This window comes from Papaver somniferum, chromosome 5 (assembly GCF_003573695.1).
Source record: "Papaver somniferum cultivar HN1 chromosome 5, ASM357369v1, whole genome shotgun sequence".
In the NCBI taxonomy this organism is placed as follows: Eukaryota; Viridiplantae; Streptophyta; class Magnoliopsida; order Ranunculales; family Papaveraceae; genus Papaver; species Papaver somniferum.
In genome coordinates this window covers 130351402-130423490 of record NC_039362.1, presented here as the reverse complement: position 1 = coordinate 130423490, position 72089 = coordinate 130351402, and the positions used below count along the sequence as shown (strand labels likewise).

Below are 72089 nucleotides of genomic sequence, written 5' to 3'. Positions count from 1 at the left end.
CTGTTTTGCAAAGTCCACGTATACAACCCAAGTTTATCGAAACTAAACACGTTACCAGCCTGTTTAGGTGTAACAGGGTGAATATAACCAATTTTAGCGATTAAATCTCCCTGGAATACCTAGAAAATTCGAACCCTAATTCTTCCCGTACGCTGCAATTGTCCCGCCAAAACTGGATTTTGTAAGGTTGGGGATGAGCGCCCCCTAAAAGATAAGGGGGTGCAAATAGCATTCGGCGCCCTGGGGGTGCAAATAGTAACGGTGGTGCCCCTTAGTAATTGAGTGCCCCTTAACTGAAATTGGGTTCCATTTAGCAGTTGTCCTCCCGGGGTGCCAAAATCAACTTTTCGAGCCGAATTTTCCAAAAATGTTTATTTCCCAAAAATGCCTAGAAACACATAAAATAACAAAATTAGTACAAGGTCGAGTACCAACAATATATAGTATTGAGATCAAATTAGACACAAAAATGTGTCTATCATTACGCAGAGAAGGAGCATTGCTCTCAGTGATTAGTAAATCAATATCAACCTCAACATGAATATTATTCATCTTAACTTGATTTAGCCTGTCAAGAGATTCTTGCTCTTTCTGGATGTATAACTCAACATCAAGAGATAAGCTCTCAAGCTTATTTTCAAGCCCTGAAAACACTTCAAGGGATTTTAAACCTGGTGGAGGTTTAGATAGAATTTCTTCTACAGATTTTATTAAATCAGTCATGGAAGAGAATTCTGAAATCCCTGGATCTGGTGGTGCATTTATTGAGATAGCACTACTGTCCATAGAGTCAGATCGCTACAAACACAGACTTGTAAGGTCTTGAACATGTTTGCCTGCTCTGATACCAATTGAAAAAGCGGGGGTACAACAACCACATCCAATATTTCGCTTAACAATCTGTTTGGAAAAACTCCAATATACTTGCTAGAGAATCAACTAGACAGTCAGACTCAATCTAGATAAAAAGTATATCAAAGAGTTTATATCTCAATCTCTCGATTTGATATATACTCAAACAAATAGAAATCTGCGAGTCTTTATCAAATACTAGAGAAATAACTTGGATGGTACAAAGACCAATATCCAAGTGTCAATCAATTTAAATCAACAACTAAAAGGTCGGATATTTTAATTGATTGAACAACACACAACCTGTGATATTTCAATTATATAACAAAATATAATGCGGAAAAAAAAATAACACAGACACCAGAATTTTGTTAACGAGGAAACCGCAAATGCAGAAAAACCCCGGGACCTAGTCCAGATTGAACACACACTGTATTAAGCCGCTACATACACTAGCCTACTCCAAACTAACTTCGGTCTGGACTGTAGTTGAACCCCAATCAGTCTCACACTGATCCAAGGTACAATTATGCTCTTACACCTCTGATCCCAGCAGGATGCTACGTACTTGATTCCCTTAGCTGATCTCACCCACAACTAAGAGTTGTTACGACCCAAAGTTGAAGACTTTAATCAACAAATCTGTATCACACAGAAAAGTCTACGGTAATAGATAAATCTGTCTCCCACGAATATACCTACGAGTTTTGTTTCGTATTTTAATAAATCAAGGTGAACATGAACCAATTGATAAACCGTACTTATATTCCCGAAGAACAACCTAGTATTATCAATCACCTCACAATAATCTTAATCGACGCGGAGACGAAAAAGATTTTGTGGAATCACAAACGATGAGACGAAGTGTTTGTGATTACTTTTCTATCTTGCCTATCGGAGATATAAATCTCAAGACAATTATTATAATTGTACTCAAAACGATAGAAACAGCAAGATCAGATCACACAACTACAAGAAAAGTAGTGTCGGTCTGGCTTCACAATCTCAATGAAGTCTTTAAGTCGTTAACCTGGTTTAGAAGAAGAAACCAAAGGTTAAAGGATAATCGACTCTAGCTTATGCAACTAGTATCACACGTAAGGTGTGGGGATTAGGTTTCCCAGTTGCTAGAGTTCTCCCTTATATAGTCTTTCAAATCAGGGTTTGCAATCAATGTTAGCTTGGTAACAAAGCATTCAATATTCACCGTTAGATGAAAACCTTATTAGATTCAAGCTAATATTTCTCAACCGTTGGATCGAAACCTTAGCTTGTTACACACAAATGAAATGTTCAATTTTGGGTTTATGTAACCGTTCCCAAACATTAACATTTGTTGGTTCAACAATAGTTAACCAAATGGTTAGCGATATAATCACTTTCATATCCACCATGTTCTTCTTCACCATAACTAGTCCAAATGACTCAAATGAACAAGTTAGAGAGTTGTTCAATTGCTTAGATATTATGCAACTACACAAGACACAATCGAAGCAAAAACGGTTTGATTCACTCGAATCGGTTCATGGACTTTATAGCCACGGTTTGCAAAAGCATTCCTTAGTTTATATAAACATGAGTTCAAGAACAACCGATTTTTGATATAACCTAGTGAAGTTCGCGAACTTAAGCTCGCAGAAGGAGTTCACAAACTCTAGCAGAAATTCTCGGGTCGAGAACTTCCGCCAGTTCACGGACTTGGATCACGCCACATTCCGTTTCTCTTGATCAACAAAGTTCGCAAACTTTGGTTCAAGGAATAAGGACTTATACATATATGTGTTTCCACAATAATGCTTATATCCTACTAATGGTTATGTAATCTAAACTCTCATTTCAATCATTGAAACATTCTCAAAGGACGTTATATAGTCGTTATTCACAGACCATTTTTCGTCAGAGCAATTTCCAAAGTGATTGAAACATAACATGACATTCGTCACTAGGTAAAGATGAATTTGGCTAAAGCGAAAGCTTACCAACACATATTTCGAGAAATAGATAGGCGAGTTAAACTCGCTTGAAATAGCAAATGTGTATAATGAAAGTCTATATATCAAAACGATTTTTGTCCCAAGAATAGGAGATAGAGTAAATAGACTTTTGAGTGACAGATAAGTTCAAGTCTCCACATACCTTTTAGTCGATGAAGTTCCACCAGTTCCTTGAGTAGTTGTTTGTCTTGTATGATGATTGTCATGGAGTCTTGAGCTCAACTACACTTTCTATCCTAGTCCGAGACCTTTAGCTATATAGGCTAGAAATCAAGACTTATAGTTTTGATCACTAACATTGACAAACATGCTTGAGATAGCAACGCATGCGAGTTTGACCGAGCAATTCTCTAACAGATATCAGGGTTGCTGACATTATTGAACTTGGTTTTGAATTCTCTACGACAAGATAAGAATAATTTTGATAGGAGGCAAATTGTTTAGTTGCATTTATTGTATGATGTAATGTTTTAGTTCAACTTCAAGGACATTATCCCACAATTGTTTTGTGGAAAATATAAGGCCCAACCAACCATGTTTCCATTATTTTTTCTCCATGTTTCCAAAAATTTCAACCAAATACACCTTATTTCAAATTTCCAACCAATATTTTATTTTTCACCTTATAAAACTGTGATGGAAGTACTTTCTCGATTAGTACATCAGAGCATAACGGAATGTAATATTCAAGGGTTCAAAATTATCCTCGACACATATTGCAGGATACTTTACTTTAGGCAATGTTCTAGGTATTAGAACTATCCTCGACACATACTGCAGTTGGTCTGGTCAGATTGTCAATGAGTCTAAATCTATTGTCATTTTGTTCTCCCTGTATGCATAAGATATTTTCTAGGAGTCTTGCTAGAGGGTTACGAATGAGGATTAATAGTAGCCCTGGGAAATATCTTAGATTATATATTCAATATGGAAGGATTACGAGCACAAAATGTACTGACCTTTTACTTAATATGACTAACATGATGCAAGGTTGGAAGCATAAAACATTGAATTTTTCAGGAAGAGATGTATTAGTTAAAGTTGTTCTAGATCCAGCTTTGAATGATCTTATGTCCACTCTCAGAGTACTTAAGGGTGTACTTAGGAGTGTTGACAAACTAAGAAGGGGTTTTGTGTGGACCAATAGGGATGGGAAAAAAAGTATGCATTCGATAAAGTGGGATTCAGTTTGTAAACCCACATGAATGAAAGAACTAGATTGGTTTCTATTGGATAAGTATTTTCGTTACCGATTCTCCAATAATACAATTCATGTATTATCCACCGATCCGTTACAATTCTTTGTAACACGGTTTTCATCTATGTATCACGTTTCGTAATACCAATAACGAAACAAGAAAAGAAGGATAGAAAAAGATGATCAATCAAAAACTTAAACAAACTTACTTGGGTGTATTGAGGCGAGTAATCTCTTTGCTTAAGACATTTGATGTCCTGTATAAAATGTTGTTAGAGGTTTAGCGGCATATGTCTCCAACATTCAACAATACCTCGATGTTTTTCGCAGCACTTCGATAACACCGAACAACGAACACGAATAAATGTAGCACAAACTCTTCTTTGACTCTTGAAGACACCATGCAAACCACAATTTTCTAGTACTAGTTTTTGACTCTAAAAAACACACACATACAATGGAGAAAAAGTGGGGTTTATATAGGTTTAGAGGTGACTCTTGGAGAAGTCCTTTCATGAAGAGTCACAACCCTTAGTGGAGAGTCACATCCCTTGGGATAAGACACTAATGTTGAAAAGACTCAAGTGAGTTGACACACCTATTCATGATTCTATTCAAAAATTCCAACAGTTTCGCAGCTATTTAAAGGTAAGTATGTGAAAGACCAGTCCATATGGTCATGTTCAATCCCCAGAAAAGCTTATTGGTGATGGAAAAGTTTAATGAGGGGAAGAGACATCCTAAAAATTAGTTTGAAATGGTCTGTGTGTGACGGATCTGATATTCATGTTTGGGAAGATAAATGGGTAGCTATTGTACCCCTAAGTTCTGTGGTGGATGATATTACTGAGAATCTTCGTGAACTGAAGGTATCCGATTTAATCAATTTAGAGAATGACCAGTGAGATCTGTCTTCTATTGAGAATTTTGTTTTTCCTCATATCCAAGAGCAGATTAAAGCTATTGATGTCTGAAATTTTTATCCCAAACATGATACACTTGTTTAGAGAAGAGATAAGAGTGGTCAACCAAATGTTAAGAGTGTCTACAATTACCTATGTTTAGAAAATTTCGGGGAACTTACTGATAATGAGCAATGGACTACGCTCATTCCTTCTCATATTAGAGAAGGAATATAAGAAAAACTCTCATGTTAGAGACTTTTGTGGTTGCTTAGTCACAAAAAAAATCTGGTCAGAGCTAACTTGTGTCAGCGAGGAATGCCTATTTCTGATAGATATCTTGTTTGTTGTTCAAGAGACCGTAGATCATCTTTTTATTCAGTGTCCTTGGTCGCAAAAGATTTAACAATGGATTCAAAAACATTGGAAATTCTCTGTTTTAGGGAGCTATGTGAACCTCTAATGGATTCTCAACGTTATTGGCATCTTCCTTATTGGTCACCGGTATCTTAAAGATTGCATTTTTATTTTTATTTTGTGGGAACTCTGGAATGCTAGATTTTTTTTTGTTTTTAAGAATGTTGTCCCTACTCCCTTGTCTGTGATTACTAAGGCAGTATACAAATCAACTGAGTTCCACGCTTATGATCCTCACAAGTCCGGTTTACCTCACCCTACGCAGATGATTATCATAATGTGGGATTGTCCACCTATGGGATATATTAAACTCAACACCTATGGTGCTTCTAATCATCTTTGTTCTGTAGGAATTGAGGCCATTCTAAGACATGATGCAGGGGACTTTGTCGGTGCTTATGCAAAGTATATTTACAGAATTGACCACAACATGGCTAAGCTTCGGGCATTTAAGAATGGTATCCTTCTAGCATACCGACCGCAGAAGAAAAAAGCTCATAGTAGAGAGTAATTCCACATGTATTATAAGTCTTTGCAAAGGTCTACTACTTGTCTTTGGTATTTTGCTGATATCTTAGGTGATATCAAGTATTTGATAAGTTATGTGGAACCTGTAATCTTTGTACATAGGTAAAGAAACAGTAACACGGCTGCCGATATTGTGGTTAGAAAAATAATTTTTGTTAGAAGGAGAGCAAAAGACGACCCGAAGAGAGTAAAAATCGCGATCGACTCGCTAACAGGGGCCTACTCAATGTGTTCTTCTAACTATGACCAAATTTGTCCTAGTCAGTACACCGTAAACCATCCATCACTCGTCGTCAATTTCTGAAACAACTTGATCGCCATCTTCACAAGTAATGGGTTTTGGATCAAAAACTCTATTTGATTCAATATTTTCTTTAATAAATTTTATTAAAATAACTTGTTTAATTGAATTACCTTGATTAAATTGTTCAATTGATCATCTTCTAAAATTAAACATGAAGCTGATGATTATTAATTATCCATCAAACAAATTCTGAGCTTTTGTCCATTCTCCACACTTCAAAATATATCATTATTAATCAGAGGAAATACACTAGTATTGGTGGATAAGTTATTTGTTCATCTTGTTGATTTATTAGGTTGTTATCGTATGATTCCCCTTTGCAAATCGAGAAAATAAAAATAAGGAAATCCAATGGATAACCTCCGATGAAGTTTGGATTTATTTAATCTTTATAAATTACAAGTTTTCTTAGCGAGAGTTCTTGTTAGAAATGATGATTGTCGAGTATATTAAAAATAAGTTGGTAGTGGCGAGGCGGAGAGATGTGCCGTGAAAGGATGAAGCACATTTTGAGGTAAATATGTAACATCATGTGTAGTTTGGTCGGAACCGTATGAGTATATTAACCAGGTCATACTCAGCGAGTTCATTATAATTTTTTGCTCTCCACAGTTCACTTTTTGCGCTCCCTCTAATAAAAAAAAAAAATTAATGAACATCCAAGGCTTAGTTTGAACGCGCAATCGGGGATATGAATTACTTCCCCAAACCATAATGTTTGCTAAAGGGTATTTTTCGGGAAAAAATACTAAAATACCCTTCCTTCAAAATAAAAATCATAAAACTTAAAATCGTAAAACAAAATCATATCCCCATTTCCATCTTCACCTCTTATTAATCTTTTTTAGAGTTAGGGATTTGAAACCTAAATATTCCCACTCCCTTTCAAATTCTAAATTTTTCCCACTCCCTTTCAAATTGTCTTCTCCTTCTCTGTCGGCTCCTTAATTTGAAATCGATCGGAAATGATGAAGAGCATGCCAGAAGTGATGAATACCATGCCGGAAGTGATGAAGACCGTGCCGGAAGTGATGAAGACCATGCCGGTATAGATGAAGACCATGCCGGTAGTGATGAAGACTATGCCGGAAGTGATGAAGACCATGCCGGTAGTGATGAAGACCATGTCTGAAATAATTTTTTTACATCGCCGGAAGTGATGAAGACCATGCCGGAAAATGGTGTCGGCATGCTTGGTAACTAACATTCAATGCCGTAACTAAGTGTCGGCATGCTCGATAGAAATCTATCAATGTTGGTACTCAAGTGATTTTTTTTTTCAAGTTTCTGGATACTTTACATCATGTGCCGGCAAAGAAATTCAAGCAACATACCACGCCGGTAGCTGTACCGGCATGCTCGAGAATTAACCGACTATGCTGGCAGTGGACTGAAAACCAGAAAAAAATTTCAAAACGAACTGAAATTCAATTTTCTTGTAGACCGAAAACTCTGCGTAGAGGCAAACATGAGAATTTCCAACATATGCCTGCATGGTATTCATACTCTTCTATGCCGACACCGAGCTTTTTCAGAAAGAAAAAATGGAGAATTCAAAGAAAAAAACTTATTTTATAGTTGAGCTAAAGATTCAGCAGCAATTCTCTTTTCACTATCATCCACCATTTTCACCAAAAAAACTTCCCTCTCAAAATTTTTTCCCTCATTCAACTCTCACCTCACCTAAAACTAAATAATACACTAATCATTTATCAAATAATCTTATGATTTTCCTAAGTATAATTAAACACTAAACCTGATCAGTGAGGGGTTGTAACACCCAATGTTTTTAGCATGGCGCATACTAAAAGATGCGTCGTGGCCTGAGATGAAGCTTCATCTAAAGCTTCCTTTGCATAGTAAGATGCATTTGGCCAGGGGCCATATTTGGTGCCAAGTAAGGCACATCGCGTAGGCATATTGGCTAAGGCTAATATGGAAATAGTTGGAAGTCACATTGTCCAAGAGCCAATTTCGCATCAAATGGTGCATTAGGCCAGTTGGGTAGATGACCCTGGTAATGTACGGCCAACATGGATGGAGATCGGGTTGGCAGTGGACAACCAACATGGATGGACACCGAGCTGGTAATGTACAGCCAACATGGCTGGACATCGGGTTGGCAGTGGACATCCAACATGGCTGGACATCGGGCTGGTAATGTACAACCAACATGGCTGGACACCGAGTTGGCAGCGGACATCCAACATGACTGGACACCGAGCTGGTAATGTACAACCAACATGGATGGACATCAGGTTGGAAGTGGACAGCCAACATCACTGGACATCGAGCTGGTAATGTACAACCAACATGGTTGGACATCGGGTTGGCAACGGACAACCAACATGGCTGGACACCGAGTTGGCATTGGCAGTGAGCAGCCATCTTGGTCGGTCATTCAGAAATTCATGGCAACGACCATGAATAGTGAAGCAAGCATGTCAATATGCTCCCCTTTCCATACTTGTAGAAATTCCATTAAGACATATATAGGGAGGGGTACTTGGTTGAAGGTGCATATACGGACCATGGACAAAGTAAGATAGCCTTAGAGATGTACAACCATCACGACTGGACATTGGAGTGGCCTATGGGCCAAAGACAGAAGTAAAGCCATCATGGCCCTTCACGGGACCTGACTCAGGAAATGATCAGCCGTCATGGCCGGACATTGAAACTGGCCTGTGAGCCAGAACTGAATGTACATCTATTACTGACGTACATCGCAGTTGGCCAAAATGGTAAGGTGCAGCCACCATGACCTGAGGAGTTGATATTTTCCTCCCCCAATTTGAGTTGTAAAAATGTCAAATTAACATATATAGGGAGGGGTAGTTGGTTGAAGGTACATATGTGGACCATGTACCAAGTAAGCTTCGTAACTTAGACGGAAGAATATAAATGATGCTTAGGCCTCATTTATAGATAGGTACCCTTACCAATGGAGCGTGTTAAGCATGGGCACCACTATGCCATGCCGCATACCAAGTATTCATCACTTGGATGCATTTTGACTGAACGACCTATACATACTAGGCTATTACCATTATTGCTTGGCCACGACCATGCAAACAAGTTGGCTTAAGCTTCTGTCCTTTTGTGGATGAACTACGGTCTGTGCTTGATCCCTTTAGAGTAGGGAAGGGTACGTAGGCATCCACAATGAGTTGCAGCATTGTCGGTCCATCACCTTGTCGCTCATATCATCTAATTGGGAGATGATTGCGACATTTTGGCCCCTCATATAATCTACACTCGGTAGCTCGATGCAAGAGGTGATTGTGGCCAAACTTGATGAGGCTAGTTGCATTCCATTCCGTGGATGCTCATACTTCCTATCAAGGTGTTCAACATAGGCTAAAAACCCGAGTGTCGTAATTTAGCTCAAGAGGAGTCCATTTTGATGGGAAACGACCCAAAGATCAAGACATGTCGATCTATAGATCCACATGGTCACTAGAATTTAGCCAAATTCCTTCGTTTAGATCCTCAAAAGGCCATTTTTGCAGTATTAAGAAAGTTTTTATTTTCTTAATAAACCCTTTGCGGAACAAGGGTAAGTTGGAACAGTGGGGAAGCTTAAATAGCTGCATCATGCTCCACGAGCATGCTTGCAAGGGAAAATGAACGTGCATTTGCCTAGATTTAAGGCCCGGATGGTAGCTTCATCGTGGTGCATCGGGGAAGTTACGGCCTGCAGGGAACGCGCCAAAGGCGTAATTTTCTGGTCCGTCACAGTTGGTTTTAGAACAAGTTCCGAGATAACACTAGGGACTGTGCGGAGTGGACTCGTCAAACGAGTATTTTTCCTTCAAAAGGAAATAAAGTTGGAGAGTAGGCCAACTTTAGTGCGGAAAGAATTTGTAATTGTAATGCAAGTTACTATGCGAATCGCGTTGAGATTTTGTTCATGTGTTGTGAGTTTTCCTGGCCTAAGTGGCACCCCACCTACGAGTGGATATCTGGAAGACCGTATGGGATGATGGGTAGACAATGAGACTGATCATCCCCACACGTTGGCAACTGGCAAACAGTGTGCGTTGTCAGGCCCGGCTAGCATCCCATTTACGAGTGGCAACCTGGATGACCGTCAGGGACGGTGAGCAACTGGAAGCTGTTTCACACACTATTGCGCAAAAACCTTGTCATTTCGATGACATCTTTCAACCTGGTGAAATTTAGGGACTCCTGAGTGTGTATTATGGGATGCACATTTAGGATACCTTGTCGAGATATCCTTTTGGCACTGGCCAATTGAGATTCTTGGTATTGTTCTGGGCACTCTTGGATTCCTGGGCAGGCGGTATGGGACGGTTGCTCAAAAGGTCTAAATTGTTGTTCACGATAACTTGAAGAAACCCGTGATTTCTGAGCATCTGGTATGGTACTTTTGCTCAGAAAATCCAAACCGAAGAGATTGTCCACAATAGTTTTTGTTTTTGTTTTGGATTTTGGGGACGAAATTCTTTAAAGGGGTGAGAATGTAACAACCTGTATTTTTAGCATGGGGCATGCTAAAAGATGCGCCGTGGCCTGAGATGAAGTTTCATCCAAAGCTTCCTTTGCATAGTAAGATGCATTTGGCTAGGGGCCATATTTGGTGCCAAGTAAGGCACATCGTGTAGGCATATTGGCTAAGGTCAATATGGAAATAGTTGGAAGTCACATTGACCAAGAGCCAATTTCGCATCAAATGGTGCATTAGGCCAGTTAGGTAGATGGCCCTAGTAATATACCCAACATGGCTGGACATCGGGTTGGAAGTGGACATCCAACATGGCTGGATACCGAGATGGTAATGTACAGCCAACATGGATGGACATCGGGTTGGCAGTGGACATCCAACATGGCTGGACATCGGGCTGGTAATGTACAGCGGGCAGCGGACAACCAACATGGATGGACACCGAGATGGTAATGTACAGCCAACATGGCTGGACATCGGGTTGGCAGTGGACAACCAACAAGGCTGGACAAGAGCTGGTAATGTACAACCAACATGGCTGGACATCGGGTTGGAAGCGGACAACCAACATGGCTGGACACCGAGTTGGCATTGGCAGTGAGCAGCCATCTTGGTCGGTCATTCAGAAATTCATGGCAACATCCATGAATAGTGAAGCAAGCATCTCAATATGCTCCCCTTTCCATACTTGTAGAAATTCCATTAAGACATATATAGGGAGGGTACTTGGTTGAAGGTGCATATACGGACCATGCACAAAGTAAGATAGCCTTAGAGATGTACAACCATCACGTATGGACATTGGAGCGGCCTATGGGCCAAAGACGGAAGTACAACCATCACGGCCCTTCACGGGACCTGGCTTAGGAAATATTCAGCCGTCATGGCTGGACATTGAAACTGGCCTGTGAGCCAGAACTGAATGTACATCCATTATGGACGTACATCGTAGTTGGCCAGAATGGTAAGGTGCATCCATCATGGCCTGGGGAGTCAATGAATGATTTTTGCTACCCCAATTTGAGTTGTAAAAATGTCAAATTAACATATATAGGGAGGGATTGTTGGTTGAAGGTATATATGCGGACCATGTACCAAGTAAGATTTATAGATTAGCCGAAAGAGTATAAATGATTATTAGGCTTCATTTATAGATATGTAGCCTTACCAATGGAGCGTGTTAAGCATGCGCATCACTATGCCATGCCGCATACCAAGTATTCATCACTTGGATGCATTTTGACAGAACGGCCTATACAGACTAGACCATTACCATTATTGCTTGGCCACGGCCATGCAAACGAGTTGGCTTAAGCTTCTGTCCTTTTGTGGATGAACTACGGTCTGTGCACGATCCCTTTAGAGTAGGGAAGGGTACGTAGGCAGCCGCAATGAGTTGTAGCATTGCCGATCCAGCACCTTGTCGCTCATATTATCTAATTGGGAGATGATTGCGATATTTTGGCCCCTCATATCATCTACGCTCGGTAGCTCGATGCAAGAGGTGATTGTGGCCAGACTTGATGAGGCTAGTTGCATTCCATACCTTGGATGCTCATACTTCCTATCAAGGTGTTCGACATAGGCTAAAAACCCGAGTGTCGTAATTTAGCTCAAGATGAGTCCATTTTGATGGGAAACGACCCAAATATCAAGACATGTCGATCTATAGATCCACATGGTCACCAGAATTTAGCCAAATTCCTTCGTTTAGGGCCTCAAAAGGCCATTTTTGCAGTATTAAGAAAGTTTTTATTTTCTTAATAAACCCTTTGCGGAACAAGGGTAAGTTGGAACGATGTGGAAGCTTAAATAGCTGCATCATGCTCCACGAGCATGCTTGCAAGGGCAAATGAACGTGCATTTACCTAGCTTTAAATCCCGGATCGTAGCTTCATCATGGCGCATCAGGGAAGTTACGGCCTGCGGGGAACGCGCCAAAGGCGTAATTTTCCCGTCCATCACAGGGGCAGATTAGGAATTGAAAAATAATTAGATAAGGGGTGACCTTGATTTGATATTTGGATCCAGTTTTTGTCATTTTCCTCTATCCCCAAATTAGTTTTGATATCCCCCAATCGCGCATTCCACAGTTTGGTATTGCTGCAGCTTTTATAAAAGCACTTTTCTGTTGTTCGTTGTTGTGCTGTGCTGTGAGAAAAAACAATTATACGTTTGGTAAAATATTAGTTAAAGTTAAAGCTGATTAGAAAAACAATAAAAGTGTGTTTGGTAAAATATGAGATTCAACCATGGTTGTTGTGGCTAATGACAAAAACAGACATATCCCTGTAAATAGCTTTATTCAATTTTATTGGGTTTAAAAATAATTAATTTTATTAAATATAATAATTAATTAACTGATTCTTCAAAAAAAAAAAAAAAAATTCTTTCGTTTCTCTCTCTTCTCTCGTGTGGTTTCTCACCACCAATTTTTTTTTCTCTTCTCTGTGAGCGATTGAAGCTTCAGATTTAACAATTGTCGTTGTTCTAATTAAGGATTGTTCCGATTCAAGTTTTTCTTTTCTTAATCTCTGTATAATTTTTGAGTTTTCATTGCTATAGTTTTTTTTTTCTTTCTCTGAGTAATTGAAGAATCAGTTTTAGGGTTTTTTTCCCTGAGCAATTTTTGTGGACTCTGAGTTAGGGTTCTTGTAGTAGTAGCAGAAGAGGGATTTGGGTTTCTTTCTTATTGGATTAGTGTTTTTGACGAGGTGATTTCTTCGATTGAAGATTGGATTAGGGGTCTTTTTTTTACGATTGTGTATTTCGTCATCTGCAGAAGTGGGTTAGCGTTTTGTGTATCGTTGTTTTTCGAATTATTCTTCATCTTTTATCTGAGGTGAAACTTTGTGTATGTAGTAGTAGTTTGAGGGTTCTAATTGCGGTTTTTTTTGAGATTTCTTATTGAATTAGTGATTTGAGGATTCAGTTTCTTCAATTGAAGGTTTCTCTGAGCAGTAGTGAAGTTTCTTGCAGCATCAAGTTTGTGTTTTTGGCATGTCCCCCCTGTTTTTTTAATTAGTGTTTCAACGAATGGTATTTTAGGTTTTCAATTGGGCGTGTTCCTAATTTGAACTCATAAATTCTCATTCCTTGATTCCTAATTGGTCCTTTGGGTTTCTCTCTTTTGTGTTCACTATGCCTAGAGTTACTAAGTCTAATCAGGGGGTTTGTTTGAGTCCCATATCTCATTGTTTTGATTCACAGAATGCTAGTAAGTTTCTCCAATGCCCTTTTAAGGGGTTTGATGACTGCAAGAATGGTGTAAGAGGCAGGGGTTTAATGAGAAGATCTTTTTTCCAACATCTTAATGATATGAATCTAGTGAATGAGGAATAAAATGATAGATGCAGGGACATGATTCAGAATAATGGTGTAGTCTATGCTCTATGGGAACAGACTCTTTCACAACTGAAGATGTGGTTGTGTACCAAGTGTATGCATCTCCAAGCTTGGAAGAAGTGTTGCAGGTCACACGACGGAGATGTGATTTTGGATCCTTTCAATGGAGTGGATGCTGATTTTCTTATTCATGGCGTAACAAAACCTGAAGAGGCAAGTGCTTCTGTTCCTGTTCTATTGTTGATAATGTTGTGCTTAATAATTCTGTTCAAGTCCTTGGTGTGGAGTTGTTAGATATAGTTTTTCAAGCTCAGTTGCATACAGTTCGGCATATACCCACTAAATGTAGACTTCAAACACACTTTGGGCAAGGTTATGCTTAGTCCCTTGGATGTTTCAGCTTGGATTCAACTGCTCTTGTTTCCTATATGTGTTTTGCGCAATTATACTCCCAAGAGTAGTACAGAAAGTCGATCTGGCATGCGAAAGAAACTCAAGTTGCTTCTATTAATCACGCTTTAGCAAAGTGGAGGGATTCTGATGGTTGTGTCACTTTGATTGTGAGTTTGTTATCTGATAATGATCTTTTGTCTAAACATAAGGTCTTGTCCATGAATACTAATCAAGATGATATTAATTTACGACTTTGTAGACGAAAGCTTAGTCAAGGTTCTTATACTGCATCCATTCATGTTCTTACACCTAATGGTGTTGCTCCTTTTAACGAGGCCACTTTTTATGACTTACAACTCAAGCATCCTTCGGCATCACCGCCAGTTTTGCATGTTGCCACTTTTGAAGTAGATGCTGCTTCAGCTAGTACTGATATGGTTTTGAACAAAATTAAAAGTTTCTCTAAAGGTACATCATGTGGCAGGGATGGTCTTCATGCTCAACATTTGCTTGACGCTCTCAGTGGTCCAGCAACAACTGTGGCAGATGAGATTCTTTCGTCTATTACGGTTATTGTTAATCTTCTTTTAGCCGGTAAGTTCCCTCCACAACTTGGTAAATTTATTGCTAGTGCACCGCTTACTCCTTTAATCAAACCTGGAGGGGGTATTAGACCTATTGCAGTAGGTACTATCTGGAGAAGGTTAGTTTCTAAGGTTGCTACATCACTTGTAAGTAAGGATATGTCTAGTTATTTAAGTGATTTCCAATTTGGTGTTGGCGTACCATGTGGAGGAAAAGCTATTTTGCACTATGTGAATCGTATTTTGGAGGAAAAATGTAGCCTGAACTCTATGTCGATGCTTTTGGTAGATTTCAGTAATGCTTTTAACCTAGTGGATAGGTCTGCTATGTTAAGAGAAGTAAGACTTAGGTGCCCAAGTATATATAAATGGGTTGAATTCTGTTATGCCTTTCCTGTCAATCTTTATTATGGTGCTTCTGCTCTTTCTTCTGCACAAGTTGTACAACAAGGGGACCTTTAGGGCCTTTACTTTTCTCTATGACTTTGCATCCTCTTGTTTTAAAAATAATCGCAACAGTGTTAACTTGATCTGCAGGCATGGTACTTAAACGATGGTACCATTATTGGTGATACCATGCAAGTTTATAAGGTTTTTCATATTATTCAGGTTGAGGGTGCATCTGTTGGGCTTCATCTCAATGTGCGGAAAACTGAATTGTTTTGGCCTTCTATGGATATTAGGAGTTTGCAAGTCGGTATTTTTCCTACTGATATAGGTAGATCCTCTATAGGAGTTAAACTACTTGGTGGTCCTGTGAGTTTGAATGCTGAATTTTGTAGTCAATTGGTTCTTGACAGATTTCAGAAGACCATACAGTTGATGGCGGCAGTTCGCAGGCTTGAAGACCCTCAAAGTGAATTGCTTCTTCTTCGCAACTGCACAGGTGTTTCTAAACTCTATTTTGCTATGCGTACTACTGCGCCTAAATATGTGAAAGAAGCACAAGTTGTATTTGATAATCATCTTTCAAAGTATATGAGGGAACTAGTGACTGGTGATGGTCCAGGTTTTGGCATATTACAACAAAGATTAGTATCTCTACCCATCAGAGATGGTGGTCTTGGTATTTATTCTATGTTTGACACCATGCAATATTGTTTTTTGGCTTCTTACTCTCAGACCTTACACCTACAGGGGAATATTTTACAAAATGTTTCATCTGCCTTCACATCTTCAAGCATTTCAGTTAAAGGTCCAGTTTATCAACAAGCTTTTGATCATTTTGTTCAAGTGTGTGGTATTGACTCTTCACAACTTAGAAATCTCATAACTGCCCCACATCCTATGCACTCACTGGCAGTTCAGTATTTTGCAGGTGTGACGAAAGACATGCCTTCCCTTTTCAATATGTCAAGGAGGGACTCAGTGCTTTGGCAATGTAATAAAACCAAGCATGCTCAAGATTACTTACTTGCAATTCCTGCTGATGGACTTGGACAGGAGATGGGGCCACGTCAATTTTGTGTTGTTCTTTCTTATAGACTTGGCATTCCACTTTTTACAGAAAATAGTGTTTGTCTGTGTTGTAATAGAGATATGGATGTATATGGTGACCATGCATTGCATTGTGCTAAGGAAGTCAGAATCAAGTTTCGACATGATCTTGCTCGTGACACCTTTTCGGATATTTGTTACAGGGCAGGTGCGCACACTAAAGTTGAAGCGTCTTTAGGTTTCTTATCTCGTGATGGCGGTGATTCCAGACCATCGGACATTCTTGTATACAATTGGGAGGAAGGCCGAGATACTTGTTTGGATGTGACAGGAGTTTCTCCTTTCGCCGGAGGTGGTGTAGACACTTTTACACCGGGTCTTGCTTTGTCTAAAGCCGTAGAGCGTAAAAGATGTAAATACCTTGATGTATGTAGAGCCACTGGGTATAATTTTGGTACCTTAGCTTTTACTACCCTAGGTGAGCTAGGTATTGAAATTATAGAGTTTTTGTTAAGATTGAAAAATTACACAGCTAGACATGATGCTAATATTAAAGTTCGCAATTTTCTTTTTATTAGATTAGGTTTAGCTATCCAAAAAGGGGTTGGAGTGCAACTTGTTGCAAGGCTACAACAAGTTTCTTGTAAAATTTTAATTCTTCTTTTTATTAATGAAAGCTTTCTTTTAATTGTAAAAAATAAATGTTAAATACTAAATTTATTAATTATTACTATTATTATGATTGTTAAAAAGATTATTTTCTATAACCAGTTTTTAATATATATATAATTTTCAAACAAAAAATTAAATTAAAATTAAGTAATTATTTATTATTTTGTTTTTATTTTTATTTTTGACAAATTAAATGAAATGGTATCATAAAATAGTTCGAAAATAAAATATAATAATATTTAAAGAATAAAATATAAGAAATAAAAAATTGATTGATTAAGGGTAGTTGTCATTTACAAAATAAAATAGGGACAAAAATGATAAATCAAGCATTGAATTTTGGTGGGACCAAAACTTATGCTTTTGTAGCTTTTAAAAGCTCCTCCTTCCCGGTTTTTAAAAATTGAAGAATTTGGGAAGTGCTTTGGGTAAGGCTCCACCTATTTGCCACCCTCACTTTTCCTATTTGCCACTCTCATAAGAATTTCTAAAGTAATTGTACTTTTCAATTCTATTTTTCCTATTTGCCACATACACAAGTCAAATACAATTTGACTATAACTACCACCACTTTTATTTCCTTTTATTTTGTCTTCTTCTCCATTAATCTTTATTTTCACTGAAAACCCATTAAAAATATTAGCCCTACGTTAGAACTCTATTCAATTAGATCACTATTATGTATAAACCATTTACTATTTCTTTAATTCTTATCATTTAACTAGTAGAAATCAACGATTTAATCGGAAAATAATCCGTCTTTAACCTGAGGACTAATCCTGCATAGTTCTGACTGTTACCTCCGAACAGTTCATGAATTACAACTCATGACAATGGAGAACACAAAACAACTCAAGCATGAAAATGGAGAACACAAAATTTCTTATGGTTACGCACTAACCAAAAACTCTGTTGTATCAGATACAAAATCGATCAAAAAAAAGAAAAAAAAGACAGCGAAGACTGAGCATACATCATCTCATCCAAAGACTATCTGCATTTTTTTTAACTGTCAATGACATGCCACCCAAAGGATTATGACATAGCAAATCTAATTGGTATTCTTTTTTCTCTTATAAACTCGTGATGCATGTCTTTCAACTGGTTTTGGTGGTCTCGTGGATCTTAGAACTCTCCTTTGTTCGATATCTTCGTTTTCATCATCTTGTTGGCTGCTTTCTCCTTGATTGTCTACTGCTTGAGATGGACCTTCATTGATCTCTCCGAATTCAGCAAGTGTCTCATCTCTATGGTAATTCTGAAGCTTCCATGCCACATCTGCATCAATGTTCCGGCATAGTGCAATTTCGATGATTTGCTTAATGCGTTGCGCCTAATAGCAATACAATAGTCTACTTGTTTTCTGCATAACAAGCATACTATGTTTACACAACTGCATAAATTCAATAAAATCATTGTAATTTATAACACAATTAGTTACCAAAATGTTACCTCTCCGCTCCATATACGTGATGCAATAGGGTCTTTATAAGTGATCAGTAAAGACATATCTTGAGGACCTCCATGTTTTTCATTTGAAATTGATGCCGGCGAAAGTGAGATAGATGAATTAGAGGCATGTGGAACTTCTTCTTCATCTCGACGTTCCGAGGTTCCATTGTTTCGTTTATTCCTAAAAATCAAAAGACATAAAAATTAGTAACATAACCCAAAACTTGCCCTGAATGAGTTTAATTCCTACATAATTCTGATGCCACAATTAACAAGGGAAAAAAGTCTCATTGAGGCAATTCAACAAACACTACAAATACTAGCAAAAATTTGTCTACATAAAACATGCAATAACGTTTGAGCACAAACTTAAGCTGAAATCAAACAACAGATACATCAAATAAATAATCTAAAATCAATAAGCAACAATCACCCCAGATGGGTTTTCACCAAAAACATACAAGAACATTATTAAAGCTTACATATGAACAACATTAGCATACGAGCATGCTATGGAATCGACGTGTATAGAGTACCAATAAATTTAATTGAGGATATGAAATTAACAATTTGAGATAACAATTGAATTTCAGAATCGTAAATTAGGTTTAGTTTTACCTCTTTTTTGATTTTGGTTTTGATTGAACGTTCACTACTTTCCTTGGGGGCATCTATCAATACTTCTTAATATAAAGGGGAATCCTTTAATCCTATGTGTCACCACTACATCCATTTTCAGAAATCCAGAAAAATTAGAGTGCCACGTCAAATGCCATGTCAAATCAGGAAATGTCATGTCATATCCCTGAAGGTTAAGAAAGTTTTATAAGAACAAAAAGTCTAAACGAACCGAGGGCAAAAACTATGAAAAAACCGACAGACACAGAATATATGCCCCCTAACTTCAGGGGGTGGGGCCCAATAAGACCGGCAAATGATGGAAAACTGTGAGAAGCCGTTTTCCCCGTTGTTTTTTCCTCGGTCCATTAAGAGTCACTCTCATAAGAAGTACACGTCGTTTGAAACGAACAGTCACTAATACTATAATACATACATGGAAAACTGTTTGGAAAAGGCATGTTTTTGGAATAGTTAAAACGCCACATATCAAAAGACACGTCCCCCTTTTCATTATAAAACGAAAAGTAAGCTCGAGGTCGTCATCAATACCATTGTTTCGAATTGCTTCTCTTGGATAGATTTTTGTGTTTTTGAAGTTTCAATATTGGTTACTCAAATACTGTTTCCTCTATTTCATTTGCAGAGCCATGATAAATTTAACGAGAGGATGAAAAGTGGAGTTCTATCAAAGGTACGATAAGGAAGGGTTTACTCTGATTCTACCGACCGAAATTTATGCGCAACCAACTCAAGGTATTACCATTGGATACACATTACATACACTTCTTTCTTCTTCCCGCTGATAGAAATAGTAAGTAAATTGGTTTCAATTTCTTATTAATTGTTCAAGTTCAAGCATATACTCAGAAAACATATACTCACTTTCTGATTGCTGCGCATTATGTGCTCCATAAATGTTTCTATTTACCAGGATGGAGTCTTTAGCTATGTAGTTCGTGATTCGTGTGCTGAATGGTTCACAAATTTCATTATTTTATGTGTTCTTGTTTGATATGAAGTTAAAAATCAGAAGAAGAAATCAAAGAAAATATGGAAGTGATGATCGGTGGGAGAGTTGAGCTGAAGAACCATGGAAGAGACGGAGAAGAAGAAGTGCCTCCCGTGAATAGAATTTAGGTTTTTTTTTCTTTTAGAGTTTATTATTATTATGGTGGTTCTTCGTGGGGGTGTAAACAAAAAATCAAACAGGTAGTATTCAGGAGAAATGAAAAAGTATAGAGTTGGCAAATAGGAGAACCGGAGGTGGTAATCAATGAGAGTGGCAAATAGGTAAAGTCTTGGATAAAAAACATTTTGATTTTTTTTTTACCAAACACCAATTTCAAATATTATTACATATATTAAGTTTTGAAAATGTTTTTGGGAAAATAAAAGCATTACCAAACCTAATCTAACTTGGGATTACCGGAGATTTTTCCGTTATGTAAAGCCCTGCTAGTTTCGTTTGAATAGGAAAAGTTTCCGTCAGTGGGGATGGGGGAAAAGCATATCTTGAAAACACCGTCCCATAAATTTATTTTTGCCGATTCATTATCTCATTTTCTATCAGTCAATTCTCAATTCATTATCAGAAAAAGAAAAAAAAGTTCATTATCTCAAATCTCTCAGTCTAAAACCTTATAGTAATTTTAGGTTTATCTTCTCCTAAATAGAAGATGAAGAAGAGAGTGACGAAAAAACGCAAGCAAAAGGTCATTGATGATCCTTCTCCATCTTCTGATTCTTCTCCATATATTCCTAACGAGTTGATACTTCAGAGCATTGTGACCCGGTTACCGACTCGAAAGATATTTCAATTCAAATCTGTTAGTAAGTTTTGGTGCAATTCAATTTCTAATGATTCAGGATTTGCATTGTCTCACTTCGCTCATCATCACAATAAGACAATTTTGTCTTTTAATCTATTTAATGTGTTACAAGAAAATGAAGAAAATTTGTTAAAGGAAGATGAGGATGAAGATAATGTGTTCGATGAAGATGTTGATGATACTGTGTTAAATGAAGATGAGGATGAAGATAATGTGTTAGATGAAGATGAGGATACTGTGTTAAATGAAAATGAAGATGGTGATCGGGTAAGAAATTACTTTTTTAGATTACAAAAGAATCATAGTAATATTTATTTATATGATTTTAAGTTATTATCAAAATCAGATCCACCAGGCCACTCGATTGAACCAGTAGGTAATTGTAATGGTTTAGCTTGTGTTAAACGTCTGAATGCATCAGCTGGTTTTGAAGAAATTTTTATTATCAATCGTGTTACTAGGGAAACCCTTAATCTCACCTGTTTAACTCCTGAGATTGGGGATGGAAGGGGATTGTTAACATATTTGTGTCATGGTTTTGGATTTGATTCATTGTCAAAAGAGTACAAGATTGTACTTATTTATACAACTTCAGCAATTGACGGTGTTCGGGGGTTTATCTGCATGGTTGTGACATTGGGAGGTAGATCATGGAGGAAGATAGTTACTAGTACTTGTGATATCTCGCCACCACCAGGCCACTCTCCTTTTCCAAGTAAAATGGTGACAACAATGTGGAGAAATGATCATAGATACTCCACCACTTGTGGAAATGATCTTTTATGGATGGTAACTAATACCGGCAGTGATGATGGGAACAAGAATCAGATGTTGCTCTCGTTTGACGTTCATAACGAGAAAATGCAGTTTATTCGACTCCCTCTTGAATACAATCCTCTGATCTCGACGTTCAAAAGGGATGGTTCTCTAGAAATTGATTATCATCTTATGGAGTTTAAAGGATATCCTTGTGTTGCACGTTCTGAAAGGGTATTGAAATATAAGATAGACAATCCACGCTCTAATTATAGAAGATTTTGTTCTTATGATATTGAGGTTAATTTGTATATATTGGAGGACAAGATCAAGCAAACATGGATAGAGGAGAAGACTTACAATGTTAGTTTGAAGGACGGCAGTGTATCTCCAGCAAGTCAATATCGCAATCCGTTCATGCGGTACTTCAGCTCTACCATTTCTGATAACCAAGTGTCTCCTCCTACACGTATGTTCAGTTTCTCTGATCGAGTGATACTGTATTGGTTTGATGGGGGATGTCTTATATTCTACGATTTGGAAATGAAACATCATAACCTGGTACAAGGCATCGAGTCCAGCGATGTGCGAACTGGTGATGTTTTTGAGGCTAAGATGGTAGAGATCAGGCCAGACCCTGATATTAGTGAGGATATTGATGATAGTGAATGTGATTGTCCCTGCATCGATTATCAGCTGCATGTGCAAGCGGAAAACATCATTTCGCTGAAAACCTTCACTCCTAAAGAAGGAGAAGTTGGTGAATTTGGTTGTTCTGTTACAAATAATTTCAATTATTTGTAACTGACACCTGTAGGATGGGTGGATATGGGTAAAGAGCATCAGCTAAATGGTATGCTTTAGTTTCCTTTAGGTAGTTTTCTCCTATTTAAGTTTTTTCACAGAATTATTTTTTGTTTCAGTAATGAATAAGAAGACAGACTTTCATAAGGCTAGATAACAATAGCAACTGACTCATTAACTCTTGATAATTTTAGAGACCTACAGTTCCTGATTTGGATGTTTGTTGGGGTTCTTATGAAGTCTGTGTTGGATCTCAACATATCAGGCTTCAGCTGAAGTAACTGTAGTCATCCATATAACTCACAGTTGCATCTCTAATGATTTTCTCATTCTGCCCATCTTCACGTTCATCTGAACTGCCACTACTACTTACTTCATTACATACTAGGTAGATCACATGACCTTATTGTTGCTATCATTTCATAACTTAACTGAATATGTAGCATGATGAGAATGGAAATTCTATACATCATAACTTAACTGAATATTTTATGTTGATATTAGGTGTCGTTTCGTGCTTGAACGCACTGTTGTGCTAAAACATTACATGGTCTTGTAGCTATGACGTTTCTTGTTCAAATCTAAACGGGCATTGCCTTGAAGGATCAAATTGTGTTATTCATTAAGCTTTAATTAGCATGTCCTCTACCTCTGTTATTTTCTGTTGTACTGTATACTCGTGCAAATGGTGTATGTTGACGTGTGTAGGTCCTATTTTGTAAAATAATGAGAATGGGATGTGTTTTAAAATGAGAATGCGTTGCAGGACAGTCATAAACTCTAGTATAGTGGATCTGTTCCCAAGGTTTGTTGTCAAATCTTATGTTTAGCGGATAGGTCGCAATGTTATGACTATTGGCAGGTGCGAGAGCTTTTAGAGATTTTGTTGTATTTGGATAGGCTCATGTATACCATTAAGGTTTCAAGTTTGGGTGTTTCTTTCTAATCTCTACACTAGGATACTGTGGTGCAAGTTGTATTGTGATGTTATTTCTTGTGAAATTCCAATTCGTATCTTGTTTTATTTTTACAGCTAAAAGTGAGTTCGATGTCATTGTTATAGTAGTTTGAAAATCAATGACGTTTGTACAACCTAACCGTATTTCTTAGTCATGTACTCCCTCCGTTACTTTTTGATAGGGCAGTTTCTATAAATAAATATTTCAAAAAAAAATAGGCCAGTTTCTTAATTGGGAAAGTCAAATGTTACTTTAATTTTCTGGGACCACTTTTCTTTTAACTTCTTTTGATGACAAGTGTTATGTGGACCATTTCACTTATTTCTTTGGCTGACAAGTGTCATGGGGACCATTTCACTTCACTTCTTTTATTAACAAGTGTTTAGAGGACCACTTTCAATAATTAGTTCTCTTAATTTCCTTAATTTTCTCCAAAAAAGAAACTGGTTTATTAAAAAATAACGGAGGTAGTAATTTTCTATGAACTAAGATTTATAGGTTTCATTCTTATATCCTTCCTCAACTTGGCGGCCCAGTGAACTTGCTTGGAGTTTTAACTCCCACGGATTCATGATTGCTTCTGCCATTCCAGCATGTTGTCTATTTGCAAATCAATTCTTTTAAATAAATTTTTTGAAATAAATTTTTTGAAGCTTTATTAGTATATAAATGTAAATTAGGCTTATGTAAATTTTTAGGGCTGTTACGGATGAAATTCCTGTATTCATGAAGGCTAAGAGATGCTTAGATTTATTTCTAATGGCCTTATTTTGGACAGACGTGGGTGGTGCGCAAACCAGAGTCAAGGAGACATTAGCTCACAATTGTGTTATGTAAAACGTAAGCCCAACCCAACCATGTTCCCTCAATTGATTTACAATTTCATTTCTTACAAAATTTCAACCAATAATTTTGTTTTTCACCCTAAACGATTATGGTACTTTCTAGACTCGACATAGGAAACAAGTTTCACCGTCATTTTTCTTGAAGGAACAAAACCGTGGAATAATCTTAAGTCACACACACAGACATCCTGATTAGAAGATTGACGCAACAGCAGACATGACAATAGTCATCTCTCATCACATCAAAAATCAAACTAACCCAAGACTATTTGGTTGGGAGCAGTGCTGTCACGCAAGGTTTTGCGGGAAGTTATTCCGGTCAAGCGGCTTTTTTGCTGCTAGATCATGCTAAATCCTTTAGAAGAAATAGTGGGTCTTTTTCTGAAAGTGGTGGGTCTTTTTCTGAATGCGAATCTAACCGTTGATTTGATCATCTAACGGTAAAGAAGCCGCTTGAGCGGGATAGTATTTGTCTTTGGTTACTTATAAACTAAATTGGAATCACTCAATTTTCTTGGTCCACGGCATAGACAATCATAGCCAGCCATATTCTATACAAGGACTTTAATGGCACTGTTGCATATCGTATAGTAGGGTTCACAAGTAAACGGACAAGTCAATTATATACATGAAAAAAGCACCGATTGTATTTATATAGTATCATTTTAGACCCTAACATTGGATTGATTTCTCTACCAGATGCTTCTCTTAGATTGATAATGAGAAGCCCTACACACTCAAATGGTCAGGCTTTTATGAATCTTGTCTAGTTCCTAACTAGCTTCAACATTTATGGTTCAACATGGTCTTAATACATATCATAATTGTCGGATAATTATTTTAGCAAGGTGGCCGTTCGTCGGAATTTCTTGCCGACTAGTTGCACAGTCAAAAGGAAATCCTAGATGAGCATTTTTGATCCAGCTGCACTAGAACCAGTCATTTTAGATTTCAACAGTTTTGTGTTCTAAATGGGATAAGAATATCTGATTTTATTCTTGAGTTACGTTTGGATGAATTAATATCAGGGATGCTGACATTATTGAACTCGGTCTTGAATTCTCTACGACAAGATAAGTTTGATAGGAAGCAAATTGTTTATTTGCATTTATTTTATGATGTAACTTGTCTCATCTCTATACAGAGTCTGGTTGCCCGTAGGAATCATTGACGGACTTAATATCTTTGCAAAAAACTAAAGGAAAAAGATAGATTATGAAAGTAAAATTAGTATTAGGATGAAAATAATTAATGTTTGCATTAACATTCCCATTATTCGAAATCGAACTCGCGAAATTACAAGGGAAATGTAACATGGATACCGTTTTTGTTCATCTATGCATTCAAATCCTTCCTAAATTGGGGCCTATAGCTACATGACAAAATAGGGTCACTAACAAGTAATTTCTAGAAATCTCTTAACCATTATTTTTGTTAATACCTAATATACCCTTGTTAAATTAGTGATGATTAATTAAGTTAGTATTAGTTAAATTAATTAGTATTTGAGCTTGATTATAGTGTTGGGATTAGAGTAGAAACTCATTTCCTCTTTTAAGGTTTGGAGGGAAAGAAGAAGTAGAGGGAAAAAAGAAAAAAAGTAGGGTTTGTGATTTTCTTAGCAAAAATGAAACTTTATAGTGATGATGAAAATTCTAGTAGTGATGAAGAAGTGGGTGCATCAGATTATCATGATTTCGGTCCTACCGAATTGGATAATTTGTTGAAAGAAGAAGAGGATGTCAACCAAAGAATGCTTGAGGATATTATTCAAGCACAAGAACAAATTCGTCGGGAAGAAGAAGGTGATAATGCTTCTATTAAACAGGTATAAGTTGTAACGATCTAAAAACATATATTTGCACGTCTCGATCGCCCATATATGAAAAAAAATTCAAAATCGTTTTCCAGAATCGGTTTATTCGATATCACCACATAAACCGATTCTGGAAAAAATTCCCAAATTGGGTATCATAATCGGTTGTTGTTCATCACCATATAATCCGATTGTAGTAATTTTTTGGGGCGATGGGTACGTGACCAAAATTGGTTTATGTTGGTGATGTGCATATGCCGATTCCTTAAATTGAATAATCACGTAGAATACCCGAAGTTGACAATCGGTTTATTTACGTGTATATGTAATCCGATTTTAGGGAAAAAAGTTACAGGAGAAATGTGAACGAAAATCGGATTACATGATACGAGACATGAACCGATCGCAGACTTTGAAATTTTTTCCTCAATTCCTTAATCGGACTTTGTAGTTGCACATATAAACCGATTATTGATAATCGGTTGTCTCGACTGTAACATATAAACCGATTTTTAATCCTCTACTTGTTGATATTTGTTGCAGATTGTTGCGGCGTTCGACGAAGATCAGCCCAAACCCGTAGGTGTTGATACCTCTGCCCACTATTACACCGAGTTGGAATGGAAAGAAAGAAAGGATGCAATGCAATGGTTTATAGACAAGGGAATAGGGATCAAATGCGCGTTAGTTTTAGTCCGTCATTCAAGTCAAGATCGTTTGGAAATTGTTTGTGAGAGAGGTGGAAAGCAAGAAAGTCACTGGGCAAAGGACCGAAAGTATGTGAAGAAGACGACAAGCGATTACATTACTAAATCAAAGAAGTTTGGTTGCCCGTTTAAGATTATAGTTCATAGACCCAAGGGTAAGGTATACAAGCTCTCTAAAGTGACGAATGGTTGTCATAATCATGATCATCCGGAATCTCTTATTGGACACGCAATCGTTTTTGGGTTGAAACCACATCAACTGGAAACGGTGAGGTCGATGAAAGCGTGTAAACCAAGTGACATCCTTAGGAAGATTAAGGAGGACGATAAGGATAACTTGTCCACTTTGAGGCAAATTTACACGGCAAGAGCATCCTTTAGGAGGAGGGAATGGGATGGTAGAGCAGTTATGGAACAGTCTCAGTGGTTATCCGATCAACACGGATACACAATGAGGAAGCAGGTATTGGAAGGCAAAGTGACTCGTATTTTCTTGGCGCATCCGGAGATGATCAAGTTGTCCCAATGCTTCTATCAAATTTTGTTAATAGTTTGTACGTACAAGACCAACAAGTACAATATGTCGTTGTTAAACATTGCTTGTCATACTTCCGACAAGCAAAATTTCACGGTAGCATGGGGGTTTATGGATCGGGAGAATGATGTGAGTTTTACTTGGATGCTAGAGACCTTGAAGGAGATATATCATGCCGATCAAACTCCGAGGATCATAGTAACGGATTGTTGGAGTCTTGCAACAATAGAAGAAACGTCAGATGTATCAAACAATAAATATAAATAACCGTATCAAACAACTCTACCACGAACAAATTGATGAGGGCAGAATCACAGGTTCAACAAGCTGTCCTTAACACATTAGTTCGCGGGTATACTCTAAAGTAATGCTAAACCCCAACGTGCGAAGATGTGTCCAGGATAAGACTGCCCGATATAACTTGTATTAGCACAATACAAGTTACCCACTCTTAAACTCAGCAACGAGGATGGAAGTAAAACGCCGCACGAAAATAAAAGCAAGAAGATGATGAAAAGTAGACCTAGATATGGTTGCTGCTTGTGTGTTTTGAAAAGAGATTTTCGAGTTGTATTTATAGGAAAATTAACTTGCAAATCAAGTTAGTTTTAGGTTTTTTCTTATAAAACGAGTTTTGTTCTTGTAAAACAATTAAACACAAAAAATGAATTTTTTCCATAAATAAAACTCTTAAATAAATTTTTTATCAAGTTAAAAACTTGCAAAAAATAATTTCAAGTAGACACGGACTTGGTGCTTGGTACACGCGCATGGGCATGGGTCGAGACATGTATTTTTCTCCCCACCCGCTCCACCCACATTGTTTTACAACATATCCATGAGAACATGGTAATATAGTGGAACACCTCTTTAGTTTTCCACAATGTGGGACTAAAGGTTCCATTTCATTCACTCAAAAATGAGTGAGTATCCTTAGACCCTTATGTCATGAGATCAAACCACACCAAGACCAAAAAATCATTTATTAAATAACTCATTTTCTCCAATAATCCCCCACATGAATGAAATCTCGGTAAAAAACGAAAAATTAGAGTACGGAAAATACCATTTAGGCAAAGGTGTCCATGAGGTCTTGAACCTTGCTTAGTGAGAAGTTACCGGAACTACTAGCTAGACAGTGAACTATGTCTTGAACTGCTAGCGTTTGATGTAATTCTAATAACATCCACACATGATATCCTCCAAGTGTTGCTAAGTTCGTGCCGTTTTGTCCATTTTGGCCCTGGACATATCCTGTTTCTCAGAATGCTTTAGAGAATCGACTCCATTCTCATTGGAAGCGACCCACTTCCTCATTCAGATAGGTGAGTTCCATCAAGAGTATTTACTTCTACACCCCACTTCAATCTTAAATTTAAACTATAGAACTCATTAAGAACTTAATTAAAAGTCATCCTCCACATGCAGTCACACTATCACATCAACACCATAGGGAAGGGACAGAGAATGAAATTCTATGATAGTGTTTACCTTTACCCACCATAAATTAGTAGTCTCATTCGAAACCTTATTATTGGAATCTCCAGTCAGCAAGGTTGAGTATCCTCCATGGCAAGTTTAATTGTTTGAGCCTAAGCCCCATCCCTTTCGATGCTTTACTAACTATCTCCTTGGGAAAACCTTTTTTCAAAGGGTCCGCGATATTCTCCTTGGACCTTGTCCAATCCATGGAAATAACGCCTGTTGAGATTAGTAATTTCAAAGAATCATGTCTTCTACGCATATCTATAGACTTTCCATTGTAGAAGTTGTTCTTAGCTCTACCTATTGCAGATTTGCTGTCACAATGTATAGATATAGCTGGCACAGGCCTATGCCAGAGAGGAATATCTTCTAAAAAGTTTCTTATCCATTCGGCCCTCTCTCCTGCTTTATCTAACGCAATAAACTCCGACTTCATAGTTGAGCGAGCTATACATGTCTACTTGGAACTCTTTCAAGATACAGACGCACCTACTAGAGTGAATACATATCCACTCGTAGACTTAGACTCCTCTGAGTCTGCTATCCAGTTTGCATCGCAAAATCCCTCAAAGACGGCCGGATACCCTTGATATTTCAAACAAAAGGTCATTGTGTACTTCAAGTACTTTAGCACTCTATTAAGTGCATCCCAATGTTTTTGCCCTGGATTACAAGTATACCTGCTTAACCTACTCACAACATAAGCAATGTCTGGTCTCGTACAATTCATCAAATACCTCAGACTTCCTATGACTCTCGAGTATTCAAGTTGGTTAACACCTACACCCTTATTCTTCATGAGTTTGCAAGAAGAATCATATGGAGTGCAAACAGGTTTACAGTCAAACTGATTATATTTTTTAAGTATGGATTCAACATAATGAGACTGACTCAGACTATAGCCATTAGAAGTTTTTCTAATCTTCATCCCTAATATGACATCAGCGGGGCCTAAGTCTTTCATGTCAAAATTCTCATTCAACATTTTCTTAGTGGTATTAATAACATCCATGTTTGTACCTAGTATAAGCATATCATCAACATACAAGCATACAATCACACAAGCATCCTTGACAAGTTTAGTATAAACACACTTATCAGATTCATTAATTCTAAAACCACTAGAAATAATCACATGATCAAATTTCTCATGCCACTGTTTAGGTGCTTGTTTCAATCCATACAAAGATTTCTTCAGTTTACAAACTTTCTTCTCACAACCTTTAACTACAAAGCCTTCGGGTTGTTCCATATAAATTTCTTCATCTAATTCACCATTCAAAAACGCTGTCTTTACATCCATTTGATGTATCTGTAGGTTATGGACAAAAGCTATACCAATTAACATCCTAATGGAGCTAATTCTACTTACTGGTGAATATGTATCAAAGAAGTCTATACCTTCTATCTGTTTATAGCCTTTCACTACCAACCTAGCCTTGTATTTTTCAATAGTTCTATTTATATTACATTTTCTCTTGAAAATCCATTTACAACCTATGGCCTTAGACCCTGGAGGTAAATCTACAAGTTCAAAAGTATCCTTTTCTCGAATGGAATCCATTTCACTAATTGAAGCTTCTTTCCACCACGGAGCTTCAGGACAAGTCATGGCTTCTTTATAAGTCTGAGGATCAGACTCGACTAGGTATGTAATGCAACCAGGATAAGTTTTCTTAGTTTTAACCCTTTTACCTCTTCTAGGTTCTATTTCTGGTTCATCTTCCTCTAAAGGTAATGACTGACTGGATGACGGAAATTCTAGGGGATCATCTAAACATCTCTTTCGATAATCACGTTTCATAGGAAAAAAATTCTCAAAGAACTCAGCATCCCTAGACTCCATGATAGTATTCAACCCTATGTCAGAAATTTCAGAACTCACAACCATAAACCTATGAGCACTAGAATGCTCAGGATACCCTATAAAAACACAATCAACGGTTTTGGGTCCTATCTTATTTGTGTTCTGAGGAGGGAGATGGCCACCTTTTCCAAGCACCCCCACACTTTGAAGTAATCATAAGATGGTTGTTTACCTTTCCATAACTCATATGGAGTTTTATCTGATCCTTTAAAGGGTACTCTGTACAGGATGTAATTGGCTGAGAGGATAGCCTCCCCCCACAAATTCGAAGGTAATCCTGAACTAATCAACATGGCATTCATCATATCCTTAAGGGTACGGTTCTTACGTTCAGCTACACCATTGGATTGAGGTGAATAAGAGGATGTAGTTTCATGTATTATGCCATGTTCTTCACAGAAATCTCCAATAGGAATTAGATAATCACCACCACGGTCAGACCTAAAAGTTTTAGTGGTAGCATTCAATTGGTTTTCAACTTCACGTTTATATATCTTAAAGGCTTTTAAGGCATCGTCCTTCCCTCTAAGCAAATAAACCTGACAGTACCTCGTACAATCATCTATAAAAGTGACAAACCATTTCTTACAACCTCTAGTTTGAACTAACTTCATGTCAACTACGTATGAATGAATCAATTCTAATGGTTTAATGTTTCTCTGGACATTCTTCCTGAATGATTTCTTAGCATGCTTAGATTCTACGTAAATCTCACACTTATGACTTTTATCTAAAGTGAATTTGGGTATGCAGCCTACGCTAGCCATTTTATGCATTGATTTGTAATTTACATGACCAAGTCTACCATGCCAAACATTCGATGACACACACATGTAAGCAGAAGAATCATTCAATTTCACTTCAGGACAGGTTACATTAAGTTTGTAAAGACCCCTAGTCTTATAACCCTTACCCACATAATCATTGCCCTTAGTTACTATAAGTTTTCCAGACTCAATTGAAACTTTAAAACCCTTATCATCTAAAACAGAACAAGAAACAAGATTTTTGCAGATGTCTGGAACATGAAGAACTTCATTAAATGTGAGAGTCTTTCCAGATGTGAGCTTTAGACCGACCTTTCCTTTTCCTGCAACCTCTGATGCAGATGAGTTACACATATAGAGTTCCTCGCCTTCCCCTACCCTCTGGTAGGAGGTGAACAGGTCTTTGTTCCCACAAACATTCTTGGTATCTCCAGAGTCTACCCACCAGTCCATCACATTGGTCACCAAATTAACTTCAGACACTACAACAGAAAACTCATCCTTGTTCTTTTCAACCAAGTTAGCATTATCCTTCTTGTCCTTACGATGTCTACAGTGAACTGTCATATGGTCAGTAACTCCACACGCACAACAAGCACCCTTAATTTTAATAATGCTAGACTCTGGTTTTCGAAACATACCTTTCTTGGGAGGACCACGCTTAGAGTTACGATTGTTACTCTCACCTTTTCCAGCTTTGGAAGATCTATGTTCAGTCATATGAGCTTTATTACTCATGGACCTTGCAGAAGACATGTTCTTATATTTGGAGCACAACAACTCTTACACTTGAATCTTCTTCCCTAATTCAACCACGTTGATCTCGCCAGTTTCATGTCTTAGCTTTTTCTTGTACTCAGACCAGGAAGTTGGTAACTTCTCAATTACCGCAGATACTTGAAACGTCTCATCAATGACCATACCTTCAGCAAGAATCTCATTAATAATCTGTTGAAATTCGAGGAATTGATCAACAACAGGCTTATCATTCGTCATCTTGAAGTCCATAAACTTCTCCATCAGAAATTTCTTGCTCCCTGCAGTCTCCGCTTGATACTTTGCTTCTAACGCAGTCCATAAATCATAAGCACTGAAATTTTCATTAGCATTGTAAAAATCATACATCGTATCTTCCAAACCATTCATGATATGATTTTTCTCCAGATCCACCGCTTGTTATACTCGATCACCTCCTCAGTTAAAGCTTCAGCATTCATCAATTCATCATGTGGAACAAGTACATAATCCAGTTCATGATGGCTTAAATAAAACAACATATTGGATTGCCATCTCTTGAAATCCTTTCCATTAAACTTCTTTGGTCTTTCAACGTCGTTCTTTCCCATTGTTACAAGGAAACTAATGTGTTAAGATTGTTGGAGTCTTGCAACAATAGAAAAACGTCAGATGTATCAAACAATAAATATAAATAACCGTATCAAACAACTCTACCACGAACAAATTGATGAGGGCAGAATCACAGGTTCAACAAGCTGTCCTTAACACATTAGTTCGCGGGTATACTCTAAAGTAATGCTAAACCCCAACGTGCGAAGATGTGTACAGGATAAGACTGCCCGATATAACTTGTATTAGCACAATACAAGTTACCCACTCTTAAACTCAGCAACGGGGATGGAAGTAAAACGCCGCACGAAAATAAAAGCAAGAAGATGATAAAAAGTAGACCTAGAGATGGTTGCTGCTTGTGTGTTTTGAAAAGAGATTTTCGAGTTGTATTTATAGGAAAATTAACTATCAAATCAAGTTAGGTTTAGGTTTTTTCTTATAAAACGAGTTTTGTTTCTTGTAAAACAATTAAACACAAAAAAGGAATTTTTTCCATAAATAAAACTCTTAAATAAATTATTTATCAAGTTAAAAACTTGCAAAAAATAATTTCAAGTAGACACGGACTTGGTGCTTGGTACACGCGCATGTGCATGGGTCGAAACATGTATTTTTCTCCCCACCCGCTCCACCCACATTGTTTTACAACATATCCATGAGAACATGGTAATATAGTGGAGCACCTCTTTAGTTTTCCACAATGTGGGACTAAAGGTTCCATTTCATTCACTCAAAAATGAGTGAGTATCCTTAGACCCTTAGGTCATGAGATCAAACCACACCAAGACCAAAAAATCATTTATTAAATAACTCATTTTCTCCAACACGGATAAATTTCCGGACGCTAAGCATTTTCTTTGCACGTGGCACACACAATGCAATATTAGAAGTAATTGTAGAGGTCATATCCAAAAGCCAAAGCCACAAAAAGGTACCGCTCATGAAAAGGCCGAAGATGAGCGTCTTCAAAAACTAACTCCGAAACAACGAGAGGAGGACAAGAACAAAAATAAAGCGGAGTATGAAGCGAATGGGTTACTATGGAAGGATTTTCAACATCATTGGGATTTAATGGTACACTCAATGTCCGTGGCCGAGTTCGAATCCTATTTGGAGAGTTTTATTGGGCTATGGAAGAAGAATTACGAGAAATGTGTGGTTTATTGCATGAAGGAATTGTTGGATCCTTACAAGAAAAAATTTGTGTATGCTTACACCTACCAACACTTGCATTACAAGAATGAGGCGACAAGTATCGCGGAAGGATCTAATGGACGTTTGAAAAGCTTGCTCCGAGGGAGCCAAAACACTATGGTTATGGTACAAGAAGCCATCCATGAATACACCAAGGCTGATATCATCAAGATAACCGCGCAAATGGAAGAGAGTAGGATGAAAATCATCACAAGATACAAGGATTACCATTGGTTGATTAGACATTTAAACTATAGGGTATCTCATAGGGCAATCATTTCTATGATGAAGGATTACAAATATTATGTGGAAAAGAGACGGGGAGAAGAAGAATTGTATGTTCATGTATGACGATGACGGCCTTCGAATTTCCGTTTCGTCACATGATTGTGAGGTACCAACAAGGAATTCCTTTTGAAATCATTGATCCGTTTTGGAAGCAACTAACTTTCAAACCACCCCCAACCGAAGAACCACTCGAATCCTTTATGGACACGGATATTGGAAGAGAACTCATCGAGAAATTCGCAAAAAAGATAGTTTGGGACGAAAAGTTTTGATGTACGACTTAAAACTAGCCGCTAACCCCCATATGGTACCGGTCGGAGAACCAACGGTGCTACCGCCGACGGGAAGACCACCTACCAACATGGATAGGAAGGAAGAAAGGAAAGAGTTTAAGGTCGCAATGAGTACCGGCAAAAACCCGTTATTGAGTCATAAAAGAATCGTTTGTCAACATGAGCGTGAAGACGCTAAATATGAAGAGGCGAAGGTTCCAAAGAAAAGGGGTCGACCGATGAAGGGGGAAAGCGGGACAAGTAGCTCACAAGCCAAGACAAATGTTTCAAACGTTCCTTCACAAATTGAGAATGAAGAGGCACCGGCTAAGAGGAAAAGGGGTCGACCAAAGAAGGGAGAAAGCGGGACAAGTAGCGCATATTTTGGTCCTTTCAAATGATCCATTCGCTCCTTCGCAACATGAGGATCCAATCGATCATTTTCAAGTAAGTCAAGCGCCAAACAATCTAATTGTTCCTTCCCAAGAGAGCCAAGTACAACACGAGTATCAAGGATACGTGCATGGAAGGGACAAGCAAGACAAAAGGGTTCAATGGTGACTATAAGGGCCGCTCTTGGTGATGGATGCACGCCTAGGGATGAACGCGGAAGACCCCATCGAGCGTGTTACACCATATTCGAGGAGTATTACTCGAAACTTCCTGAAATCGTTAACCCTTATGTGTTATCTACCGACGACGTGGATGCGGATGAGAATTGTGGTTATCACGTTGCGTCGGAACAAATAGGCCGTATAAGTTTGGCGGACGATGAGAACCTAACCCAATGCCAATACTTTAGAAAGATGATGGCCTTGAGCTTATAAGAAGACAAGGAATTTTACATTTCGATGATTAAGGAAGGAAAAACAAGACAAGATAAAGAAGTGATTTTTGAAAAATGGTTGCTAGAGTACATGGGCCAAAGGGGAATGGACCAATTACCCGACAATATTGGATGTGTATGCCTCTATGTGGTCATCTCTTGGCGGAAACGTGGAGTTGCGTTGTTCATCTATTTGGTAAGGGATCATGCTACACATACACACCAAAATACACCATTTGGGATAAATCGCTTAAGGATCGGAGAATTGTTTTATTCAAAAATAACAACATGCATTATATCGGTCTTAGAGTACGTGATGATTGTCCATTACCACCGCTAGATGGGTTTCATGAGGTCTCGGAGGTCACCAAGGAGTGGCTAAAAAAATACGATCCCAACATGAGGAGATGGGAGGAATTAATCGTGCCGGATCGATTCGATGGTCTACATTTGTTGGAATGAGTATTTTCCTTATGTTAAAAACTTGATCTATCGGATGCTTATATTTTGTCGCTTTCTTATATTGTATTTTGCAAACTTGAACCAAGCTTAATGAATGAAAGTGATTTGTCTTTTTTGGGTACGTTGGACTCATGAAATTTGTTACATAATCGGTCTCCTAATACGTTTTTAAAGTCCGATTCTAGAGTTAGTCTGCTGCAGCTTTTACAGAATCGGTTTATACTTCAACTGTTATAAACCGATTCTGACTTCAAAAAGGAATCGGTTTATTAAAGAACTATTATAAACCGATTCTGAACAAAACTTGTCTGGGATTATTTCTGAATCGGTCCTTATGTACGATAATGTAATCCGATTTTGGGAAGATAAAGTTACAGAAAAACATAACTAAATAATCGGAGTACATATGGTGTAACATAATCCGATTGTGGACCATTTTCACCTCTCATTAACTCTTAACATTGAAACTAACATGGTGTTATTTCTTAGTGTGAGCTTCAACTATGAATGCCGCTTTGAAATGATAAAACTGCTCTCCTCTTCAAGCTTTATATACATCTTGTGCGCGAACCTGTCCCCTCTGTACCTATCAAGAAACTCATTGTACATGATGCATAATTTCCTAACATGATTCGTTCTTGAACAAATGTAGGATGGCTCATAACTATAGCGTGGTCTCTTGCCCGGATGTTTAATGAAATGACCCCAACCAACGTTAATCCAAAATATAGTATGATCTTTAGGATCTTCGGGAAGATCCTTAAGAATGTAAAAGTTTCTAATCCATTCTGTCTCTTCATCAACATCCTTCATTCTTTCCCTTAGTTGGAATTGCTCTTGACCTCGTTTCTTTGCCTTGAGTTTCTCTTCATATTTTTCGCAGATGATGACGATGATATGATTTCTTTTGTAGTTATTTGTTTGCTTAACACATACTCTCATTACATTAACATATTTGTTTTTAGTTGTTTGTTCGCTTCTTTTGCGTATCTCTTCTTCCATTGCCGCAGTTGATTTGGTTGTTCGCTTGCATCTTCTAAGTATGTGTTCGATTGAATTGGTAGTTGATGATGATGGACTTGACATCTCCAAATGAAAAAAAAAATAACAATGGAGAAAGATTTCTTTGGATTAGGTAGTGTATGAAAGAGAATAGGCTATCCTCTTTATATACACAAAGTACCAACGGCTATAATTTCAAATTCAAAAAATAACCATTAAAAGTAACAATCGGATTATACGTATGCACTAATAATCCGATTCTTAATTTGTCTACAAATCCGAAAATCAACCAAGAATCGGTTTATACGTGTATTAACGTAAACCGATTGACGTTGATGTTCACCCAGAATCGGGTTATGTAGTTACATAAAAAAAAAACGATAGCTACAACAATCAGACTATTACAGTGCACACATAAACCGATTCTGGGTAGATTTTCAGAAAATTTGATGAGTGAATTTCAAAGATTTAGAGGTAAATCATTGTAGAATACCTCTTAGAAGGAATGGATTAAAGAGATTTAACTCAATCACTTGAATTGTTTGTTATTGATTTTTTTTTCAAAACCCACAATGAAATTAAATTTCAATTGTTGTTTTGGATTGATTAAGATTTAGTTTTGATGGAAATTGAAAATGAATTTTGATTAATGATTTTTGTATTTGTTAATAAAGTGATTATGATTTTGTGTCAGAATAATCAAATTTTCTTTAAGGGTTAATTTAGTATTTTACCATCTTTGAGACACTCCATATCCTTCTCTTTAGGTTGGTTGAAGTAATTCATAGACCCAATTAAATGTCATAGATCCCAATTTAGCCGGGATTCAAATGCATGGGAGCACAGGATGCAACATATAGCTGTAAGCTTGGCCTAATAGTGGGCACTTAGTGCTGTTCGAATTCTTTTATATTCTTTCTAATAAATTCTAGCTAGACTGTGTGTTAGAGTAGAATGAACTCTTTGATGCTTCAAAAAAACATACCATCTGCCCCTTAAAGCCACAGTCATTAGTTAATTTTTAATTAAAAAATTGACATTAAACTGAAGTTCGAAACTGATTTACCAGCTAGCTCCCATAACATTGCAGAAAGTGAATTAATACTACTAGTTAATACTGAATCCCCAGAAAGTGATCGTGCACTAATACTGTATACAAACAGATAATTTTCAATATAGAGATATATAAATATTAATCAGAAAAATGTACTTTCTCTGTACAAAAATCAGACCCTAACCCTAAGAAACTGCAGCATTTTCTGCAATGCTGTTCACAGCTTCATTTATGTATCAAACCCTTTTAATTCTTTCCTAATTATAGTTTCTTTTTCCTTTGGTTTACACATATCCCACACCTCAAACAAACAAAAAAAACAAAAAACACTCGGGCTTTTAGTTATGAATTGGTGGTTTTCTCCTGGCTGTTGTGTAATCCATCCCAGCTATATCGATGATATCAGGGTAATGCGCCGCACCAACATCCTCCCCATGCTCAGCCGGAATATGTGATGATGCTTTGATAGAATCAACCTTCTCTTTGTTTTCATGCAGTTTTCCGCTCCTTTTTTTGCTTGGCTTTGAACCAACTTTAGTAGTCGGAGTTGGGGATGTTGTTGTTGCTGTCTTTGTTAAAAGTTTTCTTGTTCTCATACCTGCAATAGTAATATTGAGTTTGATCGTTTAGATTATGGGTTTTGCATGAAACTTCAAATGAATTAAGTGTTAATCAAGTACTAACAATATTTGAAGTTAATAAGACAAATAATTAAAAAAAAAAAAAAAAACTTGGACTATAATAATAATGGAGACAATATGTCTCGTGTTATACATGGTCACCATGCACCGTACATTAGTGATTTTTCGTAAATGGTCTTGTTAATCTGTGACCCATTTCTCTCTTATTAATCAAAACTGTCCTAGCTAAATTATGAACGGGATTTTAATGGTGTTTAGGTATGTGATTTCTAGGTCCGTAATAATCTTCATGGATCATTGGTAGCCTGTGATGAATGATGATTGATCTCTTAGTGGTCTTATTAGCTACTACTCTAGATAATGATGAGGATGATCTTCTCTCCTTTGCAGTACCTGATGATGATGATAAACAATGGCCATCTCTGCATATAATCACTATTTCTTCATCAACTTCCATCAATTTACTCTTCTGTTCTTCCTGCATTTCCAACAAAAATTAAATCCTCCATTAGTTCCCTCTAAGGACTTCAAAATAGAACAAAAATCTAACAAAATGAAATTCAGCCAAGTATATATATATATATCTAGTAACCAACCTGAATTCTTTGGTTCACAAGTGAATATTGTTGGACTACCTCTTTCTCCAAACGAATTCCTTCAAATAACAAAAAAAGAACAACAAGAATTCAGTAACCAAAACATAACTTCAAAGAGAATGTTTCTACAAATTAAGTTATCATCATTAGTGTACATACCTTGAACATCAACAAGAAGAAGGAGAAAGCAGAAGAAAAGAACAGAGAATGGTAAACAAGTTCTCATTATTTTGCAAGAATCTATGTGATCTGCTAAAAACACTTATAATGATCAAGAAAGTATATGATAATTGAGATCTTTGAACTTTTAGGAGATGGGAGTGTCTTGAGCGGAAGGGGTTTTGGGATTGTGTATGACATAACAAGTGATTCTTTTTGAGTATAAATAAGTATAGAAAGTACACCCACCTTTCTAAGAAAAAATAGATAAAATTTAATTTAAATGGTAATAAAAATAAAATTTTGACAGATTCTAAATTTGAGTTGAAAAAATGGTTGATTTACTTTTTTTCTTGTATATTCATAACTTGGCCCACTCATTAAGGAATTATGTTCCCCTTCTTGGCCCCATGTTAGGGGAATTGAATGGATTGATAGATTGAATCTTAAAAGGATGAAAATATTTTGGTTATTAGGAATTTAGGATGAATCCCATGAAAATATGGTGGTACTAAGATAACTGAGCTGTGTTTTGTCTCATTTTATACCACCTATGATAGGGTTGTGAGTGAACCAATGTTTATGTTTATTTTGCTAGCTGGCTAACTCTTTGGTTTTTGAACTACCTTAAACCAAAACTATCTCCTAGCTATAAGTGTTTTGGCCTAACTTGGTACAACAACCACGCATACAATGTTAGCTCAGAATGTGCCTTGTTATACAATGGAGCGTGCAAAGGCCAAAGGATAGCATACATGCAATCATGCACTTCTCTTCTTCATAAACTATTAAAAATGTGGTCCTGTCCTGCAAATTCTGCAATGCAGAGCATGGATGCATAACATACATATATACTCATGCAGTCATGCTTCTATTTCCAGGTCTTGAGTTGAGGTGTCTGTGAACAGTTTTTCTTTTCAGTCAGGGTTTTTATAGCTTTACCCATCAATCATAATTCACCAAATCAAGCTAATCAGTTATATTGTTTCATTACTTTATATTTCTTTTTAGGGGCGCAATTTGTTGAGAATGAAATTTGGTAGCAATATAATATAGATGATGATGATGATAAGTTTGACTACGCGTTTGTTTCTAGTTAAACAAGAGTCGTTTAAAAATCAAAGGCTAGGGTCCAAATGAATACTGTTGAGCCGTAGAGAAGTGAACAGACAAAGCATGTGGAAATTCTTTGGGGATTTCTTATATTTTTGTGGTTCCTCTGCTTCAAAACTCAGGGTGTAGTTTTATCAGCATCATTGTGGGGGCAACAGAGAAACTCATGTAACCCGTTTGCATGTTATGTTCATGACCAGTACTACGTACCCATTTACATATTTCTATATGTTCTTAGTTCAAATCCACTGCATGGAAAGAACTAAGGGAGCTGGATACGCGTACCGTTGCTGTTGCTGTTGTTGTTGATTGGTCAGGATGTAGTTGTGGGAATTGAATAGCCAAGCGACAAAACCAGGCCACATTTGCAACACTCATACAACACTGAGGCAACACTGAAACGCTTTCTGTTTGCACCTAAATCAAGTAGTGGAACTAACACACCTTCTGGTCTCCCAACTATCCCATGTTGCCATTAACTTGACCTAACCAACTTTGTCTGACATGGGTGCTTGTTCTCCTTCAAAAGGGCACGTCCACGTGGCTGTCGATCTCAGTTGGGTCCAACTAAATGATGTGGCCTGACATGGCCAAGTCGGCTATATCGAGTTCACGAGGGTTGTATGTAGTTTGTGTAGCAATAAAACATAGAGAGGGTCACCATGTCGAGCATGAAAATGAAATAGGCGATAGCAAACAAAATCTCCACTTAAATTCTAGGGCCGGAAATAATGATATGAAAATGAGGGTCATGATTTTATTTGTTCCTTGGCCCCGGACCAAGTGGGAGGAGAAGCCATCCATAACCATAACTGAATGTCATCGACGCGTTGCGGAGTCAAGATCGAAGGTGGGAGGAGACAAATAAAAATCCTACTTTATGAAATCAAAATAATTAAGACTGAAAAGCTTAATCAGAAGATTTGGTATAAAAGTACGTATAATATATGGGGGCAGATGTACTTATATGCCGTTTAACCCTCCACCCTGATTATTGGCCATGAAAATCCACTTTGATTCGTACAATGGTTAGAACATGGTAGTTGAGTTAATAATTTTCGTTAATTATAAAAGTAATGAGTTAGTAAAAGTTTTACCGAATAACACCGAAAAAAGAAAAAAGTAATTAATGAATATTTAACTAGGAAATAAAAAATAAAAAATAAAATAATAGAAATAAACTCTTTCATAGTGTCGTTTAAATCAAATGTCTGGTTTAAGCAAGAATGGAGTTTTATAGGAATCATTACTTAGTCCAATGAATTGCTCTCATTTTTTCTGTGTCGTATATGGATTTTAATATCCTCTTTGGTAAACTGATACTCCCCGTTAGGGTTTTTTTGGTTGACGATGGGCAAGAATTCGATCCTTTACCCTTTCATATCGAAGGTTTAAATGTGTAATTATCTAATGTGTGTAGGATATTTGTATAATTTATATTCTCGAAAAGAAAAGAACAAAAAGAAATCAAAATCCTCGACAAAACGCAGGTTTGAAAAATGCAGCCAATATCCAATAGGATAAGCCAAAATCAAATGTGACTCAGAAGACATTAGTCCCCAGTCCCACTGTCGTTAAAACACTCTAATCAGTCAACCACATTTGTGTCTTGTCACACATTTTCTTCTCAATCATTTTATAATAATTGATGCACCACATTGTTGCCAAACTGAAAAGATGTCTAGTACTATTATATTTGAACTGAACTGAAACTTGGATTTTGTACTTGAAAACAGAATGTTACAGAGAAAACAACAATAGAAACCCAAACATCACCTCTGTAATCTTCATTAGTGTTAGTTTATTATTTCTAAACCCTTACTTAAGTAGTCAGAGAAACCCTTACTTAAGTAGTCAGTCAGGTTGACCAATCAGCTAAGTTCGTGCGCAACACTTTTGACCACAGTAACAAGTTCCTGCATAACACGTGATGTCTTCATGTCAGCCCATAATTTTGCAGACAATGAGTAAGCAATCGCCATATCTGGGTTAATTTTTGTTCTCAAAATAAAAAGATAATTGCAGAGGGTAAAGTGCATCATCACGGTGGAACACGACACAATACATATTAGAGTTGTTTGCTTAGTTAAGAAAAAATAACGAATGATTAAAACCAGAGTGATGTTACAAACGTCTGCATTATACGTAAAAACCATGTTTACAACCACAAACCAGTTCAATAGCCAACAAAGGTATCATGCATGCACCAGCTGAGACCTTGGCAGTCCTAGAAAGTCCGGCGTAATTTTATGTCTATCAGTGTCTGCACTTTCTTAACGTGGTGTGTTTTCCTCGGTGTGCATGTCGACATGCTTAGTAACGCCAAATGTGATGATTAACATGACATCCGATCGTACTGTGCTTGGCCAAGATCATATATTGTGCCGTGTGATATCTAGAAAGACTAAAACTCTAAATTTTAACCAAGCTAATATGATGGGCCATAAATGTACCGGCATCACCAGTTACACCTTTACAAAGACCCATATGATTTTTGCGATGATTTTTGTGACAAAAGTTGTCGAATGCATGTTGGCTCAACCAAGCACCGTCCATGATAGGATCTATATATATGCCATAACGGTTCCCCCTTAAATTGACTATGTTTGATTCTCTTCTTCTCCCATAGATATTGTTGAAACCTATCACATGCTCATGATCATGATCATGATTGTGCATACTGATCATTGTTTCATCTCCTGCAAGTAACCAGATCTCTAATGGAATGGGTCCAAGTCCAACGCTATGTATAAACATACCACTATAATATTCTAAAGTTTCTTTGTTACATCAGATCAGATAAAAAAACACCAACATGCCAACATGTATATAACCAATAGAAATGGAAATTCTTCAACTTGTCTGAAGTATGTCACATGGCATTTAAGTCATGGTATGATGAATTGGCCCAACATCTTGAATTTCTTGATTCCTCTCAAGATATGTCTACAAGCGATAACAACACATCTGTAGAAGTCCAGATGGTGGTGTTTATTTCTGAAGATGCATGAAACAGATGGTATCTACAAGAATAGGAAACCCTTGAGAAAAGAAATCAAATGGCCTTTACCAAGAAACCTATTTGCGGAGGATCGTGAAACTGAGAGGTTCCTGTAGTTGGACCCAAAATTTACACCATGCAGTATTTTGTTTAGATCCATTTGATATAGGCTACCCTAGTTGTATGATCTATAATTGTATAATTATAGACTGTATATAAAAGTGTAAAACACTTGGTCAAGGTTGCATATTTAGTCGATTGTGTCTAAGCGTCACTATTGATCCTTTTCAATACTTAGCATAACTATTTGGTTGCTAAACTGCGAAGTCTTGAAGGTTCCCCAAAAAAAAAAAATGAATAAATATGCGGTGAGCGTGGATCGAACACGCGACCTTCAGATCTTCAGTCTGACGCTCTCCCAACTGAGCTATCCCCGCGCTTGTTGGATAACTGAGTGGGATTAAATTTTAAAAGCCTCTGAACCCTGTTTACCTAGGCTAATTTGACACAACTTTGTCCAGTAAGGTTTTGACGCACCTTTGTCCTGTAAGGTAAACTAAAAAGGGTTAACGAAAACAGTTTTATGGGTTTCGATCGACGTCGGAGAACTGAAACATGACGTGAAACTTGGGGAATATAATTTGGCAATACTTCAGCATGCACTGCCTGATTCTTGTAATGGAAGTTGTTGACCTCGATTTATATAATTTAAACTGAAGATCAGATTCCAGTCATTCCATTATTCAAACAAAAAAAAAGAAGAATAGATTGCATTCCTGGTTTTTATTTTTGCTCATTATCAATCCCATTAAGAAGTGATTCAATATAAACATACAAAGGATTTTCTACCAAACACAACAAAACTAAGTAGGGAACTCTGTGCAGTACCCTGTTTTTGTTTACCCGATATGAATCATTATTTTGTGGGACATTTCCATAATTTTTAGCCTTCACAATTCTCACTCACAAAATCACTATCAGTATTTATGAGATGTTTAGCGCTTCTTCAATGGTGGTTGCGTGTGTTTCCTAGGTGGCAACCAAAACAGGACATTCTCATTCCAATTTTTCCTTAAATTTAGGAGGAAAAAACATTTCATCTCCAATGGTGTTGTTGGTGATTTTTTATAAATTACTCCCTCCATTTCACAAAGATAGTCCGCTTTGACTTTCTCAGAATATTAAGGAGACCATACTATTTTACTTGACTACCCTTAGTTACTTACCTATTTTATTTTAATAAAAATGCTAGTAATAAAGACTATCCAAAATTGTTGTGAGAATTATAAATACGAAATATAAAAGTAAAATTTAAAAGATATCGAATGTATGAAGTATAAACTTTATAAGGAATTTATTTTTTAGAGTTAAGTGTATATTTTCTTAAAAGGAATGAATGATATATTTGTTTCCTCAATTATACTAATTTCTTTAATATTTTAGATTGGGTCACGTTAAAAATGGATTTATGATTATAAAGAATTCAAGGGTATATTAGAGAGTTCATTGAAAAAGTATGACTATAAACAGAAGTTGAACACAATTTTGAAACTGACGAAAAAGGAATAGAGGAAGGTCTTTCAGAAACAGGGGGAGTAAATGCATTTTTTATTTTTAGTAAATTTTACTCCCTCCGTTCCTTTTTAATAGGCTGGTTTCTATAAATAAATGTTTCAAAAAAATAGGCCGGTCTCCTAATTGGGAAAGTCAAATGTTACTTTGATTTTTTGGGACCACTTTTTTATTAACTTCTTTTGATGACAAGTGTCATGTGGACCATTTCACTTTACTTCTTTACTGACAAGTGTCATGGGGACCATTTCACTTCACTTTTTTTATTGACAAGTGTCATGAGGACCACTTTCAATGATTAGTTCCTTAATTTCCTTAAATTTCTCTAAAAACAAAACCAGCCTATTAAAAAGGAACGGAGGGAGTACATTTTATTACACCTAAAGAGGGCTATTTAATATATTGGAATTAATTTTAGGAAGCAAAATCTTACTAGGATAGGTTGACATTGTCAAGGTGAATGTATAAAACTTTTCAACATTTCAACTCGGCTATGATAGCAAAAATGGGTTGGTGTCTTGAAGAAAACCCGGATTCCCTTTGTGGATCAATCTTCAAAGCTAGATACTTCCCAAACACTGACGTAATGCATTTAGACACAAAGGATAAATACTCAGATAGCTGGGTTTGGAAAGGAATAAAAAGTGGCATAGAACAAATTCAAAAGAACTGCTTCTGGAATATTGGAAAAGGAGACAAAATTAACATTTGGCCCGACTATTGGATTCCAGGGGTAAAACCACCAATACTAAATCCTAATAATAACACTGAGAATATAAACTATGTCAAAGATCTCATCAATCCAAACCAGACATGGGATAATAACAAACTCAGAAGATGTTTCGACTTAGATACAGTCACAAAAATCCAACAAATTCCAATACCAGTTGACAACAGGGAAGACAAAGCTGTCTGGAACTTAACCAGCAATGGCAAATTCACGGTAAAATCTCTCTATAAAAATCTAAATAATTACGAAACAGATGGAAGAAACTAGACAAGAATATGGAATTTGAAAGTTTCACCATCAATTAAGATGTTTGTGTGGAAATTAGCAAATTTCATACTTCCAAATAGTATGCGAGTAGTTGCTATCTTACCAAACATAAATAAAACTTGTCAGTTATGCAGTGAACACAACGGAACAATGACATATATGTTTCTTGAATGTAATTTTGTCACTCAAGTTTGGAACCATCTAAATTTCAGTATTCCATATGTTAGAGGTAATGCAATTGATGTCATGATTGGATGAACAATTGGTTTATCAATACCGAAAAAGATGGCACTGATATGAGTTGGGAAGAGCTTTGCATCACTATATCTTGGCATATTTGGAAGGCCAGATGTAACAAAGTTCTAAATAAGAAGGACCAAAATAGTTGGCAGACTGCCATAACAATTGTCATGTACATAAACTCCTATTTGTCAATCAACAGTAAGCATTACAATATCATATAAAGTTTGTACCATGATCCACTCAAAGACCAGAATCTACATATAACCAAATTGACTACTTGGCACTACCCTGGTTTCATGAGATATAGAATAAACATAGCAATATCAATGATGACTGATATCTGTGATTCTGCAATGGCACTAACTGTAGTTGATGATACAGGTCATTGCAAAGAAGCAAGAGGAAAATCATCAGGATGGAACTCCAAGGAACTTCTTGAACTAAATGGAGCTGAAGCTGCTTTCCAGTGGGCTACATAATTAAGTGGACACAACATTGAATTTCAATGCGACTCGGAACCAATATTGCTGCTGTTGCTGATTGGAACGTATGCTAAAGCCAAAACAAACAGATTCAAATATAGTTCTTTTTTTGGAAGCCAGTACAACAAACCTCTTAGCTTTAAAGCTACTTTATTTATTTTAATTAACAGACAAAACAATGCATTGACTGCAAACTTAGCTGTTTACTGTAACAAATCTATCACGTTGGATAGATGGAAAAATGATGAGCTTAGACATCTGATGAACAAACTCAATTTTAGAGATGATTCAGACAGAAATCTAAACTTCATCTAGTCTTTTGTTTAAGATTGTTCCTATATTTTCTTATCAAAAAAAAAATGTCTAAAACTTGACATTCACCTTGACAATGTCTAACAAAAATTAAGCCATGTCATATTCACATTGATTTAAAAAGTTGGGTTGGAGAAGACTTTTAGGGAAAATGAATGTCTATCCTATGTGGAATAAGACATTTACATGGGTTTACTCAATAAATACATTTGTAGATTTGTAGAGATTTAAAAAGAGTCATGAAAATTAATAACTTTGCGAGAATTATATAGAATTAAGCAAACTTTTGTGGAGTTATGCAGAGTTGTAACTTCCACAAAATTTTGTAGAGTCCTGAAGAGTTGTAAAAACAAATTTTATATGGAAATATGCATGATAGAAAATTTATTGTAGCTTGTTTATTATAGTAACTTCAATTAAATTAAAATAAATTATTATTATTTCATATTTAAAATTATTTCTTTTGTTCTATAAAATACAATAAAGTGTAACAATAAATTAAAATAATTATTAATATACATTTGTACATAATAATTAAAATTTTAAAAATATTTTACATAATATAACATAATTTATACTCATCTATAATAGGAGTCTTATAGATTGTGCATTCATGAAATAAAAAAAAAAAAGAGTAAAAAACATTTTTGTAAAAAATTTGGAAGTCTTCCAAAATCTTACATGTTTTGCAAGACTTTTATCAAGGCAAATATATACACAAAAGTCACTCAAAGTCTTAAAAATAGGTAAGTATGCAAAGTCTTTGAATTTTCAAGTTTACAACGAGTAACACAAACTTTAGAAGACCTTTTGACAATCTACAACGAGTAACATAAACTTTGAAAGAGATTTTAAAAGTATATAACCAACAACACAATACTTTGTAAATCCATTAAACTCTTTAGAAATCAATAAAAGTATTTATTGAGTAAACCCATGTTATCTTCACATACATTCCATTGAGAATGTAGCCATCGAGTCAGACGTTTAAGAAAATTGTGCTAAAATCTGACTCTGACTCGAGTATCCGAATAGTTCTCGAGGATGTAAATTTTCGGCACCAAAATCTCTGACTTTTAAAATTATTCGGTTCATATCCTTTATCTTTGGAAAGTACAGCTATTTATTAAAAATCGTATACTATTTTCCGTCCCAAAATTTATTTAAGATAGTCGTTTCCCATTTTGCTTTTCACAACCTCTTCGCAGTTTTTCAATCTCTCGCGTTTATCTATTGTTTTCAGTCTCTCTCATTTCCGAACAAAACTAGGGTTACTAGGGTTTCTAAGACGAGTAGAAAGTTAGGTTAAGATAACTCTTATATCTTCACCTTCTTGTTTACGTATCACTAAAAACTCTAATTCAGTTTTTTGTTGTCCAAAGAAGCTAGCGGTGAGTCTTATGGGTTTTTAGTTTGTTTTTTTTTTTTTTTTTTTTGCAGAAGCATTATCTTCTTGATTGATTTTTCTCTTGGTGAAAGGACGTGATATTTCACTTGTAGCTCATATTTCATGTCGTAAAAGTAGTAAAAATAGGCAATTGGGCTAATTTTGCCATTGTTTACTATTTTTATGACACGTCTTATTAGCTGCTTTACAAGTCATGTATAATCGAACACGAAGTTAAGATATCTTATTCCTCCTGTATGTTTTGTTTCTTTTTGTGTTAAAATGTTGGTAGATCTTTCTATATGTTTACTTTCGCTTGCACTGCATTTCTTTGTCATTGTTTTAAGTAAGTTACATTGTAGAAGATACACAAAAAATTAGAGGTGCGTCCTTAGAATTAGGATTATCATTATTCGCTGTAGTTAGATTGTGAAAGTGCAACTAGAAATTTCCTTACTTTCACCGGTTGCACTTTCACAAACTAACTATTGTTGATAATCCAAGTATATATATGCGAATGGAGCTTGTGATCCAAAAGTAATGATTTAAAAATTCAAGAACTTTACAAGTTTGTGGGGCAAATCCAAGTATAAAAGACTGAAGCTGATCAACTGTAGTGGAGCTCAAAGACATCTGATGGGTACTTGAAGAAAAAGCTAAAGAAGCTTAGTTTCCTGGTAAATTTTTTTATGTTTAGAACAGTAAAATACCCGCTAATATTAGTTTTTCCTAGTTTTTTTATATGGTGTTGTACCCTTGTTTCCTTGGGATGGGATTAATAGTAGGATTTTGGTGACAGTTCATTATTTTCCCTTCTAAACCAAGGGAAATGGTGGACTGGATATTGATTAGCCGATAAATTTGCAGTAAAAAAATAAAAATATACTCCCTATTTTTCAAAAAGACCGTCCGCTTTGACTTTATCAAAATATTAAGGATACCATAATACTTTACTTGACTACCCTTAATTATTGGGCGTTCCTTTATATACCCTTAGGAAATACTAACGGCACCCCCATTGGAAAATTGTTGAATTATTAGAAATTTTTGATACCAATACCCCACTCAAAAATTCGTTATGTAACCATATATAAACGAAAAAAACATATATCCCTATATATTCGTTAAAAAATTCATTCAAATTTTTGTTCCAAATACATAATATAATTTTAATTGAAATTATATATTCTGCCTAATATTGAACATAATTTTAATCACGAAATTAATTGTGAGATACATAAGAATACATGTCATGGAAGAACGTGTAAATCAACTATGCAATCCTTAGAATCCCATTCAAAAGATCTGGAGATTGAACCATATCATGAAGACCTGGAAAAGGTTCACAGGTTATTATAGAGCATGGATCTGGATGAGCCATCAATAAACACATCAACTTCACTTGTGGGCTTGTAACAATCACCAGACAACAATAGTTGGTCGAGATTGCAACCTATATTTGAGAACACTTAATCTGGTCGAGATTGCATCCGTTTTCGTTCACTATTCCGTTTTTAATGTCACTTAAATTTGTGATTCAAGATGCACATAATTCCAAAGAAAATCTTCAGAGGCATTTTAACAAACAGAGAAGGTGCAATATACAAAACCGTAAGTCTTTCAAATTAGGCTAGATAAACTATAACTTAGAATTAATATCAATATCAATATAAATTCCTTCCAATCTAAAGTGGAATCTGAGTCAATATCTCTACTTTCCCTTGATCAATTAGACAATCACCACTAATACAAAAGCAAGAAATCAACCAGATGAAAAACTAAATTTCCAAAGAAAAGAACTTAAAAACCAAAAGTTATTCATTCCACTATTTTTTGTAATGAATCCCAGAAAAAAAAAAATTAAGGTTTGAGGATTTACAGACAGAGGGAGGAGGAACGAGAGATAAAGATATATGGGTTTGTGTTTCTATTTCAGATTTGTTGTTTAGGGGTATGAAGATTTTATAATTCTGATGGGGTAGGTAGATAAATGTTGGGGTATAAAGATAAAGGGGTATCGTTAGTATTTCTGTGAGTATATACAAGAAAGCCCTAATTATTTACCTATTTTATGTTAATAAAAATGCAGGTATTAAAAACTGCCTAAAATTGTTAAGAGGAAATAAAAAAGGGAAATTATTTATGGAGTATAAACTCTTTAGGGAATTTAATTCTTGGAGCCAAATATATTGTCTTTTAAAAGGAATGAAGGATATATTTGTTTCTTTAATTGTACAAATTTCTTTAATATTTTAAATTAAGTCCATTAATATGCATTTATGAATATAAAAAATTAAACGCTATTGAAAAAATACGCCTATAAACAAAAATTGGACACAATTTTGAAACCGAGGGAAATGGAATACAGGACGGTCTTTTTGAAACAGAGGGAGTATTAAGATTGTAACGAACATCGAACTACATTTATTATCTCAAATGTTATAGATGATATAGTTTTCCGATAAGTTTATCTTCTGGTCATGGTGTATGGTGCGGTGAACTCCAATACTTTTGTTGCTCTTGCATGAGAAAAGAAATGTGCACTGTCACGTTAAACTAAAACCTAATAGTGATCATGGTGTATGGTGCGGTGAACTCCTATACTTTTGTTGCTCTTGCATGAGAAAAGAAATGTGCACTGTCACATTAAACTAAAACCTAATAGTGATCAGTAGATTACCACCATGATCCCTATCTCTAGACTTATTTGTTGCTCTTGCATGAGAAAAGACATGTGCACTGTCACATTAAACTAAAACCTAATAGTGATCAGTAGATTACCACCATGATCCCTATCTCTAGACTTATCTGAGACACTTTTTGTCTCTGTGGATACCATAATTTCTCAGAAGAAAAAAAATAAATATGCGGTGAGCGTGGATCGAACACGCGACCCCCAGATCTTCAGTGTAACGCTCTCCCAACTGAGCTATCCCCGCTGTTATTGAATACATATCCGCATGTAATTTTCACCCTATTTAATAGCAACAGTGGAAACTAAATTGTTTCTGTGTATTTAAATATTTGGTGTCTGCACATTGGTTTAATGGTAATATATGTTAAATATAGGGCCTTATCTATAAAAAGTCAAATTTCCATATATTTACAAAAGATGCCATTTTCCTAAAAAGAAAGTTGAAAAATTTAAACTTTTGTATCTTTCAAATTATACGTCGGATTATTGTAAATTTTATATCACCGGAAATTTTTTTAAATTTCCTTCACAATGAGCATCAATAAGGGTATCAAATTTTGAGTTGTCGAAACAAAAAAAATGACTTTGATTTTTTACAAGAACATTTTATAACACATAGCGTGCAACGCATGTGCTCCCAACTTGTTTATTTAAGACTAATTACCTAAATTTATGAGATTCCATTCTTCTCAAGGAGGAAAAGATTGGATTCCATTGACAACTAACAGCTTAAAAAGGGTCTTTTAAGTTCCAACGGTTCTTTTTGCTCCCTTCTCTTTCCAAAACTTTTGTGATTTTCAAACCAATAAACCATGGTTTTTCATGGGGCGGGCGGATATGAAAAATGTCTGTATGGACAGGTTTTTCATGTGTTACTCGTAACAATAATTTAAAATATAATATATATTTACAAATAAATAATTCTAAAATTTAAAATTCATAAATTCATTGTAGAATGTACGACGAAGAGAATAATCGTATCTTAAATTACTATCGCTCTTTGAACTTTTTAATTCCTCACAAAAAAAAAAGATAATAAATAAATAAAATCCGCTAGCTTCTGGAGGAACTGTGTTTTCTAAGATAATATTCTAAAAAAAACGGGCGATATAACAGAAAAAAAGCGTTTGTTTATGGGTAAAAACTGTTTCTGCTGGTTTTGGTAAACTTGGGTGTGTGGATGAGAAACAAATCTAAACCTAAAACAAATGCACTACACAGGAGTACTTTAGATTCGAGAGATCAATCTGTACAATCCTGGCCTAAATCAAGAAATGGCCGTTCCAGTCTTGCTTCGGTCACAAAGTGAAGGAGAAGGGTTGGTCTTAGGGAGGGAAGCGAAGAAGGTGTTGAGACCAGAATGGTTAATTCTGAAGGTGTGGCTATTTTATGACTTGTGTCAGAATTTGGAACTGGCTTACAGAATGTAAGTTATCAGTTCTTTGGTATTTTTCTGGATACTGTGTTGTTGTTCGAACCAAAACGTGTCGTTCGGTCGAAATAGGTAAAACCTATTTATACAAGTCTTATTGAACGCACCCTGATCTCGTAAAAAGTGGGAGTGATTGAGTAATGGAGAAGTGGGATTATGTGTAAATGCCAGAGACCACGTTCCCACCATGGAGGAAACTGGTTAGTTTACACCCACTACTTCTTACTGCCACTAATTTCCCTGCTTTCTGACACTTTCTTATAATGGGCGTGTTGCACGCCGCACGCTGTTAACCGCCAGACCAATACCTTGATGAGCATCCCCCAGTTTGTGACATGTTTGAGGTCTCGAGTGTTTTTATGAAAAATATGTATCAGGTTGCTATGTGTGGCAAGTCAAAGTCAGGAAACTTGCCACAAGAGAAAGCACGTGATGCTATTTGGCTTGTCTTAGTTGGTCGCTCCAAAACTTGCAACAGGCCTGTCAATTCTGTGGCGAATTCGGACGGCTGAGATCGTAAATCATGAGAAAGGGCGGGCATTGATTATGGTCACATTCTGTTGGCGCCTGATGACAGCACAGTGGCGTCATTGACACATGCCAATGGTGTAGTGGCATATAGAGGCATGCCAGTGGCATAGTGGCGCCCGGCGTAGCGGTGACACAGTGGCGCCTGGCGTAGCCATGGAAGCTATTTTGGCATATTGGTGTTAGACCCAAATATGGCTCTGGCAACATTGGCCATGTTTCTATATCAAACTTAAGGCCTTGGGAGAATTACTTGACATAATTGACGTGGCAACTTTAGCTAAATTAGGGTTTGGCACATAGTTGACGTGGCAACTTTAGCTAAATTAGGGTACGGCATAGCCGCGACACGGTGGAGCTTTATGCAATCGGTTCCATGGCTACATCAAAGGAACTATGGTAGGCCATAATATGGGAATAACCACAGGCGCAAGGATGGCCACAGGTGATTATAGAATGGCGCCATTTTTAGGGTTTGGCGGGTTCTACATGACTCGTGGCATGTTGTAGGGCCAAAGTGGCGTAATTGGGCCACGACTGGAAATTAGGGTTTCAACTAATGTCACTAAGGCAGAGCCGTTTAGAATACCCTAATTGGAATATGTTATGGCGTTTGGCCACGAACAAGAAGCGGATTAGCACGTTTGGCACGTTATTTATGGCATGTTGACACGATCGGCATGCTACTGCGGCAAAGTGGCACGTTCGCGGCTTTTTGAAATCCAATTTGGCATTGTGACCTTCTGGCGCAACTTTGCATCTTTTGATACTATGGCAGGTTTAGAGCGACTTGATTGGTCGAAAAAGAGGGGTCGGCCAAGCATGGGCGTGACCACACTTCTGGTGTGCATGTGGAAGATTTAAATCAACCTGATTGGTCGGTGGGAAATAGGATCAGCAAGTATGGGCCCAACCACAACTCATGTGCGTGTGGCGGGTTTAAGGCGACTTGATTGGTCGACAGGAAATAGGGGTCGGTTCGAGCAGCATGGGGTGTGGCCATGTGCAAGTGGCACCGACTGGCCTATGGGATGGCCACACCTCCCTTTGTTGCTGCTCCTATCCCGTGACTCCTTTTGTTCATTGTTTTCCGATTTTGAGTAGGATTTTGCACCTACTAATCCATGGCGTATTAATTTCCTAGTTCGCCTAGGCTTAATTTTGACAGGAAGGTTTAATACCCTGCGCAGGGCGCAAAACCTAAATTTTGCAAATTAGTTAGGGTAATATCTGAATCTTGTGAATTATTACAAAATTGATTGAATTCACAAAGTTCTTTAAGTTTATTGTCAGGGAGCAGTATGCTTTCCGATTGTGTACTTTTCTGCAAGGACCTTAACCTTGATACTTGTAAATCCGTGCTACTCTACTGCGAGTGAGCACAAATTGTCATGACATATCAATATTAAGGGTTCAGCCGGGGAACATAGCACAGAAAACATTCAAAGAAACTTATATTAACTGAATAATACAGACAAGGTGCCAAAATTTACAAAATATCTGGGAATGTTGCTACATGCACCATTCTGGATAAATTTCATGAGAAAATATTAAGTTGCTCAATAAATATGTCAGTGAAGAGGTTGAACACTCGTCATTTTTACGTGACTCCGTTTCTTTGCATAATGACGACATATTAAATGTGAGGTTTTAAAATTTTAAACCTGAACTAAAAACCGCCATCAACATTAAGTCCCCTGCTTAGCTCGTAACAGTGACATTGTTGCGGGGTAAGCATGAGATGGTGACAGACAAGGGTGAAACCAAAAAGGAAAAACATGCAGAGATTTCCAGGGAAAATTTGACTGACCTTGGTAAGAGGCATAAGTGGTCTATGGTCCTTGCGCTAACGACTTGGAGCGCTGGCGTATTCCCGGCTCGGCTACGGTGCTGGTGACATGGAGCGTGGTGCTAGTTTGGCCACAGAACTCTGCATCACGAAGTATTAGCGTTGGCTCGTCCGTAGAGCTTTGCATCCTGTAGCGTTGGCGCTGATTTGGGCGTGACTGAATCCAAAGCGGATTCCTTTTCCTACCCAGACTCCCAAGGCGACGTGCACATATAAAGGGCGTCGCATATCCTTTTATCCTTGCTTCGTTGGCTTTGCTTTTGCGATGGCAAGCTTTTTTTTTCGTCAGAAGCCCAGGTGGGTCAATCATCCAAGATAGATAAGTATCTAATCAGTTGATATCCCATATCTAGAGCCTTCATGTACGGCAGGTAGAGAGTTTTCTTTTTCAAGTTTGATCAGTTTGTGTGATATAAAAGGGTACCCCGAGATTTTATTTTCATATCGATCACCACATGATTGTGATCATCTCTTTTTAGGTATTGCTCCATATCTTCTTGCAGTTTTCCTTACGTATCCTTTCATTACGTAGGTTATTGATGTTGACATAATACTTTCCCGCAGTATATGATGAGAACTCCTAATGGTTATGAAAAAGCGGGGGTACACCAACCTCACCCAATATTCGATTAGAAATCTGTATGGACAAACTCCAATATACTTTCAAGAGAATCAACTAGACTCAATCTTAACAAAGTATATCAAAGAGTTAATATCTCTCTTTCTCGATTCAGTTCTTACTTAAGCAAATAGTAATCTGCGAGTCTAATTGAATACAAGAGAAATGACTTGAACGGTACCAAAGACCAATGTTCAAGTATCAATCAATTTCAATCAACAACCAAAGGTCGGATTTCCAATTGATTGATTCTAACGTACAACCTGTGATATTTCAATTATATAACAATATATAATGTGGAATAGAAATAACACAGACACCAGAATTTTGTTAACGAGGAAATCGCAAATGCAGAAAAACCACGGGACCTAGTCCAGATTGAACACACATTGTATTAATCCGCTACAGATACTAGCCAACTACAAACTAACTTCGGTCTGGACTGTAGTTGAACCTAATCAATCTCACACTGATCCAAGGTACAGTTATGCTCCTACGTCTCTGATCCCAGCAGGATACTACGCACTTGATTCCCTTAGCTGATCTCACCCACAACTAAGAGTTGCTACGACCCAAAGTCAAAGACTTTAATAAACAAATCTGTATCACACAGAAAAGTCTACAATAATAGATAAATATGTCTCCCACAGAAATACCTACGAGTTTTTGTTCCGTTTTTTGATAAATCAAGGTGAACATGAACCAATTGATAAACCAGACTTATATTCCCGAAGAACATCCTAGTATCATCAATCACCTCACAATAATCTTAATCGACGCGGCGAAAGAAGATATTATGGAATCACAAACGATGAGACGAAGATGTTTGTGACTACTTTTATATCTTGCCTATCGGAGATATTAATCTCAATCCAATCGTTACGATTGTACTCAAAACAATAGAATCAGCAAGATCATATCACACAACTACGAGAAAGTAGTATCGGTCTGGCTTCACAACCCCAATGAAGTCTTTAAGTAGTTAACCTGGTTTACAAGAAGAAACCTAAGGTTAAAGGAGAATCGACTATAGCTAATACAACTAGTATCACACAAGAGGTGTGGGGATTAGGTTTCCCAGTTGCTAGAGTTCTCCCTTATATAGTCTTTCAAATTAGGGTTTGCAATCAATGTTAGCTTGGTAACAAAGCATTCAATATTCACCGTTAGATGAAAACCTGATTAGATTCAAACTAATATCTTTCAACCGTTGGATCGAAAACTTAGCTTGTTACACACAAATGAAATGCACGATTTTAGGTTTGTGTAACTGTACCCAAACATGTACATTTGTTGGTTCAACAATTGTTAACCAAATGGTTAGCCATATGAGCACTTTCATATCAACCATATTCTTCTTTACCATAACTAGTTCAAATGACTCAAATGAACTGGTTAGAGATTTGTTCAATTGTGAGGAAATCTTATGTAACTACACAAGACACAATCAAAGCAAAAACAATTTGATTCACTCGAATCGGTTCATGAACTTTATAGCCACAGTTTGCATTTTGCATTCCTTAGTTAATATAAATATAAGTTCACAAACAATCGTATTTAGATATAACCAGCTTAAGTTCGCAGACTTAGTTCGCGGACTTAAGTTCCCGGAAGGAGTTCTCAAACTCCAGCAGATTTTCTCGGGTCGAGAACTTCCGCCAGTTCGCGGACTGGGTTCGCGGACTGAGTTCACAACTCTTGTTCCGGTTCTCTTGATCAATAAAGTTCGCAAACTTCGGTTCAAGGAAAAAGGACTTATACATATATGTGTTACCACACAATGCTTATATCCATCATTGGTTATATAATCTAAACTCTCATTTCAATCATCGAAACATTCTTAGAGGACGTTATTATATAGTTGTTATTCATAAACTATTTTTCGTCAAAGTAAGCAATATTCAAAGTGATTGAAACATAACATGACTTTCGTCACTAGGTAAAGATGAACTTGGCCGATACAAAAGCTTACCAACACATATTTCGAGAAATAGATAGGCGAGATAAACTCGGCTCGAAATAGCAAATATGTATAATCAAAGTCTATATAGTAAAACGACTTTTGTCTCAAAATAGGAGATAGAGTAGATAGACTTTTGAGTGATAGATAAGTTCAAGTCTCCACATACCTTTTAGTCGATGAAGTTCCACCAGTTCCTTGAGTAGTTCTTCGTCTTGTATGATGATTTCCATGGAGTTCTTGAGCTCAACTAGACTTTCTATCCTAGTCCGAGACTTAGCTATAGTAGATTAGAAATCAAGACTTATAGTTTTGATCACTAACATTGACAAACATGCTTGAGATAGCAACGCATGCGAGTTCGACCGAGCAATGCTCTAACAATCTCCCCCTTTGTCAATTTTAGTGATAAAACTATCAATACATATGGAATATAAAAAATAAATGAATTAACTTTTGTAGCTCCTATTCCACATGCCTAATCTTCAACACTACTCGAAATCTTCGTCACTTCCAAGTACCCCAATGATCCCAAAGGTTGTAAGTTCGGCATCGTCGTTTTTGAAAATCCGTAGATATAACAATGAGAAAACTAGAGTTCTCAATCATTGTTATACAGTGTCATAATATCATTATATAGCATCAAAGTTCAATTGTATCACAACTTCGACAACAATACTATGGTGATATGTATCACTCCCCCTTAGGCAATACTCCATCTTACATGGAAACCACTCCCCCTTACATAATGATCCGAAAGCCATATGCATTTGTAGTGTGAACTACATATCAATTCTCCCCCTTTTTGTCAATAAAATTGGCAAAGGTACGAAAACGGGATCCTAATGAAATTTCCAAAAGAGACATTTCATGACCAAAAGAAAGCATATATCAACTTGTTTAAATGCAATCATATATCCGAAGCTAAATGCATTCATCAAGGAATTTATAAAGATACAAGATAACCCCTATAATATTCCACAACCGCACTCCCCACAAAGATTTGGCAATTAAGCACAAGTTCAATTAAGAACTCTCCCACATAATATGTCATTCCCGAAGGAACAATAAGAGCGACCTAAATTTCAAAAGAAAAGAAGGATTTCTTTGGACATAAAAAATTACATACAAGTATGAATTTGAATCCAAAATACTCAATTAAATTAACCATTAGAGAACCCATGATTAATTTAATCGGAAATGCTCCACATAAGTGAAACTTATGGAGACTCAAAAACACTCAATTAGATTAATCACAAGAGAACCCATAATTAATCTAATTGGAATACACAACCAAATTAAACACAAAAAGTAATCAATTTAATTGGTCATGATCGACATAAGAGAACTTACAGAGCAACAACTAAATAACCAAACGAGGATGATTTATTTAGTTGATTATGCTCGACATAAAGTACCTCACGGAGAAATAACTAAGCTAATCATAAGCGAATGAATAACTCAGTCGATTGAGCTCAATATAAGACACCTTATGGAACAACACAGTATATGTACAAAAATTGTAGACCGGAGGTCGACCAAATACTATGGAATAAGCAAGGATTCATTCTATTTTCCATCACCATGTGCACAATGACACACAATAGACATAATCCTTGTACACAAAAGATTTTAACCTATATTCCATCAATAATTGACATAATAGGCTTAACTTTTGTATTGTCAAAATTTCATTCCTTCTTTTATTAACACATGCATATCGACATATAAAGAACTTAACTTTTGACAAAGTATGGGACAATCACAGTTCACGGACGCAAACACACATATCCCATAACAAATTGCAATATTTAAAACCATAAAGATTAATACTGCAAAAATCATCTTCCAAACAATTTTAGAATTTAAACCAATAAATCTAAAAACCTGAAGATGAAAACGTTGGACATAGCTGTGTGTAATCACAATAATGGCTATTCCAAACTCTAGTTATTCTTCTAAATAAAACAAGAAAAAAATAATATTTACTAGACAAATAAAAGAAAATCAGAGTTCATTGAGAACCTCATATCTTTCAATAAATCCATCAAAGAAGGTGTCACTGATTTCCTTTACCTTCTTGATCGTAGATACACCATGTTCATGAGTTAGAACACCAACTTTACGATCAACAACCTGAGCAAGATGTCTAGCCTTGACGAAGTCCATGATGAGCTTCTTTTGATTCTGTATCAGAACATTCTGATTAGCAAGGATTCTGGCCTGACCATCTAAGAGTCGGTTTATCTGCAGTTGAAGATTTGCAAACTCGACCTTTGAATCGTTCTGAAAACGAGTTAAATCCTTGACGGAATCATCAATCCAGAAGTTGTGATCCTTTATTTCAAGCATCTTCTTGAGAACTAGCTCTTGAATTGATTCACGTCCTTGAGTGTCTTCCTCCATATCAAGATGCACAATCTCTTGAGATTTTGCAGAGTTCTCCATATAATTTTTTGTTAGGGATGGAAGGACATAATATAAAGTAATATATATGTGTATGTAAACAGGAGAAAGAAACTCTTGTTTTTGGAAACCCTATGAACTCACAAGAGGAAGACGCGAACGTTCGTGGACCGGTGACATAGAAAACACAAAAAATAATATACAACATACTTGAGCATTTCTCAACCATTATCCTTGCAACTCTCAAGCTAGACACAAGGAAAAGAGTACCTGACATCAGGTGGTAGAGTGAGAGATAATCTCACTATTTAGAAAGGAGTTGTACATATCATATGACAGCTTGATCTTTGTGTTCTTTGCCTTTCTTCGGTTGACACTCATCCTAGAAGGGTAAGACACAGCTTGTTTAACATATCCGTTAGAAGGCTTTCTCTAAGGACTAAGTCTAGGACCTCTTGAAATTGGTTCAAGAGGATCAGAATAGACAGGGATCCATTTTCTAGGCTTAGATTTAGAGGATTCATTTTTATAAGCACATGGAATGTATTCATTGAGATGAGCTTGTCCCCTGTGATGATTTTTAGAATAGTTTTTATAAGATTTATGATTTTCTATGGGCACGAGATTCACTGCTGACATCGGCCGACTATTTACTCCATTGATAGTAGAAAGAAGCAAATTATGAAGTTTTGAGATTTGTTTCCTTCTGACAAAACAATGGATAGCATAGTGATTCTTTTTCCCACAGAAAGTACAGGTTCGTAAAGGAGAACCAATAACTGGCACCTGTTTTAACTTCATAGCCAATTGAGAGGATTGTAAGTCACGTAAGTCCTTCTTGACACAACCTTCTTCTGGAGAACATTTTTTCATGCACTGTAATTCATGAGAATTAGTTGGTATAGAAGAATTTCTCCTTAAGACAGAGTTTTCCTTTTCCAAGGATTTGCATTGTTCATGGGCTAGAACAAGAGATGCACCTAGTTTCTCTTTTTCGACACGAAATCTGTTTAGATCTGATGAATGCGTCTCGATCATCCGTTTTTCTCTAATTGATTCTTCCTTGACAATATCCTCAAGAATACTAATCTTTTCACGCTGTAGAGTAGTTTCTTTGAGAAGTTTTTCAATATTGTTAGAGAAGGACTCAATGATGTTATAGAGTTCACGTTATCGATCAAGAGACTTTTCAAATTCATCAATAAGCTAAGCATGAACCTGAAAATCAATAGCCTCGATGGAATTTTTTGAGATTCCGGTGAGCTTCATTTCAGCTTTTTCCATAGTGTCACATGCCTCAAAGAAGGGAGAGATGTCAACATCTGATGGAACAACCTTTCTACCTCGGGATTCAGAAGAATAAACTAAGGAGTAATCCTTTGAGGTATTTCCAAGACAATTGGTATAATTAAAAGCTTTAGGAGACATCTTGGTATGCGTAAATGCTAGAGAAGAGATTCTGTCCTCAGACTCAGATTGCCACAAACACAGACTTGTAAGGTCTTTAAACGTGTTTGCCTGCTCTGATACCAATTGAAAAAGCGGGGGTACAACAACCTCACCCAATATTTCGATTAGCAATCTGTATGGACAAACTCCAATATACTTTCAAGAGAATCAACTAGACTCAATCTTAACAAAGTATATCAAAGAGTTAATATCTCTCTTTCTCGATTCAATTCTTACTCAAGCAAATAGTAATTTGCGAGTCTAATAGAATACAATAGAAATCACTTGAACAGTACCAAAGACCAATGTTCAAGTATCAATCAATTTCAATTAACAATCAAAGGTCAGATTTCCAATTAATTGATTCTAACGCACAACCTGTGATATTTCAATTATATAACAAAATATAATGCGGAATAGAAATAAAACAGACACCAGAATTTTGTTAACGAGGAAACCACAAATGCAGAAAAACCACGGGACCTAGTCTACATTGAACACACACTGTTTTAATCCGCTACAGACACGAGCATACTACAAACTAACTTTCGGTATGGACTGTAGTTGAACCCCAATCAATCTCACACTGATCCAAGGTACAGTTATGCTCCTACGTCTCTGATCCCAACATGATACTACACACTTGACTGCCTTATCTGATCTCACCCACAACTAAGAGTTGCTACGACCCAAAGTCGAAGACTTTAATAAATAAATCTGTATCACACAGAAAAGTCTACAATAATAGATAAATATGTCTCCCACAGAAATACCTACGAGTTTTTGTTCCGTCTTTTGATAAATCAAGGTGAACAGAAACCAATTGATGAACCGGACTTATATTCTCGAAGAACAGCCTAGTATTATCAATCTCCTCACAATAATCTTAATCGACGCGGCGAAAGAAGATATTGTGGAATCACAAACGATGAGACGAAGATGTTTGTGACTACTTTTATATCTTGCCTATCGAAGATATTAATCTCAAGCCAATCGTTATGATTGTCTTCAAAACGATAGAATCAGAAAGATCAGATCACACAACTACGAGAAAGTAGTATCGGTCTGGCTTCATAACCCCAATGAAGTCTTTAAGTAGTTAACCTGGTTTACAAGAAGAAACCTAAGGTTAAAGGAGAATCGACTATAGCTAATACAACTAGTATCACACAGGAGGTGTGGGGATTAGGTTTCCCAGTTGCTAGAGTTCTCCCTTATATAGTCTTTCAAATTAGGGTTTGCAATCAATGTTAGCTTGGTAACAAAGCATTCAATATTCACCGTTAGATGAAAACCTGATTAGATTCAAGCTAATATCTTTCAACCGTTGGATCGAAAACTTAGCTTGTTACACACAAATGAAATGCACGATTTTAGGTTTGTGTAACCGTACCCAAAAGTGATTAAAACATAACATGACTTTCGTCACTGGGTAAAGATGAACTTGTCCAAATCAAAAGCTTACCAACACATATTTCGAGAAATAGATAGGCGAGATAAACTCGGCTCAAAATAGCAAATGTGTATAATCAAAGTCTATATAGAAAAACGACTTTTGTCTCAAAATAGGAGATATAGTAGATAGACCTTTGAGTGATAGATAAGTTCAAGTCTCCACATACCTTTTAGTCGATGAAGTTCCACCAGTTCCTTGAGTAGTTATCCGTCTTGTATGATGATTTCCATGGAGTTCTTGAGCTCAACTACACTTTATATCCTAGTCCGAGACTTAGCTATAGTAGACTAGAAATCAAGATTTATAGTTTTGATCACTAACATTGACAAACATGCTTGAGATAGCAACGCATGCGAGTTCGACCGAGTAATGCTCTAACAGGTTATTCTTCCAATTCTTCGGAGAAAAGTTTTGAAGTTGACAAACCCAGGGTTTCTGCATCTGAGGAAGTATTAGACAAAATCGATCCTTTGTTCCATGAGGATGGTCGGTTTATACACGGTATGCCTCTCACTCATCTACGCCTTGTTCGGACGCGTGCTCAAACTTTCATGGCTTCGGTTGACATAAAGGAGAATTGGAGAAATGATGAGTCGTTCCATCTCAAGTCTCAGTGTGGTGAAGCATCTCAGCAACCCAGTGTCAGGGCTGAAAGATTCACTGCTCGACTGAAGTGGCGAAGGATCGAGCCTAAGAAACCTCCAGGCGAGAGCAAGTTTAATTACCCTGTTCGTGACGGTATCGTAATCCTCGACTCTGATGTTGATGAACCAGAGGCTGTTGGAGCAGTTTTTGAGAAGGATATCGGTACGGCCCACGAGAAAGAGACTGAAATGGCTTCTGGAGGGGATGCCGAAACTACTGTTGGAGAGGATGCTGAGGAAGCCGTTAAAAAGGACTTTGGAGAAGGCGCTGAGGCAGCCGCTGGAGTGGATGTTGAGGCAACCGTTGAAGAGGGATTTGGAGAGGACGCTGGAGCAGGCATTGATATTGATAACTAGTTTTCATTCTGTTTCCTTCCGTAGGAAACAATCTTTTCGTAGCTTGTAGATGCTTTTGATACTTCAATTTTTTTTTTGTTCATGTGACTGGAGCCATGCTTCACCGAGTAAACTTCTTTCATTTATGTTGTTTTGATAATTTCATATCTTTAATTGGATGAATAAATAAAATCTCTAAAAGAATTCCAAAACCCCTTTTTTCGAAAAACAAGTTCTTCCATTCTTCCAGAGTTATTCAGCGGATGGAAAGTCAAAACGCATAAATAGTGCAACAATAATGCTAGTTGGCGCGTCACCTCCAGTTTGGCTACTTCCACAATAACGCCTCTGCATGCCGTTGGCAACCGTAACTCAAAACATGGGAAACAGTAGCAATAATTAAGGGTTTGACCAACCTTTTATCGGATTTTCCCTTGCAAATTACACAGGATGTCTGTGGCGTGCCGCCTGAGTATGTAGAAGTGTGAGCTGCCACAAGATGGGAAACACGTCGCGAGAAATAGAGAAACCTCGTCAGGCGAAACCCTAATTATGAATGCAAGCAGTGCAATCATTTTGAAGGAATTACAAATATTGCATGAAGAATAAAATTGCTGAAGGAAATACTAAGAAGAATTTTGAGGCAAGTGGCGTGACTTTTTAGACTTTGAAGGGTTTGAGCCACCGGGCATGTATTACTATGCCTTCTAACTTGTCCGTGTTGATGAGCCTGCAGTAGCCTCTTAAAATAACTTCTGCTACTAGGTATGGTTCGTCTGTGGAGTCGGACGAAGGAGGTTGAGCGGCAACTTTCACTACTATGTCTCCGACTTGGAATGGGTTTTGATGTTGCGCCGCTATTTGATTCTTGGATCCATTATTTTTTACTAAGACAGCTTCCAAACTTTTGACGAAACACTTGAAGGGGCCGGCATCCCATTCACACCTTCCAATGACGCATGGGTTGATAATTGGATCTAGTCCTCAGGCCTGGGCGGAAGGATAAGGGACTGGTTGCAAAAAGGGTTGTTCAATGAGACTTACTTGTGTCCAAAATCTGCGTATGTACGTCAATGGGATTTCTCCAGGAAGCTGGGTTACATTGGCAAGTTGTAGATACGGCAGCATGTAGTCTTCATGGTCGGACGGCTTGTTGGAAATTCTTTCAGGTACGGACACCGGCAGAGGACATACTCCTAAGTTTGCTTTATTGTTATGCACCCACGATGGCCCCAAAATCATGTCATAATTTGGGCATTTTTTTGACAATATGGAATTTTCCGTGTGTTAAAGCATCTCCCACCTTGATTTCGAGATTGATGTAGCCGTAAGCGTTCATTGCTTCTTCTTCCGGATTTTTGACCACAATTGGGGAGTGAGTATCCTTTTGCTTTGAAACCCCCGCAGATCTCAAAGTCTTGACAGTAACAATGTGGAAGTCGGAGGTCGCGTCGATTAGTGCGCTATCGGACTCAACGTCCTTCAGGTGAGCAGTGGTCAGCAGTCCCAGTTGTGCTTTCCAACGGTGTTCCCGAGAGAGGTTGGAATTTGGGAGTAGTTTCTTCGACAGAAAAGAGTCGCCTGCCCGACACAACGCGGTTGAGGGATGTAAATATATCTTAACGCTGCGTTTTGGAGAAATAGAGGATTTCATACACACGCTGCATCATGGACTGCACTGTCTTGTGGACAGTTTCCCCAGAAAGCATACAACTCCTGACTGGAAGGGGATCTCTGTGAACTCCCTCATTGCCTAGTTGAAGTTCTTCCGCCTCCACCTTCTCCTTGAAGATGCGTTTCAATCTATTGAATTCATTGGTCGGGTGATGGACGAACCTTTGGTAGCGGCAATACTTTGGATTCGCCATTTCCTCTTCAGTTGGCGGACGCCTGATAGGAGGCAGCTTGATGGCATCGTCTTGAATCCATGCTTCCAAGAGTTCAATTACATTCTCGATTGGGAAAGGGAAATCCAGGGCAGCTTCTCCGGCCTCTTGGTGTTGCACAGGAGCTTTAGTCGCGGCCTTTCGAGGTGGAGCCGCCTGATGTGCTGGTGTTGCACGCTTGGGTGGTTGTTCTGCTGCTGGAGCTTTCCTTTTTCCTCCTTCACCCACCATGCTTACAGAGGGGCCAGTGTTGTATTGCTTGTTGATGAGGCGTCTGTTTCCTCGAGTTTCGCGTGCGTCTTCACTCTTGGTCGGCCTGGTTCTTTCTAACAATGTTGGTGTTGTTGTGGCCGACCGCTTAGCGGCTTCATGAAGTTCAGAGAATGTCTGGAAGCGTAGATTCTCCAATAAAGCGCGGTAAATTGGAACCATGCCATTGATGCAAGGCTCCACCAATTGTTGCTCAGTCACGTTTGGGTCGTGATAATCCAACGCCTGAATTATGAATCTTTTGACGTAATCGTTTGGATGTTCATTGTTTCGTTGGAACATCCTTCCTAAGTCTGAAAAGGTGATTTTCTCAGACACAGAGAAATACTTATTGTAGAAAGCTGCAACCATCTCACACCAGTTTGATATGTTGTTTGGTGCAATGTTATTATACCAGGTGTATGCTCTTCCAGTAAGTGACTTTGATAATTCTTTCAAGCGGAGGACATGATTTTATTCGTGCTCACCCAAGGATTCTAAAAATCGAGAGATATGTTCACGCGCATTACCAGTGCCGTCATAAAGGGAGAATTGAGGAGAAGAATATCCCCTCGGAAGAGAAACTCTATACACATCAGGAGGATACGGAGGTTGATGCTGGTGCATGTCCATCGGGTTTTCTCTGTCTCGATTTCGTATAAGTATTTCCAAATCTTCACGTGTTATGAAATTGGATGGTTGATTCCTCTCCAATGGGCGGGACCCTTCATCTACAAGGTTGCGCCCTTCTGAGGTACTGGTGCCAGGGGTATTAAAAGTGCTCCTCATTGGCTCTGGTCGGCGTGGTTCCTGTGGTAACCGCTCCGTTAGTGTCTTGAGGAAAGTAAGCACCTACTTCTGAGTTGAAGCCATGTCCGTCTGAGACTTAGCAAGAACTTCCTGTCTTTCCATCAAATCAGCAATGGTGTTAGAGGGTTGGCCTCCTCTGGTTCCTCCAATCTCCTGTCCCGATGGTGGAGTGGCGGCGGCTCTGGTGACAACTGGGGCGTCACGCTCGAAGAAATATTGGGGGTGGCGGCAACGGCTCTGGCCCTGGTGATCGAAGGTGTAACGCCTTAGGAAATGCTTCATGTGTCGCTGGTGCTGATCATACTGACAGGTGGTACATTGGTGTCACTGGAAGGAAGGGTTGGTACAAATAGCGTTTTCAGCGCCGGTGGCCTCAGGGTATGTTGCTGACCCGGATCTGAGCTCTACCATCATGAAATTGGGATTGAAAAAATGAAATTGGAAATTAATTTTGCAACCGAGAGATTAATCTCCCACTGTGTCGCCAATTGTTTATGGGTAAAAATTGTTTCTGCTGGTTTTGGTAAATTTGGGTGTGTGGATGAGAAACAAATCTAAACCTAAAACAAATGCACTACACAGGAGTACTTTAGATTCGAGAGATCAATCTGTACAATCCTGGCCTAAACCAAGAAATGGCTGTTCCAGTCTTGCTTCGGTCACAAAGTGAAGGAGAAGGGTTGGTCTTAGGGAGGGCGAAGAAGGTGTTGAGACCAGAATGGTTAATTCTGAAGGTGTGGCTATTTTATGACTTGTGTCAGAATTTGGAACTGGCTTACGGAATGTAAGTTATCAGTTCTTTGGTATTTTTCTGGATACTGTGTTGTTGTTCGAACCAAAACGTGTCGTTCGGTCGAAATAGGTAAAACCTATTTATACAAGTCATATTGAACGCACCCTGATCTCGTAAAAAGTGGGAGTGATTGAGTAATGGAGAAGTGGGATTATGTGTAAATGCCAGAGACCACGTTCCCACCATGGAGGAAACTGGTTAGTTTACACCCACTACTTCTTACCGCCACTAACTTCCCTGCTTTCTGACACTTTCTTATAATGGGCGTGTTGCACGCCGCATGCTGTTAACCGCCAGACCAATACCTTGATGAGCATCCCCCAGTTTGTGACATGTTTGAGGTCTCGAGTTTTTTTATGAAAAATATGTATCAGGTTGCTATGTGTGGAAAGTCAAAGTCAGGAAACTTTCCACAGGAGAAAGCACGTGATGCTATTTGGCTTGTCTTAGTTGGTCGCTCAAAACTTGCCACAGGCCTGTCAATTCTGTGGCGAATTCGAACGGCTGAGATCGTAACTCATGATAAAGGGTGGCCATTGATTATGGCCACATTCTGTTGGCGCCTGATGACAGCACAGTGGCATCATTGGCACATGCCAATGGTGTAGTGGCATATAGCGGCATGCCACTGACATAGTGGCGCCTGGCGTAGCCATGACAGCTATTTTGGCATATTGGTGTTAGATCCAAATATGGATCTGGAAACATTGGCCATGTTGTTATATCAAACTTATGGCCTTAGGAGAATTACTTGACTTAGTTGGCATGGCAATTTTAGCTAAATTAGGGTTTGGCATATCGAAACCCTAATTAGCGCGTACAGCATGGCCGCGGCAAGGTGGCGCTATATGCAATCGGTGCCATGGCTACATCAAAGGAACTATGGCAGGCCATAATATGGGAATAACCACAGACGCAAGGATGGCCACAGGTAATTATAGAATGGCGCCATTTTTAGGGTTTGGCGGGTTCTACATGACTCGTGGCATGTTGTAGGGCCAAAGTGGCGTAATTGGGCCACGACTGGAAATTAGGGTTTCGACTAATGCCACTAAGGAAAAGACGTTTAGAATACCCTAATTGGAATATGTTATGGCGTTTGGACACGAACAAGAAGTGGGTTAGTGATGAGTGCCAAATATTGTATATATTTATCCCTTTTTCTTTGGCATTTAACTCATCTTTTGTGCATTAATTCTACATTTTATCCCATATTCTGTATTTTCATTGTTTTCAAGAATAAATGTTTTTATTAATTAATTTTGCATTTTTAGGTAATAAATAAAATTTGGATGAGTTGCGGAGCGAAAAAGAACAGAAAAGTGTTGGAAGCCAAAGAAGAATCACGCAAAGAAGCCGCGAAGGATGTTGCGCACAAGACAAAAAGGCTAGAAATGGGCTCAAGAAGGAAGAATTTGATCTTAAAGAAGAAATGGGCTCAGAATTATCCCAAGCCCAACCTTTCTCCCAAACCTAATCTCAAACCCAAAGCCCATCTTCTTCCCAGCCGTCAGATCATCTCAAAGAGGCATCCTATGGTCGCTTCAATACCAATTCATCAAACTGGAAGATCCTGCTTTACAACAAAACACCTAATTCTAATCTGAGCCATTGATTTAGATGTATTTTGAATCTAACGGTCTCTAAAGATATGCTCCCATCCCACCATTGGATCCACCTACCCTCTTCACATCCAACGTTTCTTCTTCATCAAACATCAAATTTTCTAATCCCGCCTAACACCCAAACACCCAACACCTATACCCAAAACAAACACCCCCTAATCTCTTCCCCATCGTTTTTCTTCTTCTCCTCCTTCCCTAGCAGCAACTCCACCAACCCTGCCGACGCCACCAGCTACGCCACCTGCTCCACCAACCCTGACACCACCATACCACCTCCGTCATCATCCTACACGTGATTGAAAGCTTCCCCCATCATTCTAGCCCTTTATCCCATCAACTTATTACCTAACCTAAACCCTAGGTTATGGGTTGATGGATTAACGTGTGCTAGAGAAGCAATTGATGCATGGAGGTGATACAGGAGAACAAGTGGAAGCATGGGTCGAAGATGGAATGGTCTCATCACATCAAATCAGGTTACAAAATCGATCCCTAGGTCACTGTTGAAAATTAGGGTTTCGAAAATTAGGGTTCTGTTTACATTTTTTGTATAAATAGAAGAGATGGGTATGGTGTAGAAGCTGTTCTTGGACTAGCCAAGTTACCAATTAGGTTTAATTTTAGTTTTTGGTTCCAATTTTAATTGCACTGTTAATTTTTAGGGTTCTTGTTTGGCAATTTTAATTCTCTGTTTAGTAGTTCAAATGTTTGTTATGTTCTTGTTAATTTCATGTTTTAATTTCCTGTTTAATTTTAATTTGTCATGTTAGTTCACTGTTGTTGCTCACTGTTAGTTAAATGTTCATTGTTATGTGTATTTCACTGTTAGTTTGATGGAATGCTAGGCTAGATACCTTTGAAGCTTTGATTTGATTGTGCAATGGAAGAAATCAGTGCTCATAGCAAGCTGATTATCTTGCCATTCCTTTTGTATGCTTAGGATGCATTGTGTTGATTGAGCATTGTGAGAAATTAGTGCTCTTAGCAAGCTAATTCTCTTCCCATTCTATTTGTTTGCCTGTATTCTTCCCTTGGCCTTGCATTGTCACCATTTCAGTTTCACCATCTCCCCTGCCCTTGGCTTAGGCCTTGGTTCACTTGCACTATTCTCTGATTGTTGTTTAGTTCTTTGCTGTTTAGTTTTTAGTCTGTTTAATCTTTGTTGTTTTTGCCATTCTTTTGTTCTCTAGTTTGCTTCCATCTTTGGCCATTGGCCACTGTTTTTCTTCCTCCTCCCTACCCTGCTACTCAGTGCTTTGGCCACTGCCTTGCAAACTGCTGTGCACTTGCCTCTGCCCTGCAGTACTGCTGCTGCTGCTGCATTCACTGCCTTGTGCTGCTGCTACTTCTTCTCTTGTTGCCTCCCTTCCACTGCTTGTGCAGCTGCTGTGCACTTGCCCTTTGCACTGCTGCATTGCTTTCTTTGCCTTGTGCTGCTGATGTTGCTGTTGTCTGCTGCTGCTCCACTGCTGCTGCCTTTTCCCTGTTGCTGCTGTTGCTGCAGCTGGTTAAGGCCTAAGTCCTACTGCTGCTACTGCTCTAAACCCAGTTCAATAAGGCTCAGTTCAGTTCACTTGAACCCAAATTCATTACATTTCCAAAGGCCCAGATCCTTGACTGAAACCAAAGCCCAGTTCACATCAAAAGACACTGAACCCAATTCACAGTTGAACTGTTGAGCCCAAGTTCAGTTCACCGTTAACCCAAAGCCCACTAAGCCCAAAGCACAATTAGAAGCCCAATAGCAATTTAGAGCCCAAATAGCTAGAAACAACAAAACACTCCCAATCTCTGTGGATCGACCCGTACTTGCACGAGCTACAACCGACGACCGTGCACTTGCGGTATTACTGTAGGCCCGTTTTTCTGCGCTTAATTTTATACATATCTCCGGGCCCACCAAGTTTTTGGCCGGGGATAATTTTTAGACCTTTTCAAAGCCTATCAAGTTTTTGGCGCCGTTGCCGGGGATTGGTGCTGTGTTTTTCTTGTGTTTTTTTAGCTATTTTTGCATTTCACTTCATAGCATTTGCATCTGCATCTGCTTCACTTCATTTGCTGTTGGACCTGCTGTTCTGAACCTGTTTTTCCTCTGCTGGGACGTCACCAAGGAAAAGAACCAAAACCCAACTGGGTTTTTGCAACAATATCAGAGCAGCTGGGCTGTGCTTAAAAGGTAACCCATTTAAGAGAACCCGAATTGTGGGCTTCCAATTTTTTAATTGTGGGCATGTAATATTAAATCCAATTTTTGGGCTTCTCTTATTTTCTGTTGGGTTTGTAATAATTTATTTGTGGGCTTGTTTGTTTAATTTGTGGGCTTGTTTAAATTCTTTCATTGGACTTGTATTTTGGACTCTGGGTTTAAACCCAGCTGAGCTTATAACCGATTGTGGGCTTGTTTCCACTCAAGAGTGGACCTCGACACCAAAGTTTTAAAACAAACGTCGGGCCTTAACCAACTGGGCCAAATTAAACTTTCAAAATTAAAACTTAGTGTTTCGTGGGCCGCGGCTTTCCTTCCATTCCATTAGAGGACCAACAGTGGGCGTGCTCCCATTTCAAAAACCAAATTTTATTTTCTTCATTTTATTGTTCTAAAAAAAAAAAAAAAAAAAAAAACCAAAATTTTCTTTTGCTCCCAATTTTAAAAAAAAACCAAAATTTTTCTTTCCCATCAAAGCCAAATGTCTCCCGACAAAACCAAATTTTTCCCAAAAAGTCCAATCCCATTAAAAACCAAATTTTCTTAATTAAAATTCCTTTTGTATATATTTTGTGCTCATCCATTGTGACTCTGAAATATGTTGGATTTTTGCCTTGAATAACGGAGTTTTAATTCTGCTTTCGCCGAAATCGGGTAT

At 37.5% G+C, this 72089-nt stretch overlaps 4 protein-coding genes and 2 non-coding genes across 9 annotated transcripts; 2 read left to right on the top strand and 4 right to left on the bottom strand.

The window, feature by feature from the left end:
- The first annotated feature begins 15533 nt into the window (after positions 1-15533).
- On the top strand, positions 15534-17130 carry LOC113279598. Its single transcript, XM_026528279.1, has 3 exons — positions 15534-15678; positions 15786-16218; positions 16294-17130. The coding sequence occupies exons 1-3, from the start codon at positions 15539-15541 to the stop codon at positions 17128-17130; spliced, it is 1410 nt and encodes a 469-aa protein (XP_026384064.1). The 5' UTR covers positions 15534-15538.
- Positions 17131-18182: 1052 nt separating this feature from the next.
- On the bottom strand, positions 18183-19217 carry LOC113277808. The gene is made up of 3 exons (XM_026526802.1): positions 19165-19217; positions 18547-18727; positions 18183-18372 (listed from the first exon to the last, which is right to left on the bottom strand). The coding sequence occupies exons 1-3, from the start codon at positions 19215-19217 to the stop codon at positions 18286-18288; spliced, it is 321 nt and encodes a 106-aa protein (XP_026382587.1). The 3' UTR covers positions 18183-18285.
- A 515-nt stretch (positions 19218-19732) lies between these two features.
- On the top strand, positions 19733-23522 carry LOC113282709. Of its 4 annotated transcripts, none has more exons than XM_026531762.1 (2): positions 19733-22605; positions 23061-23522. In XM_026531762.1, the coding sequence occupies exon 1, from the start codon at positions 20844-20846 to the stop codon at positions 22554-22556; it is 1713 nt and encodes a 570-aa protein (XP_026387547.1). In that variant the 5' UTR covers positions 19733-20843; the 3' UTR covers positions 22557-22605; positions 23061-23522. The 4 variants fall into 4 exon arrangements, with proteins under 4 accessions (XP_026387547.1, XP_026387548.1, XP_026387546.1 ...); XM_026531763.1 differs by lacking the exon at positions 23061-23522 and having other exon boundaries at positions 19733-19920; positions 20187-22705; XM_026531761.1 differs by lacking the exon at positions 23061-23522 and having other exon boundaries at positions 19733-19920; positions 20099-22705.
- Positions 23523-38070: 14548 nt separating this feature from the next.
- On the bottom strand, positions 38071-39588 carry LOC113277806. The gene is made up of 4 exons (XM_026526801.1): positions 39382-39588; positions 39223-39281; positions 39020-39104; positions 38071-38583 (listed from the first exon to the last, which is right to left on the bottom strand). Exons 1-4 carry the CDS (start codon positions 39446-39448, stop codon positions 38324-38326), a joined length of 471 nt encoding a protein of 156 aa, XP_026382586.1. The 5' UTR covers positions 39449-39588; the 3' UTR covers positions 38071-38323.
- A 4271-nt stretch (positions 39589-43859) lies between these two features.
- On the bottom strand, positions 43860-43932 carry TRNAF-GAA. The gene has a single exon. It is a non-coding gene; the product is annotated as a tRNA-Phe (tRNA).
- Positions 43933-51354: 7422 nt separating this feature from the next.
- On the bottom strand, positions 51355-51427 carry TRNAF-GAA. The gene has a single exon. It is a non-coding gene; the product is annotated as a tRNA-Phe (tRNA).
- Positions 51428-72089: the final 20662 nt, after the last annotated feature.

Coding starts and splice junctions, on each gene's coding strand:
- LOC113277806 (XM_026526801.1), bottom strand. CDS start 39,448: ATGAGAACTTGTTTACCATTCTCTGTTCTTTTCTTCTGCTTTCTCCTT. Junction 39,282..39,381: donor TCTTCTTGTTGATGTTCAAG/GTATGTACACTA, acceptor TGTTATTTGAAG/GAATTCGTTTGGAGAAAGAG. Junction 38,584..39,019: donor TTGTTTATCATCATCATCAG/GTACTGCAAAGG, acceptor TTACTATTGCAG/GTATGAGAACAAGAAAACTT.
- LOC113277808 (XM_026526802.1), bottom strand. CDS start 19,217: ATGCCCCCAAGGAAAGTAGTGAACGTTCAATCAAAACCAAAATCAAAA. Junction 18,728..19,164: donor AAACCAAAATCAAAAAAGAG/GTAAAACTAAAC, acceptor TTTGATTTTTAG/GAATAAACGAAACAATGGAA. Junction 18,373..18,546: donor CACGTATATGGAGCGGAGAG/GTAACATTTTGG, acceptor ACATTGATGCAG/ATGTGGCATGGAAGCTTCAG.
- LOC113279598 (XM_026528279.1), top strand. CDS start 15,539: ATGGTACCATTATTGGTGATACCATGCAAGTTTATAAGGTTTTTCATA. Junction 15,679..15,785: donor TGGATATTAGGAGTTTGCAA/GTCGGTATTTTT, acceptor GGTTCTTGACAG/ATTTCAGAAGACCATACAGT. Junction 16,219..16,293: donor CTTTTGATCATTTTGTTCAA/GTGTGTGGTATT, acceptor CTGGCAGTTCAG/TATTTTGCAGGTGTGACGAA.
- LOC113282709 (XM_026531762.1), top strand. CDS start 20,844: ATGAAGAAGAGAGTGACGAAAAAACGCAAGCAAAAGGTCATTGATGAT.